Genomic DNA, 72,089 nt, shown 5'->3' with positions numbered 1-72,089 from the left:
GCTTCCCCTGTCACCTTGCATGGATGAGTGGAAAAGTTGGGCTAGCTCAGGCTGACTTGGATGGAGGGTGCTTGTCAAGCTCATGCCCAGGCTCTGCTGGAATATCCCCAATTGGGACACCTGCCTGGCTGGGCTGCCCTCCTTCTGACCCTGTTTGTCTTATTTTCTCCAAAGAGCCCTGGACAAAGAAAAGATAGTTAGAAATCACTTCTTTTCTGAGCTTGAGAGCTGATAAAATTAGGGAAGTGAGGAAAAGCAGGGGTGTATTTGCATCTCTCCCCTTCACCCCAATTGGCTTCTAAATCCAGTTGCAAAAGATGTTCTAAGAGTACATCCCGAATGTTCTGAGATGCTGCATTCACCAGCCCAGAGCCTAAGCCCAATTCTATCAGTCCAACATCTGGAGGAAGCTCCAGTCCATAAACTTTTCCTTTTCTTAGGGGAGGGAATCTGGGGACATAAGAGTCCCTGTCCCTCAAAGAGGCTCAGTTGAAGCCTACAGACAATTTTCTCACGGGAAGAACATCTTTCTCCTTTTAGAACCCAGGGCCAGGGCTTCCAGATCTGCCCTCCCCATGCTCTGTATGCTATTCTCATTTATTTTTAATTTCATCTCAATTTTCTTTTTTTTTCCATCAACAACAGTCTGAAATTCATTGCAAGGTCATCCCCCAGGAGGCAGAATTAGGAATCCAGGAGTGCTGACAGAAGGGTGCATTAAGACTTGGGGTTCCAGAGAAAGTGGTATTTGGATTTAAGTTCATTCCCCTCCAGAATTTAGCATATAAAAGTCTTGAGCAAGCTTCCCAGGATTCTAAAACTAGAATATGGCAAATATTCTCCAAATAAGTTTCTCCAAATAAGAGATTGGACTAGATTACCCTAACACCTCTTCCAGCTCTGAAATTTGTTATTTCTAGCCCTAACTTGGAGTCCTGGAGTCTTTTCATTTCTTTATTTGTCCCTATCAGAGTTCAAGACTAAGATCTACCAAGAGCAGGAACTCTACCTTTATAGGGCTCTATACAAATGTGTTATATGCTATATGCAAATATATATTAATACATACTTCAGGATGATTCATCCCTATAGGCAATTATCTCATGCCTATTCACAGGGCCTGGTGCTAGGCCATTATGGAGACAGGCAATAAGAGAACAGGAAATCTCTCTTTTGGGGAGTTCAATCCCATGAGAGAGACAGGACCATTCATGAGCAACTGACATAAGACAAACTATTCTTGTTGCTATAAGGGAGGGATCAAGAAGGCCAGAGAAAACAACAGGAGAGGCCTTAGGACAGGCAAATGAATTAGGAAAGAAATAGGGCACAATCGCATTCTCAATTTATGGGTGTTGTTTGGACATGAGAAGACAGTGGGGACAGAAGGGGCAGTGAGAGCAAAGGCATCCTCAAGTGGCAAGAATGTTCATGAAAGCATGAATCTGGATGAGGATTGGGAGCAAGATCAGGAGAATGATATGAGGTTGAGAGGGAAAGCAGAGCTGAGAATGGAAGGCCTTGAATACCAAGTGGGGAAGAATTAATTCTTTTAAATGTTAGTGATGTTGGCTTCTATGCTACCTCCACATTTGAAGGAATCTGCTCACTACACTTCCCTTCTGCATCCCCAACCTGATAGGATTCCAAACCATCCATACCCTGGGATGGAATGAGCCTCAATCAGAGCATCACCCAACACACACTTCTCTTTTCACATGAAACTCGAAGACCATGGAAAGCCAAAGAAAATGACACTCCAGAACACAATCTCCAATGGGGACCTTAAGCTCAATAATCCCACTCAAGGGTAGTCACTGTGTAAGAGTGAAAAGCTAACAAAACCAATGGGGTGGGAGGGGGGTTACTCAGGTGAGGGCAGAGCCACTTTCTTGGCCTGAGATTCGGGGTGTGCTGGCTGCTGGCTCCTGACTTGTTCATTTTGGCAGATCACAGACATAGCACTGAGACCTTCTTGATGCTCCCACCCCCAACCCCAAGTTATAGATCAGTTTCCAACTAAGGCAGCTCCAGCCCAGCCCCTGAGGAAGAGCAGCCATGGGACAACTGGTCAGAAGCTACTTCCACAGGGGCCTCTCCCACGTGCACTGAGCACAGTTATCTCCAAGAGTGATTAGAATGTAAAACAGCTCCCTTCCCCATTAGCTGAAAACTGGCCCATTTGGGCCCTGAGACACCCCAGATCCAGGAAACCCAGGGCTCAGCTGACAGCTCAATTAGAGTGGATACTCTCCCCCACCCTCTACCTCCTGCTTCTGCCTTTTATTGTTTTTGGCAGCAAAGCAGGGGGGGCCTTGAGGTCGAACTTGTTGAAAGTGCAAGGGAGAGAAAATTATTCTCATCTGAATAAATAGAGTCAGCTGTTGCCAGAGGGTGAAATCTACCCATGGTGAGTTCCCCTAGATAAGCCAACAGTGTTGGGCTGCATGGGCACTTGAACTCAGGCCAATGCGATCTGGGTGATTCTGGAGATGACTGTTAAGTAGATGCCTCACGATTCATCCATGTGGCTTTGGAATGCCCCTGAGGGGAGTAAGATGGCAGGGATGGGGGTGGTTGGGTGCAAGAAGGGAGATCGTGGGCCACACTTGTGAGTATTCAGCACACACTGGCTCTCCTTCCATGTCAGTGAGGGAGGGAGAGAGGGAGTGGGTACCTGCCACCATAGAAGCCCAGTTCACAGGAGGTGTCCTTGACCCCTTAGCCATGGGGCTGTAGGTGGGCTCTCTGAGAAGAGCTTGGTGCAGTGAGCTGGTGTCCTGGATGCTCCCCAGTGATCTGACATCCTGGGAACACACCCGCACTGCTTTAAGGACATCACCCAACCAGACCAAACAACCCACCTGACCCAGGAAGTCAGAAAATTTCTCCATTCTAAAAGTTGCATCAAATGTGCTCAGGAAAGGGAAGTAAAAGGACAGAGATGAAGGAATAAATGGGGAGTGAGGGGGAGTGAGTGGAAGAAGAAAGAAAAAGGGACCATGTGGTAGGTGAGAAAAAGTGCTGGAGTTAAGTCCGGAGATGAGTTCCAGTCCCTGCTCCTTTCTGAACTAGCTGGCTGACTTCAGACAATCCCCTGACTCTCAGGTCTAAGCGAGAGGCTGGAGTGCATGTTATCTGAGGTCTCTGCACACTCTGAACCTCCAACTCTGGCCCAGTCATGAAAGAGAACATCATCCTGGCCACCTCTTCTGGTCATCTGTTCCCAACACAGCCTCCTAGACTTCCCTGCTCCAGGGACTAAGAGAAAATTCTTCTCATTCTAAGACCCAGAGATGCTGCCACACATGCTAACTGGGATAAGCCAAATCATATGGAAAATGCTTTTTCTGCTCTAGTGGAAAAGCATGCAAGGAAATGAAGACTCAGAGAGCAGTGTTTCTGTTTCAAAGGGGCTGGGAAAACCAACAGGCAGGCCACTGACAGCAGTAGAAGCATCCCTTGCACTGAAACATCTTCCAGAAAGAAAGGGGCTATCTGATAGAGTGCTGGTTGCTGACAGTTTCCCCATAGGAACCAGCTTTATGCCATAATAGCAATTCCTTACATTTATGTGGTGTTTGACAGTTTCCAAGGCACAGCACGTTTTTGACTACACCCAATCCTCACAGCCTGTGAGTAAGAGAAGTGGCATCAACCACATCAACCTCCCCATGCAGATGAGAAAACCAATACCAACAGATTAAGAGATGTCCTGGGCTTCTACCAGAGCATGTGTTTATCTCCCATAGGGATCATCTTTGGGGGTAGGTTGAGGGCAGACAAAAACAGAGAAGGAAGTGTGACAAGTGCAAAGGACCAGGGGGAAGGAGTCTTGGGTCCCAGTTCAAGGTGCATTTTATATCCCTGTTTCTCAATATCCCCTCCCTCTTCCCCCAATCCTCAATATACATCAAAAATGTCAGTGCTCCCTGGTCAGGATATGCAGCTACAGACTAACAAAATTTCATAAACAGTGAGAAGGGACCATAAGGATCATCCATCAATTGGATTGAACCATCAATTGGATGGTTCTCCTCCATTGAACCCAGTGCCCGCGGCACTGGAGCCTCCATTGAACCCAGTGCCCGCGGCACTGGAGCCTCCACTGAACCCAGTGCCCACGGCACTGGAGCCTCCACTGAACCCAGTGAATCCAGCACTGGGTTCAGTGGAGGCTCCAGTGCCGCGGGCACTGGGTTTCCCCCTTGTCATTTTACAAATGGGGAAACTGAAGCCCAGAGAAGTGAAGTAACTTACCCATGGTCACACAGCTAGCTAGTAGCAGAGCCCAGGTTAGAACCTGCTATTCCTGCCCTCTAGTGACACTGGAGCACTTAGAATGCCTGGCCAATGAGAATAACCTGGGAGGGAACTGGCAAGTTCCAAATGCAGCCAGACCCTCTGCATTCTTTTCCCCTCCTCTCTTGAAGTCGTACCCCCAGGCCCATGTGCTCCACATCAACGTTGGAGACTGAGCCAGCAAGCCTTCCTCTCATATGGAATGACTCCAATATTCACGTCTGAGGCACTAATTCCAATTGGAAACCTCCTGCCAATCCAAACAGAACAGGCTAATCAGAAAGCTTTTGTTGTTTTCCACTTGTTTACAGAGCCACACTCTGGAGGCCTGAGCCCATCTGACATAACTCCAGGTCTGGTTCCAGGGAAGAGCTTCTTCCCAAAGCAGTGAGAGGCTGCCTACAAACAAGGAGTTCTCTCTAAATGGTCAAGGGTCTCTTCTACCTCTCTGGAGCCTCAATCATTCCTTCCTTCCTTCATTCAGTGATGATCGTACATTGGGCCCTCTATTTGTCAGGACTTACACTAGAAGCAACACATGTGGATAAGGCAGAAAACCACCTTCTAGTCGTCTTTCTTTCTAGCTGCCAAGCAAATAACATCTACATCTTCTGGGCAAACTCCAGAGTCTAAGGGAATTGACTTCAGAGTTACGAAACCCAAAGGGATGGCATTCCAGCCTGATAGGTCAGTGAGACCTGGAATCGCCACCTCAGTGATCTAAGACTATAAATTTATTAAGGACAGGGAATATGCCCACTCAGAGGGAAGAATTTATGGAGAAGACAGGTCCCAAACAGATCTCAAGAAAGAAAGATTTAGGTAGATGGAGCCCTCCTGGGGCAGGACTAGGGGAAGGAAACTAGTGTGTGAGTGAGTGCTCACTTTGTTTCTTTTGTATTCAGAAAGTTGCACAAGCTATCTCCTTAAATCCACCCACAGTCATACAAAGTAGCTATTATATAGATTCCCATTCTATAGATGAGGAAACTGAGGCTCAGAGAAACTAAGTGATCTATCTATCTGTGATCATAGTTCAGCTCCAGGCCTGTGTGACTCCAGAGCTCATGCTCTTCTTTAAATGTCTATTTATTTATTTATTGAGAGACAGAGAGAGAGGGAGAGAATACAGGCAGGAGAGGGGCAGAGACAAAGGGAGAGAGAAAATCCCAAGCAGACTCCACACTGTCAGCGCAGAGCAAACACAGGGCTCGAACTCATGCACTGTGAGATAATGACCTGAGCCAAAATCAAGAGTCAGACGCTCAAGGCTCCAACTAAGCCATCCAGGAGCCCCATCGTGCTCTTTCCACTGCACTGTGCCTGGGAGAAGAGCTGAAAGGAGGTTCTGGTGCTGATTATGGCAAAACTGTACAAAAAAGCAAAGGACAGCCAAGTTGCAGAGTCTGCATAAGTTTTGTTGTTTAAAACAGTTGTTTGTTCACGGCATTTCTAGGGTCCATAAAGCCCTGCTTTTTTTATCATCACCATCACCAGCAGCAGCAGCAGCACTGTGATGAGACTCCATGTAATGAACAATAACCATCTGCTAGGGACTAAGCTAAGGTAGAGTTCCATTTAATTCTCCCAACAACCCAGAGAGTTTAATCATACTATTACTGTCCCCATATTACAGATGAGAAAACTGAGGCACAAAAGAAAACCCACCGAATCACAAAACTATTGAGCAACAGCTAGATGCCAGCTCAAGCAGTCTGGCTCCCACCCTGTCATCTCAAATATATTGCTTATTCTTTGAGCTTCCCTCTGCAGGGAATGGTGGGTGACCTTGCAGATGTCATGAAGACAAAACCAAAGGCAGACTTTACAAGTAGGAAAGTACTGATCTGACTGGACCATCTCAGGTCCTGAAGTGGTCATTGTGGAGGGAAAGGATGCTCCAAGTAGGCTTCAGCCTGAGTCAATGTTTGGAGGGAGCAGTTCAGGAGTTGCTGGATGGTGGAAAGAAGCCCAAAAGGGGAATACAGGCATGGGCAGCCAAGGGAAAGAATGTGCAACCTCCAAGCCATGGCTCTTGCAGATCCAGCCTCATTCTGCAACTTCTCAAGCACCCCAAAGGCAGTTTGGTCTCTACAGAGTTCTTCTGTCCCTACAAGTGATGGATGCCAGACGCCATATCCTTCACAGGAGGAAATGTATCTTGGAATATGATCTCTCGTTAGAGTACATGTTGCTGCTTTTATAGGTTGTGAGTGGAATCCCACAGACTCTTGTCTTCCTTCCCTCCCCCTCTCGCCTCATCCATTCCCAGCTCGGTGTTCCTTCATAAATCAGCAGCCCAACTGAGCCAAGTTCTGCTTCCCACTTTTTAAGTCTGAGGGCATTTATTCCCGCTGATAAACTGGATTTAGACAGCTTCGCAAACCCCCGACTGTGGCCAAGATTATGAAGGTGAAATATTCATTGAGCTCTGTCCTGTCAAGGAGAAGAATGTACAGTACAGGCTCACACTGGCATATTTCCACACGTTACTGTCCAAGGGAGAATTACTTTTGTCAGGGACTAGAGCTGAGTTTGGGGGTTGGCTACAGATATAAATCAGGATTATTACATTGGTGCTTCCACCAAACTCCCAGAAAGGGGAGGCAGTACTGCAAGGACTCCATTGTAACCTGTAGGTTCACCATAACAAATAAGGCCCTTTGACCAAACCCAACCATCATCCCAGGCAGCACATGACCCGATACAGACCGTAAAAAGGCCATGCTCCTCAGCACTTCTGTAAAGAATCTGGGACAAGGCTGGCACCCCCCATGCCTTTGTACAAACAGGGTGGGCCCAAGGGTCATGGTCCAGAGCCCAGACCATCCCACAGCATCTGCCATTTCTTTCCTTTTGCAGGATCCTGGCCAAGTTTTACTATGGAGTCTGTGTGAGACACCAGGAAATGGTGCTTGTCAGTGGGATGTGCAAGACTGAAAAATAAAACTGGAGTGTTTTGTGGGGGCAGGAATGGGAACAAGGCCATTAACGCCTTCCTCCCCTCAGATGTTGTGAGCTACTACTACTAGCAAAGCTTGGGCAGGAGCACAGAAGCCTGTCTAGCACCACTCTGAGGACCCCAGTGTTGGAGAGAAGCAAAGCAAGGGCTCAGGAGTCTGATTCCCAAGCCCATACACCCCTAAAGCCTGTGCTGTCAGACACTACTCTACCAGCCTGCACTTTTCTCATACAGGGAGCAGGCCTCCATGATTGACGCAGAGCAGGTGAAGTCACCACGAGAAGTCTGGGTACCTCCCAGGTCATGCACATTTACCTTGGCATCCACTCCACATTCATCTTACTGGCATGGCTGACATCACAAGATGAGAGAAATACCACCCCCCAGGGTAAGATGCAGGAAAGCCCGCCTGACAATGAGCAGTTGTCAAACAAAGCGAGAGTAAGCAGGGTGGGGGAACACAGAGTCGTGCATGCTCTGGTGGAGTCAAATCCCACCTCTGCCAATTGCCAGTTGTGTGGCCTTCAGCAAGTTACTTGCTCCCTCGTAAGAGTCAGTCTCCTCATCTGGAGAATGGAAACAACCTACCTGGTCATGTTATGAGGTTGACAATGCAACTAGCATTGTCAGTGCAGTGCCTAGCACACTCAGACCATCACCAAGTCCTTTCTCACAGCTGAGCAAAGGGGGAAACAAGTTCCTTCCCACCCCTGGCCCATGCCAGTCTGCGTGCTTGGTAGACTTGCTGACCATTAGAGTCTTTGGTTTTAAGTTTCTCTTTGTAAGACTTTAATGGTGTCTCTCCCTCAAATATTTAACAAGTCCTCTGAAGCCAACACACTCCAAACTGGCCTGGTGACCCCCAGCTCAGCAAGGAGCCTGGCTTCCCATATGACGTCCCTCCTCTTCCAAACCCTCACTCTGCCCTCAGCACAACTAATCTGCTTGCCTTCCCTGAGAACATGCAGGCCCTCCACCTAAGCATCCTGCTGGTCCCTTAGAAAAAGTGATGGGAAGGAATCTTCTTGTCGGCTTCACAGAGATTATTTTACGTTGGAAAAGTAACATATTACCATATGCAAATAATATAAAATTCAGAGTACAAGAATTTATTGTACAATAGGCAGTAAGTCTGCTGTGCTTTGTAATTGCTTTTCAGATAGTACATATGTTTTACATACTCTTCTAGATATATGGTACATTTCACAATTATCGAAAATGTTTTTAACAGTCCTGTACTCCAGACCCTCGATCTAATTTCCCAGAAGCGACCACTGTTAAAAGATTTTTGTGTATCCTCTGGAAACTTTCTGTTCATATATAAACACTCATACTCAATTATTACACAAAAGAGAGTATTCTGTACACACCATTCTTTGCTTTTATGTTTTGCTTAACATTTTGGACATTGTTTTAATAGCAACACATATAGAGCTACCTTACTCTTTTTAATGGCTGCATGGGGTTCCATTGCTTAAATGCCCTGGAATTCATAGCCTGATCTCTAGTGATGAACACTTGAGTGGTTATAGTAGGTCTGTTGTTCATGGACATCTGTTCATACGTGTCAGGCATTTGTAGCATCCATTCCTAGAATTTTGAATTCCGAGTGTCAAATTGCTTTTCCAATAAATGATATTCATTTACACTCTCAGAGGTGGACTGGTGCTTGTTTCTCCACCTCACCAACATTTTCTACCATAATAGTGTATATCAAACTAATGTATACAAAAGTCTTATACACCATGAAACTCCATGTATTATATCCAAAATGGCACCCTTATTGCCACCCTCTTCCATGAAACCTTTCATGATTTCTCATTCTCCAGCCCAATGTGATTGTTTGCCTCCTTTGATCCCCTATAGCACCTTGTTCTCTCCTTTCTTGCAGTTCATTTGTACTGCTGTGTACTGCAGGTCTATACATATTGGTCTTCTATCATCTATCAGACTGTGAGACTCAACTAGTTTGCTCAGTTTCTACCTCCTGCAGCAAACTTTATAGCCCTTGCACAAGGCTTGCAGAGTCAAATTTAGATCCTACCAACCCAAGTTTCTTGGGTTCTGACAGCCTGGCTATTGCGGGGAGGGGAGGGTCTGAGGTTATTGGGTAACCTCAAGGTTCCCTCCATAGCATCCTGTAGAATGCTATTGGTGTCCAACTATTTCTTCTCTTGCCCCAGGGTTTTTCATGAGAGGAAGACTATTCTGATTTTTAACTGGGTTCATAATATGCTTCCCTTGGTATGTGAGCCCCAGCAGGAGTAAGACATTTTATTGTCGTCATGTGTTTAGCAGCAGGTGGCTTTATTTGGGGGAGGGAAAAACAAAGAGAGTGAATGCTTTTCTTCCTTTACTCCATGCTGTTCCACAGACAATGTGGGCAGACCTCTAAAGGGAGTGAAAAGCCAAGTCCTGCCCACTCCCCCAGCTACCAAAGCCCAGTACTAACTTGTGCTATGCCTTCAAGAGAGGAGCTTCTAGTATACCACAGCAGGAGCACTAGATTTAGAGTCTCACCACACAACTCTTTGAGCATTCCTGTGCTTGTCTCTTCTTTAAAGTGGGGACCACATTCCTCATTGGCTTGTGGTAAGGATAGAGGTAACAATAAATAGCTTTTCAGAGCTTAAAAAAGGTTTTCAGAAACAAGTTTCACTGATGAAAATTAAAAATAAAAACACTGTGCCCACCTTCCAGCTGACTTGACCCACACACCGCAACACAAATCCATATTCTTGAATCTGGGAAGGGGAAGCTAGTGTGGGGTTTCTCTCCTCTTATTTCATAAATGGATCCAGAGGTGGCAAGCACATGTGTTCCCTGTGCTCTTCCCATGCCATCCAGGTCCCCAGTGGGGCCAACCCACTGCCTAGCCTCGGAATTGGAAGGATGGCACCTACCAGGCTAGCTAGGGAAGAGAGGGCCCACTTTTCACCTCCATCAGCCCCTCCAACAGCAAGGAGAGACCAGGATGGTGATGGTCACCAAAGCCAGGGTGACTGCCAAACAAGAATGCTTGGAAGTTCTGCCCAACCCCACCTACCCTGTGCTTGTTTTCCTGGAGTAGTCAGGGCACCAGAACATTCCAGCCTGTGTCTCGCATCAGTACAGATGGGGAACTTTCACAGTCCTCCTAACACAGTCCCACCTCCCTCTGTACTCCACCCAAAGTTCCCCAACCTGGAAGCCACTGTTCTGGGAGTAGGTGGGTTGCCCAAGAGAAAGAGCAACGTAGCCACGGTGGTACCATTACAGACACTGCTGCACTAGATAGGCTTTCAGGTCATTTCCCTTCATTTCCTTTGTCCCCTACCCTCCTTTAACTCTTGAGAATTTTCTCCCAGGCCAAACTCACTGCCATTCCCTTTATTTAATACACCCAGTCTCTCGGTGTCTCCTTGTCTTTGTGTTTTTCTCTCTTTCTCCCTCCCCTCCCCTGCTTTCCCTCTGTCCCACCTTGTTATCTCTTTCTCTTCCTCTCCTCCCACCTCATCTCCATCTCTTTCTCCCCACTGTGCAACCTTCCCAACCCCCCCCCCAACTCCTCCATCCCACCAGCCCTCACTTCCCCAATGCCTCTCCCCTCCCCCATGTCCATCATTTTCAGACTTTCTAAAACCCTCATATGGGAAAATTCAGCTTCCTGCTGGGGGGGTCGCCATTTATTAAAAGGGTAGTTGGGGTGAACGTGTCTCATTTATCAGACCAGGGGACTCAGAACGCACAGCCAAATGACTACAGGCTTCTGAGCGCCCCCTGCTCAGTAGCTTTCCACCCGCTCTGCCTCCTACTTTCTTCTGCACAGGGAAATGCTATAAATCCTTTCTTCCTTATTTCGCAGACACTCAGCACATCCTTTACCTCTGAACCCTATTTACAATTCTTTAACTCCTATTCTGGAACGTAGTAACTCAAGGAGACCTGCCCAAGAAGAGAAAGCTCTGTGCCAGATTGGAGTGAGTTTACCATTATAGGATGTATTCAACCAGAGGGCAGAAGACAAGTTTTCATAAAGAACAAGCATCCGATGGAAAGAGAAGTGGGGAGCAGGGGAGGGTTGGCCTAGGGGAACTTTTAACCTTTAAGACCCTTCTGAGTTTCCATGTTTAAAAGTTGCAAGGTGGGGCGCCTGGGTGGCGCAGTCGGTTAAGCGTCCGACTTCAGCCAGGTCACGATCTCGCGGTCCGGGAGTTCGAGCCCCACGTCAGGCTCTGGGCTGATGGCTTGGAGCCTGGAGCCAGTTTCCGATTCTGTGTCTCCCTCTCTCTCTGCCCCTCCCCCGTTCATGCTCTGTCTCTCTCTGTCCCAAAAATAAATAAACGTTGAAAAAAAAAAAATTAAAAGTTGCAAGGTGCTCATCTTGGTGTTGCTACCATCTTGCAGAGAGCTGAAGTTAGATCCTCATGGTCCCTAGAGGAGGAGCCATGTCTAAATTAGAAATTTCCCTCCCTGCCCCTTTTTCCCAAATGCCACTTGCTTTTATGGCCAATCTGGCTCTCTTTATTTCTATGAAATACCCATGGAGTTTGGGGGTGGCAGTGGAGGGACAATGCTTTTGGTCTTTTTTTTTTCATTCTTTTTCTTTTTTCTGTTACAACACTTTCAGATCTATTATCTCATTCTTCTCAAGAAACTGACTGTGTAATTTAAAGGTGAGGAGCTTCCAACCCTGAAATGAGGACAAATCCCTCAGAGATGGAGCTAGAAATTTTATTGCCAAGACAAAGAGGCCAGCCAGAGATGCTGAGCTGGGCAGCTGGCACAGAGCGAATGAGGCAGGGATTATGAAGCAAAGGGAAAGACAGCTCAGAGCAAATTGCAGGAGCAGGGTGGTCAGGGGGTTCTGCTTGGGTTGCTGCATATAGATGGTCTGAGACCCCAAACAAAACTTCCAAAGGAATCCCTTGCCCTTCATTAACTAGGAAATAAATCTTTCACTCCCCCTCCTCTTGTGACCCCTTGCTCTGCAATGTAGAGCCTCCTGAAGCAGCATTTATTGTCAGGAAGAGGAAAGGAGCATCTGGCAGGGAGTGACTCCCTTCCTTTCCATTGCCACCAGTGCTTCCTCAACACAGACCAGAGTCATGGGGGTGCTTACTCTTGGCAAGCTCAGTAACCAATCCTCAGCCAGCTGTACTTCCTTATGGTGGCACAATGTTAGACTGAAGCAAAACATCCCAACACCATTTACTCTTCTCCAGGGGTCTATAGTCAAAGTCCTTTGCCTTAGCAGCTTCTTTTGATTTTATTGGGATCTTAAGGACCTCTTAGACAGTAAAGATGTCTGTTTTGATGGAAGAAGAGACAGAGGCAAGAGTCAAACAAAAGGCAGTATTGATAAGGGTTGAAGCACTGGCTTTGGAGTCAAAGAGGCTCAAATTCAAGTCTCTTTTACTTTGCTGTGAGTGTTGGGGCATATTGCTTATATATCCAGAAGAGATTATATAAGAGTAATAGTAATGACAACCTCATAGCATGGTGATGATGATTCCATGAGATACCAATTTTGAAGCACTTAACACAGCACTTGACACAGAGTCAGTAGTCAACAAATGAGAACCTGAAAAACGATAAAGTAGTATTGTCCCAGAAAGAAAGCCCTTGTCTATCAGTTCCACAGGTCAGTGGCTGTGTAAGCTTCTAGAGTTTTTGAGGGCCTCTCTTAGAATCCTAAGAAACAAAAGAAATATTGGTAGAATTTCAACCAGGAATCCATTCTTCTCAGGGCATGTAAGATACAAACCCTTTCTTTACCTACAATCTTAGACTATTCATAAAAAGTTGCTGAATGTAGTCTCACAAGTGTTTACAAAAAATTATCCTTCTAGTCCAAAAACATTTTTAATTTCTTTTACTTCAAAAATATTTGAAAGCAAACTGACCTTCTCTAAACAATAAAATGGAAACATATTTTGCAACAAAGATAGTAAGAGTTAATGCCTGGGGTTCAAAAAGATTATTGTTTGGAAATACTTATTGTCTCCTCTCTCCATCTCCATGAGCAGAGTATGCATCCTTGCACCTGGGTTTGGGCATGGCTGTGTGTGTCTTGTTTTTACCAATGGAAAGTTAGCAAGTTCAGTAACCCAAAAGGTTAAGAAGACTTATGCAGTTGAACATGTTCTTCTGTGCTTCTGCCATTATCTTGAAAAGAACCTGCCAAGCTAGCCTGCTGATCCCATGAGAGGGATGAGAGACACATGGAGAAGAGCTGCCCTAATTGGGTCCAGCCTGTACCAACTAACCTAGAGAGGCATGAGCTAAACAAATGCACATTGTTGTATGAGATTTTTGTGGTTTTTCATTTGCATTATTACTGAAGCAATAATTCAATTGACATAGAAATTGTTATGACTAGCATAAAAATGGAGATCTGCTATAACAAAAAGCTAAAATATATGGCATTGAAACTGGATAGTAGGGGAAGCCTGGATGGCTCAGTTGGTTGGGCATCAGACTCTGTATTTCAGCTCAGGTCATGATGCCAGGGTTGTGGGATTGAGCCCCATACCAGGCTCTGTGCTGAAGTGGAGCCTGCTTAAGATTCTCTCTCTCTTACTCTCTCTCTCTCTGGCCCTCTCTCCCACTCAGGTGCTCTCTCTGTCTCAGAAAAAAAAATAAAGAAAGAGAGAAAGAAACTAGATAAATAGTGAAGAACTAGAAAAATGGCAACTTGTATTATACAGTGGCAGAAGGTTTGGCAAAACTACATCCAGTCATAGTTTGGAAGACAGCAAGTGTACAAATTGAACTTGTGAACTGGGCAGAATGTGGAAAACATGAGTTGACTTTTTATGTTGTATATGATAAGATACTATTAGAAAAAAAACTTAGAAAAGAGCTGATCAATTTGCACTTGGAATTTAGAAAGAATATATGCCTAGTCTCTCTATCCACTGAAAGCTCTCAAATTAAAATATAGCCTAGACCAAACTAAATTAAAGCATAGACCAAATATAGGAAGCTGCCAATATAGCATGGCGGGCTCAAGATAAAGACCACCTCAAGGGTGTAACACCTTCTCTTAGGACCTCTATAAGAATTAAGATAAGCTAATAGAGCCCCTAACCTGGACAAAAGAGACTCTAGAGGTCCTAGGGATCTTAAAGACTCTGGAAACCATGGAAATGCACCTCCCGTGTCTTCCACTGCAGGAGCATAATTGAAAAATCCAGTTACTATGTTCTGAACTCCATCCCTGCTTCCACTCTAAGGCCACACTTCTGATGGGCTGTTCCCAGTGATGGAACATGGTGGAGATTCTAAGCAGGCTTGCACCTAGAAGACATGATACCTCTGACAAGCTACTTCAGCTGAACTTGCAACCTTGCCCAACTCTCTTAGATCCCTACTACAGACTAAGATGCCTCCACCCAGCCTTTCTTCTTTTCCCTCCTACCTCAACAGGGGACAGAACTATATTACAGGCCAGCTTCTTTCCCAGCCTCCCACAGCTCCCTCTCCATTTTCTTTCATCCTATCTTGGCATCTGCTTCTCAACAGGACTCTTCTAATACAAGTGGCCACAGGAATGGTCTAAGAAGAAAAGGATGAATATTTGGGACTGTATCCCTACCCCCATCATCCCTGTTGGTAGATGAAGCAGATATCGTCTGGTCGTGAGACAGTGGCTCAAATTGCTAAAGATTCATCAGTGGTACCCTTGGGAACATCCCAGTGAAAAGGAGTGACATTTTTTTTAAATATGGGAAGAACAATGTCTACAAAGATACAGAGTTGGCTAATTGTTGCTAAGTTATACAGATGCCCTGAAAAGGGACAGAGACTGAGGGGCACTAACAATGGCTAAGAGTGAGAGCAAGATGGTCTCCAGGGCAGTCCAAATGAGGCTCTCCTCCCCTGCAATGGATGATCAGATACAACTAAGCGTCAGTCTCAAAGTCTAACTGTTAGAGTCACAGAGCTCCAGAAACATTTGAATATTCAGCCAACGAAAATGTCTTATGCATAAAGGAGGGCTCTGGTGGGCAAAATCCAGGACCCCAAGATATGGTAAGGGAATTCTTAATGAAAAATATTGACCCTTCCGACATCCCCCCTTCCCCAGAGCTTGTAGGCTTGCAGAGGTGGCCCAACCTTCCCAACTAAAAGTGAACACTTCAGTGATGGATGATGCTGCAAGGCCCTCTCCCCACAGAGCAATAGGTGCCCCCTTAGAAGCTGACCCCATGCCTTCTCTTTCTCCTGGTTTCTAGGCCAATAACTAAATTCCTGAACAACCCAACTAGGGACATGCTGTGCCTGGTAGGGGAGTGAAGAGACCATACACTGAAAGAATTGCAAAAATTAGTATTCATATACCAGCAGAAACCAGAGGAACACTCTTGGGATTGAGTCTGAAGACACTTGATCAAAGTAGCCAGAATATAAGACTGGATGAGCAAACATTTATTGACTTTAGGGCACTTTCTCTCAATAATGGACTTAGCATCCTAGGAAGGACCCCAGGGAATTGGGCAAACAGCTGCTGAGATGGCTCTTAAGACCTGGAAAGGCAGTGGCCACTCAGGGAAGTGGAAATTCTTGAGTTCCCCTGGAATACAGCAGAGGAAGGCATGAAGAGTCTGAGGAATGTGGGTGAGCTGAAGTAGACAGAGTGGGTGAGGCCAGAAGACCTTCCATAAGAGGACCCCTCTTCCATCAGTCACTGAGAAGACTGGCAGGGGCCAGGGTTGCTAGATTTAGCAAATGAACTGTAGGATTCCCAGTTAAATTAGATGGTAGAAAAGGCAGTCACAAAGCTGTGTTTATTAATTCATAGGAATAAGAGAGCACTGAAGAAAGAATCAATAAGGGTGCTGCTTAATATCTATAACCCAAAAAAAGCACCATTAAAGGATCAGGAGGCTAAAAGCAAACAGTCAGGTCAAATAAAAAACCTGTTCACTTGCTCAGTTTCCAGAGCTCATAAGAACCATTGACTGGACAGATGACTGGATTCGCAGGAGAAAAGATCTTGCAACACCATGGCAAATATATAAGACATGATTCTCCAGAGTGTCCTTACAGCCATTTACTCAGGTGACTGTATATCAGGGAAAGGGAAATAACCAGAATTTCCCAGGACAAATGAATATAGGGTCTAAACTGACATCAATATCCAAAGACCCAAAGCATCATTATGGCTTCTCTGTTAGAACTAAGGCCTCTGGAGTCAGGTAATAAATGTCCTGGCTAAAGTTCAGCTCACAAAGTTCCCATGGGATGCACAGACTCAATTCACACAATCCCCAAGGATATAATTGGAACTGATACACATCACAGTTGGAGGGATCCACACTGGATCCCTGGCTTATGGCATAAGAGCTACAATAATAGGAAGGGATAATTGGAAACCTCATAATTTTTACTCCCTAACCCCCAGGCAAAGTATCATATCCCTGGGGGAATGGCAGGATGAGTGTCATCATTAATGACCTACCAGATGCTGGGTCTAAAATGCCTCCATTTAATTCAGTAGTATGACCCCTGAAGAAACCAACAGACTCTGAAGAATGACTATATACAACCATAGACCTAAATGCCTAAGAACCCCAACTGTAGCTGCTGTGTCCAAAATAACCTATTGCTAGAGTACATTAATAAGGCCTCAAGCTATATGACCATTGATTTTGCAAATGAATTCTTTTTTACATTCCAATCAAGAAAGAAAATCAGAAAGTTTGCATTTGTATGGGGCAGAAGACAATATTCCTTCACAGATTTGCCTCTACCACCCTGTGTCACAATATAACCCAAAGAGATCTGACTGCCTTAGCCCACAAAATATCACACTGATCTACTACGTCAGCACCTCATGCTGACTGGGAAGGACAAGAAAGAGGCATTGGGAAGACACATGTGCTCCAGAAGAGGGTTATAAAACCTGTGAAGATTCAGGGATCAGTCACCTCAATTAAGTTTTTAGGGTCCAATAGTAAGAGGCATACCAGTATATTCTTCTAAAATAAAAGATAAATTGCTGCATCTTACATTTCTAGCAGCCAAAGTGCCTGGTAGGCTTTTTTGGGTTCTGGATGCAACACATTCCACCCCTAGAATATTACCCTTCTCCTTATGCTGGATGACATTGGAGGCTGCCAGCTTTGAGGGGGTCTGGAGCAAGAAAGGCCTCTATAGTACATCGAAGCCATGGTGCCAAAAGCCTTGACATTCGAGCCACATGATCTGGCACACCCTTTGGTGTTGGTAGTGTCAGGGTTGGGAAAAGATGAAGCATAATAGATATGGTGAGCCCCAGTGGGAAAATTACAATGCAGGCCTTTGGGCTTCAAAGCAAGGCTATACCATATGCAGTAGGAATTTATAAATTATTTGAGCCCAGTTCTTAGCAGTCCTGGTAAAGACAGAATGCTTGACCTTGGAACACCAAGTGACCACACACTCGGAGCTGCTCATTATAGGTTGTGCTCCATCAGACTCACCAAGTCATAAAGCTGATGTGCCCAGCAACAGTCCATCCAAAAGGGAAAGGATATTTCTGAGACTGGGCTTGAGCAGAACCAGAAATCATAAGTATGCTGCATGAGCAGGTAATTCCATGCCACCCACCAATACTCCACCTCCACCTGTAGCAATCACCGCACGACTATATGACTTCCCATAAATCCAGCTAAAAGAGAGAAAAACCCTCAGTTATTGCAATAGGCTGAAAAACAGATCCTCAAATATATGTAGATCCTAATCCTTGGAATCTGTAACTGCTACCTTTTTTTCTCCAGTTTTATTGAAGCATAGTTGACAGATAAAATTGTAATATATTTAAAGTGCACAATGTGATGGTTTGATACAAAAATGTATTAAAAATTGATTCCCTGGATTAAGTTAATAAACACGTCTATCACCACACATGATTACCCTTTTTTTTTTTTTTTTTGGTAAGAGCACTTAAGATCTACTCCCTTAGCAAATTTCACATGTATGTAGTACAGTATTATTAACTATAGTCATCATTTTATACTTTAGGTCCCCAGAACTTAGTCACAGCTGAAAGTTTATGCCCTTTCACCAACCTCTCCCCAGTTCCCTCATGTCCTACCCTCTGGTAATCACCATTCTGTGAAAGTTACCTTATAGAGAAAAAAATATATTGCAGAGATGATGAAGTTAAGGATCCTGGTATCAGGTGGACATTAAATGCAATCACAACTGTCCTTATAAAAGGGAAGCAGATGAAGAAAGCAATGTGACCACTGAGCCAAGATGCTTTGCTGCTGGCTTTGAAGATGGAGGAAAGGACTACAGGCCAAGGAATGCAACTTTAGAAGCTGGAAAAGGCCAGGAAACAAATTCTCCCCTGGAGCCTCCAAAAGAAACACATCACTGCCAGTACCTTGATTTTAGCCTGGTAAGCCTCATCGCAGACTTCTGACTGCCAGAACAATAAGAGAATAATTCATGTTGGTTTAAGCCACGAAACTTGTGGTAATTTGTTACAACATCAAGAGGAAACTAATTCAATACCCTTCTCCCTTGTCCTTGGATCCCAACAGCCATGTTGTGCGGAAGCCCAGGCCATGCAGAGAGGCTACATGAAGGGGTTCCACCTGACAGCGCCACTAAGCATCAATGGCAGACATGTGAGAAAGTTAGACTTCAGGTGATCTGAGACCCAGGCCTCCAGGGGAATAGAGACATGGAGTAGAGACAACTTGCTCTGCCATGCCCTATCCAAATTTTGGGCCCATATAAACCAGATTTAATTACGATTATTGTATTTGAATAGCTTTAGGTTGTTGCATCGCACCATGTAACTAACACATTATTAAATAAATAATCTAAGATCAGACAAAACCTTGGAAATAACCTAAATGTCCAGTCAAAATGGCAGCTAAAAGAATTCTGGTGCTCCACATCATGGAATATTGTAAATCAATAATGACATTTTTGATAAATGGTTCATGATGGGAAAATTCATATTTTCAGCACATCTTTGAGGATAGAGCTATATAGAAACTTTTTAAAAAGTCAATAATATTAACAAAAAAAGTCAACAATATAAATGAGTGCTTATTTCCCCTATAGCCTCACTGAGTTCTTTCTTTTTTGTCAGTTTCACTGATAAAATGATACTTCATTTTTCACTTTACATTTTTTATAACTGTGAGGTTAAGACTTATCCAAATCTATGTAGACTTTGTATATTTCTTCTTTTGTGCACTGAGTATTCATGACTTTCCCCATCTTTGTTGCAGCAGTCATTGCTTTTCTTACTAATATACAGAAATTTCTCTATGTGCAAGATATCGTTCCTTTAAGAATATTGCAAAATTCTCCCAGTTTAAAAAAAAATTTCCCAATTTTGTCATTTGCCTTTCATTCTATTTCTTGTGTTCCTCTTACCTTTTAATTAAGCCCAAATGTTGTGAGCACCTAAGGTTTGGTTTGTGCTATGGGAGGTACAAAGGAAGAAAATGTACAATCTTTGCCACTGAGGCATTAGAATTGTAATTGGGGGTGACAGTCATACATATGTGAATTTTCAAGCAAGGAAGCCTCTAAGCCAGCAACTAAAAGTAGAATTTCATAATCAAACATATTTGGGAAATATTAGGGTAAACAAAATTCAAAGTATTTCTTTACCAAGCACAGCTCAGAACCTTTGGTACACTGAAGTGTACTGGTTTTTCAGGCCAGGGAGGGGTGGGAGGTCAATGGGGAGCACTGTAATGACCACCAGTATGTGCCACTTGAGTTTGGGGCAGACTTCCTGAAGGAGGATGAACTGCGTACTGTGAAAGCAGTAGAGACTTGTTACACACACACACACACACACACACACACACACACAAATATTATAGGGAAGGGACCGGGGGGAGCTGGAACAAGGCAGGACTAACACAGATAACAGGGATCCTCAGAAAATGGATTAGAACAGGACATAAGAAGAAAGGACAGGACTATCCTATTCATCTTGTTCTCACTGCCTGTCTTTCTTCATGCATTCTGCCCAATTTCTCTACAGGAGAAGTGATCTGAGACTCTTTCTTTGGCCCATGTTGTCTTCACCCTGAAATTTGTCAGCCCTTAAGCCCTTTGCCATGGGGAGATGCCCAAACAGACAGGAGTCCCTGAGGGAGGAAGCTCTGGGAAAGATTTCCTTGACAGACTTAGCTCTGTGCTCCTTCCCTTCCCTTCTATCCAGGTCCAGTCATGGAGTTCTCTGGCACCAATGCTTCTCAAATATTTGCAGAATGCTCTCCCACGCCCCTCAGTTGGTGCTGAGGTCAAGCCAGCAAGTTCTGCTCATTTAGGTTTTACCCATAAATCATTCTCTCCCTTCCCCTTCAATGTTTCAGTGGTTCTTCCCGCCCATGCCTGTGGAGGCTTCTGAAAGTTTGCTGCCTCCCTCTAGTCTCCAGGGAAGGACCTGTTCCCACCACTGGCTTCTGAGAAACCCAGGCTGCAAAGCCTTTCCCTTGGAACTCTGATACTACTTCTCTACATCCAAACCAGAGCAGCAGATTGAGCTCACCAGATGCCCTGATGTCACCTTTTTGGCTCCAGAGATGTCCAAACCCAAATACCGGACACAGGAATGGACCTTATCATTAGGCATAGGGCGGAGTCACAATGTCTGTGTTGCATTCTTGGCTCAGCTTACAATTTGCACAAGTCATTGACTCTTTCCTGTTGGGACATGACTTTCCTAATCACACACTACCCAGCACTCAGGCTTCCTATAATGAAGTCTAAATGGGCATCCATCCATGGTGTACCGACACAAGGCAACATGATGAGGGAGGTGACCTCCAGGATGAACTCAAGAATAGCAATTCTCACCACATGGTCTTCTCTTTCCTGATGATCACATTTCTTTCAGATTAATTTTCCTTGATGCCAGAAGGAAACAACTGAGAAAACAGCATGAATTATATACCAAGTCCTAAATCTGAATTGGTCTCACCCAGAACTAATCCTAATCCTAATCCATACCTACTCTTTGTCAGAGACTTGCTAAATAGTCCTGCTAAAACTATGCAAAGTAAATAATGTACCTATGTTATAGATGAAGAACAAAGTTTAAACAGTTGAACAGTTTTGAAGTCTCCTTTGTGCTTGGAACCGTACTGCTTGGCCTAGATACATGACAGAATACTTCTCAGTATGGCTAGAACCAATCTGTCAGTTGGTCTGTGTGTTCTGACTTATCTGTTGTATTTGTTCAGGTCCAGTTGTTAAGACTAAACCTTTGGAATTCATCACAATAGACAAGAGGAGAAGGACAAACCATAACTATTAACGGTATCGAAATATCAGAATGGGATAGGAATCGATGAAAGATGGAATGAAGGGAAAGGAAAGCATAGACTCTGCCCTTCTGCAGCCCTCAGCCTTAAGGAGTCCTCAGCACCTGCCTTAATTTTGATAGTTGACACAAGGGCCCCTCCACTGTCCTGGGTTGGGGCAGGAGTCTGAGCCTAGAGCCACCCCAGCCAGGCCTCAGGACCAATGCTCTTCATCACCCCTGCAGGCCCCTGGCTGTGAATGCACAAGAGTCCCTTTGTTGCCATCACACTGGGATCTTTTATTCTCCCTAAGACCCAGGAGCTTCTGTGTGCACAGGGCCCGCCTCCACCCTTCTCAAGACACTTTGATCCTTCTCCCATTTGAAATCTTGCTGACTTTTCAACACTCTCCCAGACAATCAGGGTGGTTTTTTTTTCTTCTTTTCAATAACCAAGCTGTTCTCCTTATTTCTCCTCTAACAATTCTGATCAAGAAGAGTTCAAGAGGGCAGATCCCAACAAAACAACAGAATCATCACATTCAGTTGGTCAGGGCTGGGGTAAATGTGGAACACCTTCCACAGGCTCAAAAATGTTTGTTGAAAGGAGAAATGAATACATAAATGAAGTGCTAAGGGGAAGTGACACCAAAAACCAGGAGAAATGTATAAGGTGGTTTCTTCCATGGACAACGGTCAACTCTGGACTTCCAAAGTAGTCTTTTTCTTCATCCTTTCTCATTGCCCGGCTCTCCCATAGCCTGGCTCTCTCACATTTATCTTTTCCTCTTCATCTTCTCTCCTACCACCTCAGTTCAGATTATCTCACAGCTGGTGTATATCTGGGGCCTCTTTAAATGGTCTCTGCTTCTCCTTTCAATCCCTTCCATCCATCCTGCATATCACCACCAGTTCAATCTGTGTGTAGTAGCTTTCTGACTACGTGTTACCTCCCTGTTCAAAGGTTTCCCATGCTTGATGTACGAACATCTTGTGTCTCGTGCAAGGTCTTCTGTGATCATTCTGTCTATTATCACTTGCTTAGAGTCAGCAGGGTATAATAAAAATTGTGTTGGATAAGATGCCATGGGCCAGGGTCCTAATCCCCAGTCTGCTTTTCATAGCCATAGAAACGTGGGCAAGCCATGTTAACCTTCTGGACCTAGTATTCTCAACTGTAAAATGAGGAAGATTGAGTTTGATGATCTTTGAAGTATCTCTCAGTTCTAACATTCTATGATCCCAGGAAACTTACCACTTCTGCCAAATTGTTGCTGACTCACAAATATTCCTCTTACTGTTCTAACTTGGCTTTTCTGAACTTGTCTTTCTCCTTCTTAGAATGGCCTTCCTCTCCTCCCATCCAAACCACATATATCCTTCATGGCCCTCCTATAGTACCACCATCTCTGGAAACTTCCCTGGCCCATCAATAATGAAAAGAGCTCTCATTTTTCTGCTTCACCTCCCATCACACAGATAATGCCTACCACACATGCCTGGAAATATTGTTAGCACTCAGTGCATATATACTTTGTCTGACTACACAGTAAGTGCCATGTTGTAAAGTAGGATGCCTTATACCCAGAAGGCACCTTACAAATAGGTGACAATCTCTGGTGGGAAAAGCATTGGACCAGGAATCAGAAAAATTGGGCTCTAATTTCCAATTATCTTAGGCACTGCATCTATGTAGACCTTAGTTTTCACATCTGTAAAATGAGCGCTTTGGATCAGGATACTAACTCATCTCTGAGATTCCATCCAGATATGACATTCTGTGATTTTTTTTAATACTCTCCAATCCTTCTTGGAGTGTGACTTTTCCTTAGATCTTACCAAAGCCCTTTTTCTGGCTCTTAAGCTGAGCAATAGAAGTAGGAGGTTTCAAATAAAGTACCTCAGTCTCTCACCTACCCTGAGTCATCTCTAGAATAAATTGGAATTCAACTATAATGAATGGCCACAAGATGGATTTCCAAATTCTCTCAGATGGCTAAATTATTCTTCAGAAGCAGACTTGGTTTCCCCAGGAAAGACTGGCTATTTGACATTGAAAGTATTTTCAGTGTATTCCTTACTCTTAAAGCTGCTTACAGCCATCCATAACTTTAATGCCAGTATCCTAATGAGAAGGGTTGAATAAAGTCCCAGAATATCCCCCTTTATAGATGGGCTCTTACACAGTAACCAGTATTCAGTTCCTGCTGGTATTTATAGAAACACAATTATTTCCATAGTTATTGGTTTTAATTAGAGCTAGAAAAGTGCTGGGGAGCTTTCAAGACCAAAGACTTATATCTTTATTCAGAAAATGGAAGAAAACTCAACTATCACAATGATCATTTTCACCTGCTAATGACACTGTCACAGTATCTAATAATCAAAGAATTATAGACTTATTCTCATTCCCTGACTTGATACCACATATTCATACACATACCACACCTCACCGTAACCCATTAATGGCTCTTCATCATATCATTTTAGGCAAGACACTGCACTTTGTCAAGATTTCATAGACATTAGTAAAATGTGCAGTGGAGGGAAATGCAATGGAATGTACAAGGAATTTCTATGCTAAGTGCCCAGTTCTATGCTGACTCATCTGCCCCTAGTCTTCCCTCCCTAGACAATTATAACAGCTATCATTTATTGACTGTTTAAGAAAAGCCAGCACACTTGAGGTGGGGATTATTATTATTTATTTCTGGAGATGGGAACTGAGGTTTAGAGAGAGCTGAGAGCCCAATCTCACAGAATAAGTAACAGGGCCAAGAGTCAAATCCAGCTTTCTGTGGCTCCAAACTCATGGTTGTAACCACTTTGAAACATAGCCATACTCATATCTTTTTGGCCTCACAGGGTGTCCCGATCCATTTCACTTTCTTGGATAAGTACAGATGGCTAGGATCACCCAAAGTTTGCCATAAGTAGTTTCTTAGCTATTCCTGGGAACTTAGCAAGAAACTTCAGCCAAGGTTTCTCAAGGCCACTTAGGAACATAAAGTTCAATTTTTTTTTTCTTGATTTGGAAGAAAGGATCATTTTCCATCACTAATACCTGCCTATTCCCACTTCCCAGTCTGGTCTCCATAATGAAAAGGCAACAGAGTGCTAGTTATCTACAGTGGGATGAGAAACTGGACCCAAGCCAGCAGGTTAAATATCTTCTGTCTGATAAGGGAAGGTGTGGCTAGGAGGGGGAAGGTGAATCATCTGACCAAATGTTCTTTTGTCTGCAGGATGAATGTGGCTATTAATGTTGAACAGCCTTCCTCTTCCAGAAAACAATGGACCTCCACTGAATCACTGACTCCCTTTCAGGCATCTCCTTTTGGCTGTCTGACCAACCCCATAGTTGAGACTCAAGCTGTTGTCCCTGGCCCAGTAACTGCTACCCACGCCAGATGAGAGAATGCAACTGGTCCCACAGCCTGTGGCTATATACAGTGCTCTGAGGTAATCCTTTGATGAAGAAACCAGAACACCAGAAAAGTTTCAGGAAAAATCTATTGGTGCAAAATGGACAGTTCTACCTTTTAGATGTCCCAAGTTCCCACATAAATCCCCACCTGACCAAGGTGGTCCCAAATTGAGATTTAAGACCAAAGCAGAAGTCTTCATTTAGGCCTTCCATAACATATGCTCTAAAGATTTTTGATCATGCCTCTTAGTTTGATGAGAGTTACCAGTGCTAACAGACAAATGACAATTTTATTCTTATTTGGCTATCGTTCCTTGGGTGTGTAGGGCCATACGAATGTCAGAAGGCTTGCTGGGAATGTTATTAGTTAGGCAGGATTTAGGCATTCTGGGTAGGTACCTTCTTTGCTACCATACTATCGACATGTCATTACACCCTTACCCCAGCATCCAAAACAATTGTGTAGAAAAATGTGGTTTTTAGATGCCTAAGCCAAAACAATTTTCAGAAAAGTGAAGAAATTTTAGGAATACCTTAATCAGCTTACTTGACTCATATTTTCCTTTTCCAAATGTATGTACAAAAGTAATTTATGATTTTTTAAAGCCTACATCTAGATAAATCTAAAAGAGCATTTTTAATGGAATAAAATACAAATTCTAAGTAATGGGGAAGAGAAGGAGTTTCATTCACAGTTTAGTCCTAAATCAGACAGCTATCAATGAGAAAGCCAAGACAAGAATCAAAGACCCTCTTCCTCAGTCCCAAGATCTTTTTATTGTGGATTCAGTCCACTGGGGGCTGACACCGGATCTCCACATCAGGTGTCATTCAAGTGCAGCCGTTTGCTTGAAGCTCTGCTGGAAGCCTACCTATCCTGCTGGTTCCAACCCTCAGCAAAGAGGATAGTGAATTTCTACAAATGCATCCTACTTCCAGAGTCAAGAATTATCCTTCTTCCCTCTCAGGCAATCATTCAAGGTGACTTAAAAGATGTCATTCAGCTGGCCTGTGCACCACAGAGGAACCATTAGAGCCTGTGGACAAGATGGAAGGAGTGTTAGGACTTTGCAAGGGGTGGAAACTTATCCTTTCTTCCCTTCTAGGTTCTTTAGCTGGTCTAATAAGTAAATTGACATAAGAGAGATTAACAAGAGAAACAAATTTAATAACATTCTTATGGGAGACCCACAGACATGAGAGGCTTTCTCTAATAGTCAGGTAGTTGAGATTTATATGTCATCCTGAGCTAAAGACATAGGCGTAGGGGTCGGGACTTCAAATGAAAGGAAGACAACTCACAGGAAGAAGAAAAAGAGCAAATGTTTGGTAAACAAATGTTTGCCAAACTCTATAGAGAAGTCTGTTTTATGTAAAAACAAACACAAAAACGTTATCTTTGGTAATAGCATTCTTCCTGGTATAGGCTTCCTATTTAAATTCTTTTCGGCAGTTAATAGGGAGGGTAAAAAGCCCTTTTTGAGTCTATTGAGCCTTGGTTTTCTTCAGCTCAAAATAGTCCACATGCCAAGGCAAAACATTCTAGGAAGGCTTGCCCTGAACTTCATCAGTTCCCTCCTCTGAAACTTCCAAGGGAGTTTCATATATTAAAAGCTGAGCTGGTAGATTTCTCCATTATGCCATTTAACTAATTTCATAGTCTTGAAAATAGGTCAGTTTACTTAAACAGTGATGTCTCATTTTAGGAGGTGATGATGCAGCTGGGATCCCAAAGTTAGGCCTATATTGTGCAAGAAATCAGGTACTTAACAAGAAGACATTTCCATGGAAACAGAGGAAAAACAATAGTCAATTATTGGAGCAAATTATAAACCACTTTCTGAGTTCTGAGGTTAGCCTAGATGTCAAGGTCAAAGCATTTTCAGATGGAGTGAGGATAAGTGGTGGCCACACAGCCACAGGTATGAAGATTATACGAGCGGTTGCGGTAATTTCTCTGTGGTTTATATTAGCTTGTCCAGCTATAGCTTGCATGGCTTTGGAAATAGGGAAGTTTTAGTTCTTACTGATTCCAAGTCAGAAGGGTGGAGAACAATTAGGAATATTAGTTTGGAGAATTGTAGCCAAATATTTAAGGAAAGTAAAAGAATTCAGGATCTAGGACAGTTTACAGGTGGAAAATGAAACCCCAAAGACAATTAACAGACTAGAATCTAATCTCCATGAGTGTGTATTACAGTTTCTACAGAAATATAATTTTTCTCTCTACAGTTCACCTCCATTTTTATTAAGGAGAACCATAGTAAACTACTTTGTTTACAAATTGTCCATTTCAATAAACTTGGCTTGATTATTTATATAAGCACAGCAAGAATAACAACTAACTGTATAGAATCTTTTAATCCGTTTTGCTGGACCTTTTTATAAGGAATCTCAAATTGGACTTTTAACAGCTTCTCAGGATTAAGCAGGTATACTGAAGACTTGCCATCAAATTTCATCTGCAATACCTATAGATTTGGGTAAATTTCTCTCTTCTTGAGGTCCTCAAAGTATCTTGAGTTTCCTGGGCCTGCCAGGAAGTATCCTTCCTTATTCCCCTAGTGGCTGCTGGGAACTCTACAGAGTTCCAGAGGTAAGGTACCAGACTGGTTTTTTAAGGGGCGTTACTGGCTCAATAAAGTCAATGCTAGTTCTTTAAAGCTGTCTGGTCATATGTGAGTTTGTGTGTTTCTCTCTTAAATACGATATCCCAGTCAAATCCTTGGTGATATAACCAATGTTTCCAAGTGTGTCCTGTTACAAGGACAAGTTCTTACTGAACATATGTAAATAACTATATTACCATATCACTGAGAGTTCCTGCATTCTAGAAAGATTAAGCAGACAGAAAAAGATAGATGTTCCATCTTTGTTCACAAAGGTATATTTTATCAAATTGTTCTAGGTCATAGGTAGCCTAAGGAAAAAAAAGAAAAAACATTATGGGGATTGGATGGAACCAGACAGCACAGGAAGTGAAAGAATTTGCCAAGGCAGAACAAAGGAGATAGAAGTTTATTGAATACACTGCAAAGGAGCACCAGGCAGGACAGCAAAGGACAGACTATCTGCCACAAAGCTGTGGTGGAGAGCTATAGCTAAGGGTGGGGAGTGAGGAGGTATGAGAATGTGTGGAATTTTCCTTTTTTGGTATCTGTGCCTGGTTGTAAGTAGCCCATTGGTCAGCTAGGGCCTGTGGACATTTGGAGATGGGTTGCCTAATGAACCTGTTTGTACTCAGCCCTGTGGTTACTGTGAGCCCTTTACCTGACAGGTTTTCATTGTTCAAGCCTGTTGCCTAAAAGCAGCCTTTAAAGGTTTCCTTAAATCTGGAAAAACAAAATATTTTTTTAATGTTTATTTATTTTTGAGAGGTGCGGGGGGGGGGGGGGGTTGTGGAGGGGCAGAGACAGGGAGACACAGAATCCGAAGCAGGATCCAGGCTCTGAGCTGTCAGCACCAAGCCTGATGCAGGGCTCGAACCCACAAGCTGTGAGATCAAGACCTGAGCTGAAGTCAGCCACTTAACCAACTGAGCCACACAGGTACCCCAAAACATATTTAAAAATCAGAAATGTTTCAAGAAAGTCATAAAATATTATAATCATCTTCCTCAATTCAAATATTCAGTCCCATGTTATTAATATTTGTTCTACTTGAAATCATTCTTTTCCATTAGTTCTAGAAATTCTCGCCCAGTTAAGTTTTTCTTATCGTAAAGTTACCAGAAACCTGTCTTTTAGAGTACTTTCCATGAGTCTCCTTGGAGATGAAGCACTTTTGCAAATACTTTTACAAAAGCATCAGAGTGAAAGACTAACCATCTGTAAATGACAAGACTTAAAAATGGCCATGATTAAAGATCTGATGAGAGTTTATTACAGTGCAGTTGACAAGGAAATTTGTTTATTTCCATGACACATAGCATTTTAAGATAATAACTAGAATTTTAACTGATAACATTATATTAGGACATAGTAGATTTCTAGGAATTTCCTACAATCTGTGGAACACATATATCTACACAGTACAACATGAAGAAGGCTTAGTATTCTTGCTTGACAATACATCTCATGCACTTTAACATTGACAAATAGGGTAATTAGTTTAACATCCTCCTTTAAAAAAAAATAAGGAGAGGGAACAAATATTTTGCGATTATACAGGAACCCAGTATAAAATTCCAAAGTTAGTTTGAGGTCAAAAGACTTGATTGGAATTTGATTTGAGAGAAATTTGTCAAAAATATCAGATATTTTTAAACTCTTAGCCAAGTAGGATCATAGGTCACTGTGAAACAATACTTAGTTATCCATTTAAACATAGTAACAATTAAAGACCTCACAGGCAAGTATGGAAAGTTTAATTGTTGTTAAAAAAAAAAAAAAAACACACTTTAGTTATATTAATAGAGAAGACTCAACTTTCTTAAGGAATCAAAGATTTGGCAAAGACACAGAGAAAATTATCTTGACAAGACACAAAATCTTTGTTTCCTAGGTATATTATATTAAAAGGTAAAGAAAAACTGTTATAAACTCTTATCAAAAGCACACTAATAATTCAAGAAACTTTATCCTTTCAACATACAGAAAACTAAATTCTAATTTTTGCACAAACTTATTCTTAACATTAAAACTTATTTAAATTAATTAGATTTATTCTAATCTTGCCAGCCTGACTACACATTAAAATTATTTCCAAAGATTCATTTTCCACAACCTTCTACAACTTTATTATATTCAGATTTTGTTCTGTTTTTCCTCTTTCTCATTCTTAACGACAAGGTTACTTTCTTTTCCCTCAACAAAAAGTGAGTTTCCATTTCCCATACCTTCTGTTATTGAAAACACACACTCTTCTTTCCTTGAATTTGGAGAAGCGTCCCCTATTTCCAATTACGTATATTAGAATTTAACCCTTAAGAACCTTAATTGTTAGTGAAAATTAAAAAACAAACAATTATGAACTGTCTTTTACTTTAGCATTCTGTGGCCTGGTAATTTACAAATACTTTTTATAATTTCTGAAAACATGTTTTTCCATAGTAAATTTTTAGTATGGCACAGCCTATGTCTACTAATAGACCCAAATATTTTCAGTTACCATGTAGAGAAAGCTAAATATAAAAGAAAGCTTACATTTAGTAATTAATGTTTTAGCTTTATCTTATTTGAAATGATCTAGATAGTCAATGAAGTTCTATCATTGAATTTAACTTAGGAAAACTCTTATCAGGAAGTCACCAAAGAGATTTGGGTAACTATTTTATTTTTTTTTAATTTATTCATTTTTGAGAGACAGAGCATGAGCGGGGAAGGGGCAGAGAGAGGGAGACACAGAATCTGAAGCAGGCTCCAGGCTCTTGAGCTGTCAGCACAGAGCCCAACGCGGAGCTCAAACTCGCAAACTGCAAGATCATGACCTGAGCTGAAGTTGGACACCAAACCGAATGAGTCACCCAGGCACCCTTGCATAACTATTTTTGAGTACACATATCATAAAACAACAATTACTGAAAAGTTCACCTAAAATTTCTTATTTCATTTACATCTATTTAATTTATTTGTTCTTAACAATCATACTTAGATTAATCATGAAATTTTCAGGAAACATCGAAGCAGTTGGCTATCATCTTAAGTTATTTTTCTTGCTGAGACATTTTGTAACAGAGAGAACATGAACTTATTTGACTTTTAGTAAACCTAGGTAGAATAAAAGTATTATACTTAATTCTGATAACTCTAAAGACATGTCTGTATTAATTAAACTGGCAAACTTAAACTAGTTTTTATTGACCAAAAATTATCCTAAATCATGTGACTTGAAAAATATTTGGGTTAGTTTCTATTATGGTTTTGAGACTTAGAAATACAGTAAAACTTGGTTGCAAGTAACCTGTTCTATAAGTGTTCCACAAGACAGGCAAACATTTGTAATAAATGTTAACTTAATAAACAAGCAATGTTTTGCAATACAAGTAGTACCTGACATCGATATCACATCACATTGCAACTGAGCCAATGGTTGTCCTCTCTCTCGCTTTCTCTCTCTCTCTCTCTCTCTCTCTCTCTCTCTGTCTCTGTCTCTCTCTCTGTCTCTCTCTCTCTCTCTCACTGCAGGATTGTGGTGATCTCCTATGCTCAGATGCTCAGTCTCACACCATAGTGTTGGCAGAAATTAGCGATTTTTCAGAACATTGGAAGGTGCCCACAACTGGCACTAGTGTATTTGTCACTTTAAAGCACCTAAGGAGAGTCCTTTGCTTTTCCACACAAGAGTAAGCCTAGGAATGCTTTGCTTCATTCTAGGTCAGGCTTCCTGTAGATATAGACCCTTTCCTCTGCTGCCTTATTGCCAGTTACTTTATATGCAGTATGTGACGAGAGTTTATTAATACTGTGCTGTAGTCAATATCCATTGGTGATAGTGAAAGTCATACTACACAATAACCCTCCTCTCTTGTCTCCCTTATACCAGCTACAAAGGTTTTCAAAGGTAAGTACAGGCTAATTTGTTTCTTTTTCCTTACATTTTGTATTTTCTTTGTTATTTTGTATTATATTACAGTATTGTAATCATTTTTATATGGATATTTTTGGGTTGTGGACTGAATCATCTGAGTTTCCATTATTTCTTATGAGGAAATCCACTTTGATATACAAGTGCTTTGAATTACAAGAATGTTCACAAAATGAATTATGCTCTCAAACCAAGGTTTTACTGTACTTAATTTATAAGTGCTTTTTTTTTAAAGCCTGTTAAGTGGGTCTCTTTACAAATTAATTTTGGCAACACCATCTGGAGGTAGAAAAATACCATATCTATAACATACATACAAAAGATATACATAAACATACTGATAAACATGGAAATCTTATAGCTTTCATTTAAAATTTTCAGCCATGAATCACGTATAACAATATAAAACTTACTAGTTCAGAAATACTAGTTGGAGTAAGTTAAGTTTATCCACTCAGATGGCTAAAACTTTTTACTACATGTGGAGAATGATGAGGGAGCATAAGGCAAGCTGAGGACAAAGCATAGCTAACAAACCTATCCCACCCCTGGTGGGTATGTGTGATATTCCTCCGGTACTCCTTGCTGCCCAAGAACAAAGGAAAGGGGAAAACAAATGGTTAACCTAGAGATCACAGGACCTGAGTCTCCACCAGTTTACAAATATCTTAGTAAATTATAAGAAAAAAGCAATCTTATCAATAGCCTAATCTCCAGGAACTCCCTACTGTTCTTAATGATAATGCTTTGCTAGAGGGAAAAACAACCTTAGTTTGATAATAGCTAGGCCTCCAGTAATCTGTGAGTCTTCTTTGGCATATGGAAATCCCTTTAAGAAACTTCCTCTTTATCTCCCCCAGCTCTATAGTATATAACCAGTCACTCTTCACAATCCCACTGTAGCTCTTTCTGCCCACAGGTCACCTTTTTACACAAAAAATGTCTCAAGAATTCTTTCTTGGCCATCTGCTCTGGACCCCCATTTATCCAAAATCCCATCAGAGAAGACTTTAAGATTTGTATTTGTTTTTGACAGGTGATCTTAAGGAGACTGTAGGATAGAATCTGGGCAAGAGAGACTTTTTAGCAGTTTGTATTTTTTGAAGGCCTCTTCTTCCCCACCCCCACCCCCAAAACTTTTTTTTCTTTTTCAGTCTGGGCGGAGTTTTAATTACCTCCTACAGTGTTTACATTTCAAAGACAAGGTAAAATTTACATCTTTAAGAAACAGAAAGAATGCATACCTTGGGCCTAGAGATTAGGTTGGAGTGCTGGGTGTAAATCTTGTAGCAAAAGGGAAGCTAAGACAGGCAGTAGGGTGTGTAAGGAATTTTTCTGGGGAAGGTGGAGGAATTTTGGAAGTTAAGGGAATTTGCTGAGGAGATGGAGCCAGACTTTAAGAAGGGGAATTTACATTGGATGTGGACTTCAATTTTGTTCAAGTTTAATTTCTGCTTTTCACCTTGTTAAGGGAGCCCCCAAGGCCAGCCACTATACTTGTTTGTATCCACTCTTTAATTTGCTCTTTCCATAGATACCAATAAAATGATTGTTTAAAATGAGAGCTCTCTAAAAAAAAATTTTTTTATTTTTCAAATATACAAGCTTCCTCAATTCAAAAAGATCCATTCTCTGGTCATTGGAAAGTGGAGTTTATTAATCTCAATAGCGACTCAAACCAATAAGTTTTTTGCAGCTTGACCAGGATGCAAGAGGTGTCCCCCAAAAGTGCAAAACATGTAGCCCTCATGAGATCCAGCAAGTTCACTCTCAAAGTTAGCCTAAGAGAGTGAAGGCCTTTGTTGTCACCGGTGGTAAGAACTCTGTAGTGAAAACAGTGTCTCTGGTCTCTCACAGGAATGTGAGAGTTCTTTAAAAACTGCTTAAAAGCATAAAGTTGAACAAAAATCAAAATGGCTGCACAAATGCTTCATTCAGCTAAGCTCGATTTAAAAATTTTTTTATGTCTATTTATTTTTTAAGGGAGAGAGAGACAGCAAGCCAGGGAGGGACAGAGAGAGAGGGTGAGAGAAATCCATAGCAGGCTCCATGCTGTCAGCTCAGAGACCTCCCCACCCCTGCCCCCATGCAGGGCTGGAACTCACCAACCAGGAGATCAGGACCGAGCTGAAACTAAGAATCGGATGCTTAATCAACTGAGCTGTCCAGGTGCCCCTAAATTCAATTTTAGAGTAACCATTTCCTTCTCTTCCACAAACCTCCTCTCCTCCTTTCTCAGCCCTTTGTTTCAGGAAGTGGCACCACTCTAAAGCCATGACAAAGGAGGTAGGTAGCAAGGACACAATTCCTGTGAAAACTAGCTAGATCCTATATTTCCCTATAAGATCCCCCAGCCCCTTCCTCTGGGAGGGCTTACAGTTTTTGAAGGCCACAGCCTGCTGCAGCCTCCTTTGCTCAGCAAAGCAATAAAGCTATTCTTCCTCTTTATCCCAAACTGTCTTCCTATTACATTTTGGCTCCAAAGCATGAAGGTTCATTTTCAACACCTTCAGTCACAGACTCACTAATCTGTGACACCAGACAGACATTTTGAGGATAGGACACTACTAACAAGACAACAAAGGTTGAGACAACAAAGGCCATTATAGACTAGGACCCCTCATGACAAACTCCCCTGAGAGCTGACATGGCTGAACAACAAAAAGTGCTGCTTGTGGCTTCATGTCTCAGAATCCCAGTCTACTCAACTGGCCACCAGATGCCTACAAGTATATGGAGTTCCAGATGGCAGAGACCAGAGAATATTCTCACTGGTCACAAAGCCAATCTCTCAGGACATAGAACAAGACAAAAGGAAATATTCAACTGGTTTTTACACAGGGGACCCACAGCAACATTCATCTAAATAGATGCTGTTCTGTTGAGAACCAAAACTCACCAGTCTGTGAAGCTGGCTCAAACAATGGACTTATAGGACTTATGCCACTTGCGTTCTACCCTGTGATTTTTTCCTACATATGACACAATACACTAAGACAAAAGAAAACAATGATCATTTCTGAGAGGAACAGGATGAACGGAAATCAAGAGTATTCATAACAAATCTTTACCAAAGTTGTTATGCCCAAGGAACTAGCTCACAAATATTTTCTGCTAATCTAAATTTAGAAAAAGAAAAAGATTCACACATTTTTTGCTTCCAACGGACCCCACAGACAGAGATCTAGGATACTGATGTGGTAAGAATTCTTACCTTCTGCCAGCTTCCGTGAGAGGTCCCAGGATCTCTTACCTTCAGCAGCCCTGAAGTGAGCAGTGGCCAGCCACTGCACAGCCCGATGTTGGGCACCAAAACTGCAGGGGAGAAAAATTTTTCTTTCTTCCTTTCTAAGTTCTTTGGCTGATCTAATAATTAGCTTGACATAAAACAGATTAAAAGAGAAAAAGAAATTTAATTATGTACCAATAGGAGGCCCACAAAGACGAGAGTCTCTCCCTGACAGTCAAGTAACCAAGGATTACAAGCCATCCTGAGTTTAGGAGAAGGGAATAGGGGTCTGGAACCAAAAAGGGGAAGAAGACAATTCACAGGAAAATGGGAAGAGCAAATGTTTGGTAAGCAAATGTTTGCAATGCCATATGGAGAAGTCTTTCATGTGTAAAAAAATGTATATATAGTTATCTTTGGTAATAGCTCCCTTCCTATTTAAATTAATTTAGACAATTAAAGGGGAGGTAAAAAAAAGCTCTTGAGTCTGCTGGGCTTTGGTTGTCTTCAGCTCAAAATAATCTGCATGCCAAAGTGACACATTCTGGGGCCACCTGCCCTGAACTCCATCAACTTCAGCTGAGGTCAGGGTTTGAATTGTGCAAACCCCTCAGGATCTTGGAACATTGGCCCAAGGCTGTGGCTGTAACATATCTTACAGCTTGTCCTTGATTTGCTGCTGTCATGAAATTCCTTGGAAATCTTAAATCTTAATCTTAATCTTGGTGGCTTAAAGAATATGAGGGGAAAGGGAACAGATATGGCTTTTGAGCCTTGCAGTTGTCTGGAAAGACTAGGTTTACACTAGAAAGTTTGGTCATCAAGGTACAGACATGAGGAAACTGGTCCATTGTTCAGAGAGCCAAGTAATAAAACCTTCAAAACCCTGGAAAGTTGCATACTGGAAGGATCCTGAACTTTGCAAACAGTATTAAAAATCTAGTCCTAGCTCCACCATTTATTAGCCATTTGGCCTTGAGAAATTTCAAACACCTTGAACTCAGCTTCCTCATTTGAATATAAGGATAAAAATAAACACTTGAAGGGGTGTTGGAGGACAAATGAAATAATGTATGTAAAGTGCTTGGCTCATAGCAGGTGCTCCCAAAATATTTGTTCTTTCTTCTAAACCTTAGGATTCCAGCAGTGTTATGTTTTAAAACATCCTTTTAAACAATGGAACCCTTTGTAAAATTGTCAAGCATTCTGCCTTAGAAGCTGTGAGATTTGCAGGATGTAATCGGATATCGTTTTAATAACTATATGAATTGTGTGGTCCTACTGGTCAGGAAGAATATGGAAAAAAGATAGAATTACATCAATGTCAAAAGTCATTGGAGCTAGATGGAAAAGAAATTAATATATCCTACACAAGGGAAAGCAAAATCAAGTCATGTAGCAGCCTGAGTTGGTTGCAGGCTTCCATGACTAGTCTCGTTGGAGAAGTGAATAAAATGCTGCACCAAAGATGGCCAATGGGGCTAAAACAAGCTCTGATCTCTAGCTTAGAGACCCCTCCTCCCGGTTCTTCTTCCTTTGTCTGCTGTGCATGCAAAAACCCTCACAGATATGGAAGCTGATGACTATAAATCACCCTCCCCACTTGCATTTGATGCTCAGATCTTTGGAGAAACGGTCTCCTCTGAGCCTGCCAGTGTTAAATGAATTTCTGATCCACCAAGATCTCCAAGTGCCACTTGGTTTTTCTGCCAGCATTCCAGCCTGGCTCTGTAACAAATTTGGTTCCCTGACCAAGAAACCCAACCGCACTGGCTATTTGTTGCCACCAGTTTGGGAGAATGGCGAGGCAGTGACAGAATGAGGGATCGCAAGGTAGGGGGCGCACCCTACCTGAATTTCGGCAGTCTCCTGCTCGGTTGCCTCAGACTGGCCCCTCTCCGCCATTCCCGCCGGGCTTAAGGAGACTTGGCAGATGAGGACCTGGACCAGATGTCAGAACTGGTAAGGCTGGAGCCCAATCTAGTCAGGCCCACTCGCAAGAGTGGAAGGGGGACCTGATCACTCCCCGAGACCTCAGAAGTCTCACAGGTAAGGATTCTGTGGGAGGGAATGTAATAACCAATGGTGTGTAAGTGAGTGTGAATATGCAACTTGGTCTAGCTTGCCTGCTGAGTTCTATTCTGTGGCTCCATGGGCAGGTGCCCTTGGGGTCCCCAGGGGCCCACGGAGTCTGAGTGGGCCTGTCTGTGATGCCATGATGGATGGCACTGTCTGTGGTGATGTCAGAGTGGTTTCTGATTGTGGGTCACAGGGCTAGGACCTGTGGGGATGAGCGTTGCCTGGGTTCCTTTGGGACATGGCCAGGCAGACATCTGGCTGGTCTCCTCATTGGAGGGGTGCCCTGTCCCTCTGTCTTTGTGACTCTGCCTCATGGGAGCATTGTGGGGTTGGGATAGAGCAAGGAGAGCCAGGCAAAGGTTTTAGCTGCTTTATCTGGAGACTCACCCAGGGAGCCAAAGAAGCGACCCACCACTCCCCTAATGTTCCACCTCTTCATGACTCGTTAGGCTCCCTCCCCTCTCCCCTGAGCTTGAAACTCCTCCCCCCATTTGTCTGGTTGCCACCACAGTGGCCCATTTCTCCTCCGTTTCCAGGGAAGAGAACCCTCCCCTACAAGGACCTGCAACCAGATTGTGCCCTCGGCCAGGTGCAGGCACCCTCCAGATGCCAGCATCCACCAGTACCAAGAGGCTTTCCTCCAGGGGGATCAGAACAGAGGGCTGAGAAGGCCATAAATAGGCACAACAGCAAGGGGGGAGACCCAGAACCTCCTTAGCAAGGGGTCAATGAACCTACTGCAAAGGGAAAGGACATTAAAAAGAGTAAGTGTCCCAACCAGGGAAAATCCCAAAAACCCAGCTGAAATCAGGAGGAACCTCGAGAAGGGGACTAAAAGGGGACACTGACTCTCTTTCCCTGTTCCTCTGCTTAACTGATGTGAGGGATTCTCTCTCATTTTTCAGGTTAACAGCTATAATTGGAACCAACTTTGGTTAGTCTACCTCAGGACAGGGAATTTAAGGAATATTCCCAAGAAGTTGCTGCTTCTGCCTTCCCCTCCCCATTTCTGCACCAACTTGGGTGTGGTGCATCCTCAGTGTCTCAGGCACCATTGGTTCCTCCTCCCACCCTCCAAGTCAAAGGTGCAAAGTGCACCCCCCTTGGACCTCCCATTTCAGATATCTCCACTGGTGCCCAAATGAAAATTGACAATGGGGAAAAACTGATTGACTTTTAGGTGGATGCAGGTGAAACATATTCAATGTTTAAACTAACTTAAGTTTATTGGCCCTGTCTTTAAAGTTATCAGCAAAGGTCAAATAAGCTCATGTTATCTCTGTTGCAATTTGTTAATGATAATTAATTTTTTCTGTCTCAAAGTTTTCATGGGTAATTGTTAAGGTAACTTTCAAGGTCCTTGGTAACCTGAAACTTTCCAAATAGGCTGGAATGCTTAAGCTTTGATTATTGAACATAGGTTTGTGTTTTTAACTTCTTATTGTTGAGAAATTAAGGCTATTCAGACCTATTAGAAAACATGCTTTGTACTTAATTGGTTCATGAATTTACCATCTAAAAAAATTCTGATGTAAACACCTCTCAACTCGTTACTAAGTCCTCAGTTGGAGACTAATGTTTCCTAAGAGTTAAAATTCTGCTAAATGTACTTAAGACTGATGAAAATAAAGAAAGCAACCCTGTATGTAGGAAAGTAGGAGGTATATAAGAAAGATATAAGGAATGGAAATACAGTTTCGTTGAGGGTAGGAGAAAGTAATTTTGTCCTAAATGAGACTGGTTATTTGGAAAGAAATGGCTTTGAGACAAAATTTAGAAGCAAAAGAAAGTTATAGAAGGTTGAGATGAATGGAATTTTAAAAGTACACTAGTATAAGGTTGAAATCCTGCTCTTCTCTCTGCTCAAATGACACAGTTTTCTTGAACTGTTGATCTGCTCTTGATAAGACAATGCAAACAAAGGTTTATCCTCTGGGAGAATCAAAGTTTTAGGTCTCACCTCTATCAGGTCTTTGATTACTTACTTAAAACTTCTCAACATTAAAGAAGCTAGGTTTTGATAACAACTGTATAATGCTATGCATTCACCTTTGGGACCTTTTATTGCCACTTTGGTTGAATAAATAAAATTGTAAGATTTATAAGGATCTGTAATCCTATTTAGGATGCACTTATGCCTTCTGGGGTTTTAACAAACTTCTCAGGATTTACATGGTAAATGAAGTCTTCTTGACCAATTAGGCCCTTTTATTTGGGACGCTAAATTACTTGGAAAAGCACTGTCATACAATGGTAAACCTTGGGTTGTATTGCACAGGTAAATGCTGTAACTGCCAAAGTATATGCAATTCCTAAAATTTTAATGTTTTGATATAAGGTCATCTCTTAATATTCTGATTACCTGAAATGTTATGTGTCACAGAAATAACAGAAATTCCTTGTCAATTGCATCATAATGAACTCTCATCAGATCTTTAACGATGTCTATTTCTTTTTTTTTTAAATTTTTTTTTTCAACGTTTATTTATTTTTGGGACAGAGAGAGACAGAGCATGAACGGGGGAGGGGCAGAGAGAGAGGGAGACACAGAATCGGAAACAGGCTCCAGGCTCCGAGCCATCAGCCCAGAGCCTGACGCGGGGCTCGAACTCACGGACCGCGAGATCGTGACCTGGCTGAAGTCGGACGCCCAACCGACTGCGCCACCCAGGCACCCCAACGATGTCTATTTCTGAGATGTTGTCATTTATAATCGTTCTTATTCTCTCACAAAACATGTTTCTTCAAGGAGATTTATAAAAAGGACTTTGGGGACAAATACAAGTATTCGACATCTTTAAGATTAATATTAAAATGGGTAAGAATTTCCAGAACTAAAAAGCTTCATTCAAATTGAACAAGAATTAGGAACATGGGATTAAATGAACTGAGGAAGATTATAGTTTTGTGATTCTTGTTGAAAATCTTGCTGGTTCTCTAATGTTTCCTCTTCCAGATTAAGGAAAATTTCTCTTAAGATATCTATGATATACAAAAAATGTCATAAAGTATGCATTTGTAAACTGAAGCATTTATCTTTTCTCTCTACATAATTCCCCTGAAATTCAAAACTCTCAATGAGTATTCTTTCTTTCATGGAAATTACAATTGTTTGCATAAGTTCAATAAGAATCTGTTCATCTTGTAACAGGTCACCATTGGAAATACTGGTTATTTTACAAAGGCTTTGACTAGAATGTCATATTTGAGGATGACATTCATAGACTCAGATATGACCAGACGGCTTTAAGGAATTAGAGTTGGCTTTATAAAACATGGAGCCATAAAGTCCCTTGGAAAGGTTGGCCTGGTGCCTTAAGGTCGCTTCCTGGCAGGTACAGGAACCTCAGGATATCTTGGGGACCTCATGAAGAGGAATTCGCCCTATTCTACAGGTATTGCAGGCCTGTCTATGGCAAGTATTTGGCTTGGCTTCTGGCCTAGAGAGGCTACTAAAATTTCATCACTGAGATTCCTTATAAAAGTTTCCAGCAAAGCAAACTTTAAAAGATCCTCATGATCAATAGCTATTCTTGCTGAGTTTATGTAAATAATTAAGCCAGATTTGTTAAGACTGGATTTGTTCTACAAATGCATTGGTCTCAATTTGGCTATCTCTGGAAAGGGGAGGGGGGTAGAGAGAGCAACTACGTTTCAACAGTGCACTGTTATGGATGTTAAATTCTAGTTATGATTGCCTTTAAATGTTTGTTGTTTGCCTAAACTAGACAACCTGAGGTAAACTTCAGAAAATTGTCACAGTATTTCATGTATAGGCAATCTTTTTTTCTTGTTATTCTATGGGGATAATAATAAGACCCCATGGGCATATGATTATTTAAACAACTGGAAAACAGGATGGATCTCTAAATATGCAAACCATATCTTCCCTAAACCTGATCTGACAGTTACCAGAAACCTACCCCTTTCAAAGACTTGGAGGTGGACTTTACAGATATACAACCAAATAGAGGATTCAGTTTCAGTTATCACCCCATGGGTCCATGACTCCAGAGCTAAGAAGACCAACTCAGAGGAACCCTCAACCTGGTGAAGTGATCCAGATCCAGTCAGCCCGCTTAAATGGACCCTTAAAAAGACACTGGCCTCTGAGATCTTCAGCCCTGCTCCAGCCACATGCCAGAAGCTGGCTGGCCTGTGCACAGCAGAAGCTTGAGGAATCAATATGTGGACTGAGCCCAGGGGTTAAGATGCAACTCTGCCAGCCCTTGCCCCTTACTGGTGTCATAATCCTGATCTTACTTCTTACTGTTGGCCTGATAGAGACTGCTCCAACAAGCTGGACATGGGACAAAAGATGCATGCTGGGTCTCACATACCTCCTCTGGATGGGAGGATCATTCAGTATTGCCTGTATATTACGATAACCTCTCTCACCCTCACAACTGCCACTTAGCCACTTTGCCCCCAGGATTGTTATATGACAATAAGGGGGGTCAAGGGTGTTCAGTGCCTTCACCTCCCTCCACAAAGATTGCTACAAGGGAAAAACACCCACTCTCTGTCAGTCACCCTGTACCCCAAGGACTAAGTATTAGACCATAGAGATAACCCAAAATGTCAGGAACCCATGTCACAATAAGGGCCTCCAGAGAGGGCAGCGAATTTGCTACACTTACATTCCTCAATGGGGGATCTCGGACAGGGGAGGGATGCAAGACAGGGCCCTTCAAAAGGTTATAAAGGATACTTGGGACAGGGTAATATAAGCCATAAAGGTGACCACTCCCCTGGCAGCCTACCAAGGTTTGAAACTTTCAGCCCTCAATCAAATGCTTACCAATTCCCCACTCCAGCATTGGGCCAACACTACTCTACAACTCCTCCATAAAATAGATAAGCACACCCAAACCTGCTAGATGTGCTTGCCCCTCAGCTGGAGGGCTTACTTAGCCATTCCTATCCCTTTGACCTGGGAAGCTCCTGAAAATCTCAAAACTAACACCTCTGTCTTAATTGGACCCCTGGCCCCTGGGATCCATCTCACAAATGCCAACAATCTGTACAGTCCCTGAAGGTATGAACAGTACCTCTCTATGTGGAAGAAATAGAACCTTAGAGAGGAATATAACCCTATGTTCAACCCCTGGTGTGTTCTGTTTTCTAATTTGGCCTACCGATGCTTAGAGGTCAACTGGACTCAGACATGTTATTCCGCCTTCCTAACCCCAGAGATATCTGTGTACACTGAAGATCAGTTCCTAGCAGCTTTTAGCCCCAAGTTTGGGCTAAACAGGCAATCCTGCTACCCGTTCTGATAGGAGCAGGAATTGCGACAGGAATAGGAACCAGAATAGGGGGCATAGGTTCATCTGTAGGACTATACCATAGACTATCTCAAGAGCTAAATGAAGACATGGAATGGGTGGCAGATCCTCTGGTAAACTTACAAAGCCAAATAAATTCTCTGGTGGCAGTGACCCTCCAAAATAGGTGAGCTCTCAACCCCCTCACTTCAGAAAAAGGAGGGACTTGCATCTTCCTGGGGAGGAATGTTGCTATTTCATAAACCAGTCAGGAATAGTTACAACTAAGGTTAAGGAACTCAAGGAACGAATTCAACGTAGACAACAGGAAAGTATCAATCAATAGTAAGGGTGGGATCTCACAGATTGGGCATCCTGGCTTCCTGCCCTCTCCATAATTTTACTTGTATCCATCGGCCCCTGTATACTGAATGCCATGGTATGTTTTATTAAAAACACTGTTGCTCGCCAAACTACTGCATGTATCTTAGCCTTCCGAGGGTACCAACCTGTAAAACTAAAAGGTGATGCCTACTAAAAGTTTTTTTTTAAAGGCATCAAAGGTGGGGGGGGGGGCAGAATGTTGGAGTAGTGAATACAGTACTGCACCAAAGATGGCCAATGGGGCTAAAACAAGCTCTGGTCTCTAGCTTAGAGACCCCTCCTCTGGGTTCTTCCTTTGTTTGCTGTGCGCACAAAAACCCCCACAGATATGGAAGCTGATGACCATAAATTACCCTCCCCACTTGTATTCGGTTCTCAGATCTTTGGAGAAATGGTCTCTTCTGAGCCCACCGGTGTTAAATAAATCTCTGATCCACCAAGATCTCCGCGTGCCGCTTGGTTTTTCTGCCAGCATTCCAGCCTGGTTCCATAACAGTCTGGGACAGGGCTTAGAGAAATAAAATGAGTGTAAGCAAGAGTGATACCCTAGTCAGTACCCATGTGGTCATACCACCTTGTGCAGCCCTGTATACAAGCTCGACCACTTATAACATGATGAAGTCCTGGTGTGGGCTACAAATAGGGCAGGCAAGAATCCAGGCTACACTCCTAGCTAAAATCTCTGAATTTTCCCTAAACTGCTTGGGATGGCATTATTATTTCCTTAGTGGATATTATCTTTCAACTCTGGGAAAACTGAGAATTAAGAATAGAAATGTTTAAAAGAATCAGACTCAGAACATTAATATTTATGCATTAAGAGTAAATCTGTGCCTATTTGGTAGTATAAGTATTTGTAATATTCAAGAGAAGTTGTTTGGCCTATTATAAAATATACCTACATTGGGGCACCTGAGTGGCTCAGTTGGTTAAGCATCCATCTCCTGATTTTGGCTCAGATCATGATCTCATGGTTCATGGAATAGAGCCCCAAGTCACTATCAGGGCAGAACCTGTTTGGGATTCTCTCTCTCCCTCTCTCTCTGCCCCTCCCCTGCTTCCGTGTGAGTGCACAGACACATGCATTCTCTCCCTCCCTCTCAAAATAAATAAACATAAAAAATTAATAAAAAAACAAAGATACCTCTGAATAATAATTTCTGTACATGAAATATTTTCTGTTCCTGAGGGCAAAAAAAAAAAAAAATCTCCCATTTGGGGAAAAAAATGAAATCTTAAGAAAGAAATCAGAATAAAGCACATACTGAACTGAAAGAGAAGAGGGCCTGAATCCAGCTTGCTGATCTACCTCGTGGCTGCTCTCAATGTCAAGCTGATGCACATCCCAACACCACTGCCACCCTCTCCCCACTTACGTTTGGCTTACATCTACCCAATGGGGAGAGAAGGTGCGTATCACAGGGCAGGTCAAGGTGGGGGGGGGGACACACCGAGTAATGTAACAATCATCAATTTTGAATTCATATAGAATTCTGAGGTTGTATAATAATCTCTGAGAACTTAGAAAAAGCATATAAGTTCTCTGAGGTAGTTTCTTCTTTTCTAAAGTGGAATTTTTTAAATGCCTATGCCAAGGGTTATTAAGAAAAGTATATCCTGGGGTGCCTGGGTGGCTCAGTCAGTTGAGCATCTGACTTCAGCCCAGGTCATGATCTCAGAGTTTGTGGGATCGAGCCCCGCATCAGGCTTTGTGCTTACAGCTCAGAGCCTGGAGCCTGCTTCACGTTCTATGTCTCCCTTCCTCTCTTCCCATTCCTTACTCATGCTGTCTCTCTCTCCAAAATAAATAAACATTTAAAAACATTAAGAAAACTATATCCTGTATTTTCTTAACTTCCACCACTAGCCACTGGGAGTATGGTTGTGAACAAGACACAAATAGATAAAATGATGATTGTGCTTATGATTAGTGCTCAGTCAATGGCTGCTACACCTGCAGCTCATCATCACATGGAGGAAATCAACACTGCCATTGAAGTCAGAAAGATCTAGGTTACAGCTCAGGAATGCTACTTATTAGTCATGGAACTGTGGCCTCTGAGCCTCAGTTTCCTCTTCTGCAAATAAGAACAATTGACTGCAATACAGAGTAGTTTAGGGAATCAAATGAGATGGTGTGTTTGTAATAACATCTGGCACAGTGCCCAATGTATATAGGAAATTCTCACTGTATTGTATATCATACAGGTGTATGGCAGGTGGCAGGTTTCTCCTACCCCACTGTACTGCACAAAAACCCCAAGTACAGGGCAAACCTCAGGTCAATGTCTTGTTGACCTCCAGGGATAGAGAGAATTTTGGAATTGATGTTGTCCAGGAAGCCTGGCATTCTCTCCTGTACCCATGGCCCCAAATAGAACCTGAAGAGCCAAGTCATCAGGCTGGAACAGTTAGACCAACATCTGTTTCCAGTCAAAGTTTCTCTTCATTTCACCTCTTTACAAGTTCGTATAAAATGCTACATCTTACCTGCCCACTGCTAACCCCAGCTCTTTTTCTTCCAAAATTTCCTGGTGGAGATATTGTCTGTGACTTCACATTGCACTCATTTTTCTAGGCACCTATGTAACTTCACACACCAAATTCAAGAGACTTTTAGTGGCCTAATAGTGATGGGTCTTTAAGAGTGGTGTCTTAAAAAAAAAGAGTGGCTGGTCAGTCTAGAATTCACACCAAACCCCTAGCAAGATGCTCCTAATATCAGCAAGATACTCCCCAGTAAAGATAATTCTTTTTAGAGCTTCCACAAGCTCTCAACTTGTAAAAGCACAAGCTTCTCACCCAAGTAGCTAAAGTTTGAGCCCTGGGATTCTTAGAGCAACATTCTCAACAGTCCTTTGTGCCAGAAACATATTGCTGTGTTCCCCTGGTGGGAGGTATATGGGAGGAAAACTTTCCCTTTCTTCCCTTGTAGGTTCTTTGGCTGGTCTAATAATTAAATTAGCATAACACAGATTAATAGGAGAAAAACCAACTTAATTTTCTACATCCAGAAACCCTGAAGATATGAGGCTCAAAGAAAGTGAAGCAACTGAGGTTTATATGCCATCCTAAGCTAAGGAGAAGGGGGAAGGGATCTTGAGCTTCAAAGGGAAAGAAGACAATTCACAGGAAGGTGGGAAGAGCAAATGTTTGGTGGGAAAAAAAAGTTTATTGTGCCATGCACAGACAATAGAACACAGAGAGGAATCTGACCAAACGGCCCTTTCCCCGTACCCCAGTCTACCACACCTAGCCCAACCTTGAGGTTATCTCTGGTGATAGCCCTCTTTGGGACCAGATCCCCTAACTAAATTCTTTTAGACAGTTAAGGGAGAGGTCTAAAGCTCTTCCTGAGTCCTTTGGGCCTTGATTGTCATAAGCTTGAAATAATCCACATGCCAAAGTGGCACATTCTCAGGTGGCTTGCCTTGAACCCCCTGTCAAAAGCAAACCCCAGAGGTGCCTGGGTGGATCAGTCAGTTAAGCATCCAACTTCGGCTCAGATCACATCTCATGATTTGTAAGTTTGAGCTCCACATCAGGCTCTGTGCTGACAGCTCAGAGCCTGGAGTGTGCTTTGAATTCTGTGTCTCCCTCTCTCCTGCCAATCTCTCTCTCTCTCTTAAAAATAAACAAACATTTTTTAACAGTTTAATTATCTTTTAAAGATATCTTTTAAAAATCTTAAAAAGAAAAAATCAAGCCCTCAAATCATGGAATAGACTGTGGCTACCCTATCAGGTTTCTATTCTTTTCCTCTCCTATTTTCCCCCCTTATACACAAAAGGAGTGATCCAATCATATATCCAGAAAGGCTGTCCTGACACCTGAACCCTCTGAGCCAGGAAACTATTTCTTCTGCCCAGAGAGAGGGAGAACTTATGATGGATGTTTGTTTTGCTGTCTGCTTCCAATCACCCTTCCAATAATGATACCTGGAATTTCCTCTGAGGAAACCCCTTTCCTTTCTCAGTCCAGATGCTTGGATCTGTCAGGTTCAGCCTGGAGAAGAGCCTTAGTCAGTGTGGGGTTCCATAACAAAATACCATAGATTGGGGGGCTTAAGCAACAAGAAATTATTTCTTACCATCTAGAGGCTGGGAAGCCCAAGATGAAGGTGTCAACCAACTTGGTTCCCTGTGAGGCCTCTCTTCTTGGCTAGCAGATAGATGGCTGCCTTCTCACTACATCCTTATTTGACAGAAAGAGAAAGCTCTCTTATAAAGGCACTAATCTCATCACGAGAACCCTATCTTCATACATCACACTGGAGGGTGGAGTGTCAACATATGCATTGATGGTGAGGAGAAACAACTGAGTCCCCAGCAGAGAGCTTCACACTTCCCAGCCCTGGACCCTGGCTCAGGGACAAACAGAGAACATAAACAGAAGCAGTGAGGCCAAGGCCTTGCTTCTTTCTGGATTACTGAAACCTCAGACAAGGAGGCCTGAGCTGTAGGTGGGCAACTTGACATCACATAGAGGACAGAAAAGCTGACAGAAAAAAAGAACAGGTCCTAAAGACACCTGGCCTGAAGCCAGACATACCTTACCCTTCTGTGCTTTAAATTTTGTAAGGCAATGGGGCACCTGGGTGGCTCAGTCAGTTGAGCTTCCAACTTTGGCTCAGGTCAAGATCTCATGGTCTGTGAGTTCGAGCCCCGCGTCTGGCTCTGTGCTGACAGCTCAGAGCCTGGAGCCTGTTGCAGATTCTGTGTCTCCCTCTCTCTCTGACCTTCCCCCACTCATGCTCTGTCTCTCTCTGTCTCAAAAATAAATGAACATTTAAAAAATTGAAAATAAATTTTGTAAGGCAAAATAATTCCTCTCAGCTTAGGCAATTTATTTGGTAAACTGTTATTACTTGCAACCAAAAAAGTCCTAACTTCTACAGACCTATACCAATTCATCCAGTGGTGTGCTCAAGAGAACTCACGAGAACCAGTTGTTAAAGTTTTAGGAATCATGCAGACCAGGTGTCAAGCACGGCCATTATTAATCATTAAATCATGCAAACTTACGAACAAATCAGTAATATTGTTAAAAGGTAATAAATATTCAAAAACCATCACTTCCTAATAGGTTTACATTTACTTGTGCGTGGAGGTTATTTCCATCTATGTGTGTGTGTGTAGTGGAAAACCTGTAGAGGGGTGTGCTGCTGCGCCCCTCTTCCCAACTCTGTATTCAATGGTGTCACTCTGGGAGCTCGAAATCAACAAGGCAGAAGTATTTTCACCACAAAAATTGACAAACACTGCAAATCATGGCCTGATTTATTGGTTTGTTGATTGCCTGGACTTAAGAAAATAGTGGAGAGCGTGTCAATAATGTAGATTAGATTTAAAGTCGTTAAATTGTAGCCAGAACAAAAACTTAGGGAACATTATTCCAGTATTTTAAAATTATTATTTGATTGAGCAAAGAATATTTGCAGCCACTAACATGACCTGGCACCACTGTGCTAGTCCTTGGAAGTCAAAATGAGCAGGACACAGACAGGCCTGTGCTCAGGGAGTTCAGAGCTCAGGGTGATTTGTTCGAAGCCAAGTATCACAGAAGAGACAGCAGTAAAAGACATTGCATCTGTCATCAAGAAGTGTATAATTTAATTGTAAATACAAGCCCAGCACACAGAAAATACACAAGAGTCTCTAAGTCAGGGATGACAAATATCTATTATGCATGCTGCCACCTCCCTGTCTACACCTATGTGAATAAGTGCTGGCATTCTGCCTTGAGCCAGGATGTGGCTCCATCATCCTGCCCAAGAGAGCACTCCAGGCAGCCACTGCTGGGCTCACCATGGGTGCCATTCCACAGGAGTACAAACCATGGGACATTGCAGTTTACAAATTTAGAGTAGAGACCAGCTGGAACTATAGTACCTAAGAAAGGCTTCATGAAAAAGAAATTTGAAAAGGGTCTTGAACGTGAATAGACACTTCTCTAAAGAAGACATCCAGATGGCCAACAGGCACATGAAAAGATGCTCAATGTCACTCCTCATCAGGGAAATACAAATCAAAAACCACACTGAGATATCACCTCACGCCAGTCAGAGTGGCTAAAATGAACAAATCAGGAGACTATAGAGGCTGGAGAGAATGTGGAGAAACAGGAACCCTCTTGCACTGTTGGTGGGAATGCAAATGGGTGCAGCCATTCTGGAAAACAGTGTGGAGGTTCCTCAAAAAATTAAAAATAGATCTACCCTATGACCCAGCAATAGCACTGCTAGGAATTTACCCAAGGGATACAGGAGTGCTGATGCATAAGGCCACTTGTACCCCAATGTTTGTAGCAGCACTTTCAACAATAGCCAAATTATGGTAAGAGTCTAAATGTCCATCAACTGATGAATGGATAAAGAAATTGTGGTTTATATATACAATGGAATACTACTTGGCAATGAGAAAGAATGAAATCATGCCATTTGCAGCATCGTGGATGGAACTGGAGAGTGTTATGCTGAGTGAAATAAGTCACACAGAGAAACACACATACCGTATGTTTTCACTCTTATGTGTGGGTCCTGAGAAACTTAACAGAGGACCATGGGGGAGGGGAAGGAAAAAAAAGGGCTAGAGAGGGAGGGAGGCAAACCATAAGAGACTCTTAAAAACTGAGAATAAACTGAGGGTTGATGGGGGATGGCAGAGAGGAGAAAATGGGTGATGGGCATTGAGGAGGGCACCTGTTGGGATGAGCACTGGGTGTTGTATGGAAACCAATTTGACAATAAATTTCATATTTAAAAAAAAAGAAAAGAAAAGAAAAAAAGAAAAGAAAAGAAAAGAAAAGAAAAGAAAAGAAAAGAAAGGGATCTTGAAGAACAGGTCCCACCCCAGGTCGACTGAATTAGAAACTCTGAAAGTGGCCCCAGGATTCTCGTTTTGACAAGCCTCCAGGTGGTTCTTACTGATGTGTGAGAACCACTGAACTATGCCCTGTTTCTTCTCCAGCTGCTTTCTCTCACGTGTCACTCAGATGGATCCTTACAACCTCACCATGCAGTAAGTATGCAAGCCAGAACATTTACCCTCTTTATACGGGTGAGAAGCAGTTCAAAGACATTACGGGACTTACCCAGGACCACACTGCTGATGTGCAGGAGAGCCTGGGCTTCAGCCAGATCTCCCCAGCTGCCCGAGCAGTGTTATTTCCATCAGCCCTAGGGTAAGAGCATAGCGATGGCATGATTCCCTCCAGCCCCCAGCCTCCTAATTTCCTCTCTCACCTTCCCAAGGAGTTGGCCTGCTTCCTGACAACAGGCTGTGAAGAAAAGCCCTATGGGGTGATGACAGCTGCCTGACAGAACGAAGGTGATAGGGCTTGGTGCAGGGGGGTGGGGGGGCACCATGCTCATACCTGCAAGGATCGAAAGTGAACTTCAAAGCCAGCACCACCCAGCCAGGCCCAGGCATCCAAAAGCTTCAACTCATCAGATGCCACAGTTCAGAGCTGGCTGCTAATGGCAAGAATGTGGAAACTCAGCCTCCAATGAACACCAGGAACAGAGCCATGAGAGTTGGTCCAGGATTCAGCTCTTTGTGCCAAGCACTCTTAGGCAGAAATGATCAGGTTTAAAGAACTATCTTCAGTCCAAGGCCAAGCTGGCAGGTCAGCCTGGGGGAGTGGAAAGGGCATCGTCTCTGAAGTCCCACATGCCTGGGTTTAAAATCAGTTTACAAGGTGTAACAGTTCCACTGTTTACAAGACCCCCTTACTTTCTCCAAGGCAATCTCTTCCTATGCAAAATGGGGATGCTAATACCCACAGTGTGTGTGAAGGAAGTGAAATAACATGCAAAAGTGCTGGCAGAGGTCTTGGTCATTTCCTTCCTTCATTCTTCCCTTTGGGAGTCTTCTTCCTCCATCTCCATGGATCCTGAGAAGGGGATGCCAAGCTGCTAATGAACCAGGCTAAAGGGGAACGACTCTGCCTAAAGCAGAAGACAACCTCTAAAAGTACCTTCTAGCATTAGATCATAAATCTGTCTTGTGTTGAAACTGTATTCATAGGCTGTTAGCTCTGTTAGGAGTGTATCTTACTGGCTTTATCCAGCATTCAGCACTCAGTATGCACAATAAAGAGCTGCTTTGTAACTTATGCAATATTGGACATGAAGAAATTAATCAGGACTTCTCCAGAATTCTCCAATCATCTGAAATGAATCTGTAATTCTCAGCAATTAGTAATTCTCTGGCAAACTACATCCATATGCCAAATCCAGCCACATGCCTATTTTTATAAATAAAGTTTTATTGGAACACAGCCATGCTCATTTATCCACATGTTATCTATGGCGGCTTTCACACTACAAAGGCAGGGTTGGAATGCAAGGACTGAAATATTTACCATCTAACCATTTATGGAAAACTACCAACCCCTGCTCCAAAAGAAGCATAGATAAATTGAACTGTTGCAGTTCAAGCTCTCCAAGAAGTAGACTGTGAGAAAGAGTTCAGGGTTCAGGATGTTAAGTAGGGGATGCCTCTGGGATCCACACATCTGGAGCAGAGAGAAAAATAGCAGAAGTGGGCACAGAGAGAAATCCGACTGCAATGCGAGTCCAGCAGCCTCAGCTGACTCCAGAAGGAACACAGGAGCAAATAACCCTTCAGAGTTGCCCTGAATGGGCCCAAGTAGCTGCACTTTTACCCTCTGCCTTAATTGGTCATTGGAAGTGGGCTATCCCCAGGAATGACATGCCTTTGGGTGAGGCAGCTGTCAAAGGGGCTGACTGCTCAAGGTTGTCTACTGACATCAGTCCTAGAACCAAGGGTAACAAATCCTCCCCCAAGGGAACCTTAGGGGCATATCTTCATGCCCAGCACAGCCACCCAAGCTTTTTTTTTTTTTTTTTTAATATGGAACACTTCACAAATTTACATCTCATCCTTGTGCAAGGACATGCTAATATTCTCTGTATTGTTCCAATGTTAGTAAATGTGCTGTTGAAGCGAGAACCACCCAAGTTTTTTTAAAGTTTTCCTCCCATTTACAATTGTACCAAAAACTGTAAGATACCCAGGAATAACCCTAACCAAAGAGGTAAAAGATCTGTGTGTTTAAAACTATAGAAAAGTTATGAAAGAAATTGATGAGGACACAAAGAAATGGAAAAACATTCCATGCTCATGGATTGGAAGAACAAATATTGTTAAAACGTCGATACTACCCAAAAGCAATCTACAAATTCAAAGCAATCCATATCAAAATAACATCACCTGTCTTCACAGAGCTAGAAAAAACCATTCTAAAATTTGTATGGAACCAGAAAAGACCCCAAATAGCCAAAGTAATGTTGAAAAAGAAAACCAAAGCTGGAGGCATCACAATTCCATACTTTAAGCTGTATTACAAAGCTGTAATCATCAAGAGAGTGTATGTGCACAAACACACACACACATAGATCAATGGAATAGAATAGAGAACCCAGAAATGGACCCACAAATGTATGGACAGCTAATCTTCAACAAAGCAGGAAAGAACATCGAATGGAAAAAAAAAAAAACCGTCTCTTCAGCAAATGGTGCTGGGAAAACTGGACAGCTACATGCAGAAGAATTAGACTAGACCACTTTCTTACACCGTACACAAACATAAATTTAAAATGGATGAAGAACCTGAATGTGAAGCAGGAAACCATTAAAATCCAACAGGAAAAAAGAGGCAGAAGTCTTTTTGACCTCAGCCACAGCAACTTCTTACTAGACATGTCTCTGCAGGCATGGGAAACAAAAGCAAAAATGAACTATTGCAACCTCATCAAGATAAAAAGCTTCTACACAGCAAACAATCAGCAAAACTAGAAGGCAACTGACAGAATGGAAGAGGATATTTGTAAATGACATATCAGAAAAAGAGTTAGTATCCAAAATCTATAAAGAACTTATCAAACTCAACACCCCAAAACAAACAATACAGTGAAGAACCATCTATGGATATGGGGGTGTCATCAGTGAGATACAAAGTCAAAGTGATCACAGGATTTCCAGAATAATAACTAAAATATCACCTTAAATTTGTCCCTAATAATGTTCTTGAAAAACTTTATGTCTAAAAGTTTTATTGGAAATCATAAATAGAGAAACAGTCTATAAATATATAAATGCCATTCTCGGGAGAAATAGACTTTCTATTTCTATCAGAATAGCACCCAGAGTTGCTGACAGAATGGTAAGATCTAAGATAAATAACATATATAAGATATAAAATGTTTTATATAAAAGAGATACAATGAGAGATAAGGTACAAAATGTTACTACTTATTAGTGCAATAGCACAAGAACAAGAGATTTTGAGTCTACAAACCTAGGCTCTGTTCCCCACCTGCCACTCACTATGCGCAAACCCCTTTACCCTTCTGGCATGTTTGCTCATCTATAATATTGGACTGTGATACTCTACCCACCTCACAGTGTTGTCACAGAATCAGAAGAAATGCTATATGTGAAACAGTGATGAAATCTGAAAGGTGATCAAAAAATACTTTTTCCTCCGTCTTCTGTAACACCTCCTTCAATGCTATCTTGAAGTTCTATTCAAAGATTTAATTGATTTAGTTCTTCTTTTTGTCTGGTCTTACCAAGCATATCATCAATATTTTGTCATATGCAGAATAGGTATTTACAAATATTTTTTTATTTTTTCTTGATCTACCTACATACACATGCATAAATAAATATACATTCACACACACATATATATATATACATACGAATACCAGCCTCATATGATATTTCCTTCCCAAGACAAATATCCTAGAGAATAGATAGGCATTGATAGTCGAAACTTTTGACAAAGAATGTTGGAGAAAATATCCGTGAACATTCAAAGTCCCACCTCTTCACAGTCCTGGCCCCACTGACATCACATGAGGTGATGGGAGCCCACTGAATGGCCCAGAACACTGAGGTTTTGTCCCACGATGTTCTACTGAGCTATAAATGGCCATGTATACTACAATAAGATCCAGGGATTACCTTCATTCTGTCTTGTGTCTCTGTTGGCACACCTGTTCTGTCAATGAGTCATTATCCTTTCTGCATTTCTTCTTTCTTTCTTTCTTTCAAACTACCTCTTCACTCCATGAATACACATAATAATGTATATCGTAATAATATATATCACTTGTTTCTTGGGCTGCATTAGCAAAGGGGAAAAGAGCACCATAGTAATAGGATAACTAGCATTACTCAGGTTCTGCCCACTTCTATTTAATCTGTCAAAATCTCCATTTTTCATGAAAAGTTCCACACAACTGATTATGAGAGTTCTTAGAAAGTGCTTGTACAGTACCATATTTCCCAGCCCTCTCAATTTCTGTGGGGCATCTTCATTTTCTTTCTCTCCTGCTCTAAGTTTGTAAAACTCCATGAACGTGCCTTGGCTCTGCCTGTAGATGTCCAGCAAAGTCCTTCTGGCCCGATGTCATCAATAGGAGGTGTATGTCAGTGACACTGAATTCCAACCTGAGGAGAATCCCTCTTCCAAACCTGTTACCAAAGCAGGACTGTCTGTTCCTCCTCAGTTTTTCAAGACTTTCTTCCCAGCCCTCTTTCCATTTCATTTCCTTCATTTTCTCTTTCATTTGCAGTCCCCTCTCCCCTCTCTCCTCTCCTTAGCACTCAGGGTCATGTCCTACAGTCGAAGGGACTGGCCCTGGATAGCTGTCTGAGTTTCAAACTCCAATTCAAAGAAGAAACCTCTTCACAGACACCTGTGTCACTGTCAGTGGGCCAGGTGTGTTCACCTGGTCTCCAGCTTCCCGCACAGGAACCTGGGTCCCTGCTGCCACACATACTCACCCAATCAACAAACATTTGTTGAGCAACTACACCGGTGGGCCCAGTGTCAGACAGTGAGCATCTGAATCCCTGAGGGGGCATGTCTTTGCCTTAGGGGGCATGTCATTATACTCTGAGGCCTCTTCCTTTACCTAGGCATTCAATCATTCAATGAATATATTTGGCAGCTACTAGGAAGGAGACATTAAGCCCTCTGTGGTAAAAGATGAATAGAATACAGCAGCTGTTGCCTTCACAGGGCTTATAATCTAGAGCAGATATAGGAAGTTCACAAATAACCATAATACAAAGTAAAATACAGTAAGTGCTACAAGAGAGATACAAAGTATTTCTGGTATTCAGAAAAAGAAGAGTGTGTTTATTAAGCACTTTCTCTTGCCCAGGCATGATCTCTACATCCCAGAGAGAGGGGGACAGAGAAGAGTGTGTTTATTGTTGTTGTTGTGTATGTGTGTGTGTGTGTGTGTGTAAGGGTATTTATAATATCCATATTATAAATACATAATAGTGTATATATTTTTTCCATTTGAAATTTATTACCTCCCCCTCCCCCAATTTTATAGGTGAGCATCTCCATCTCAAAATGACTCAGTAACTTGCTTGGAAAGGGATCTTTGTCAACGGGAACATCTGGAAAGGGTTTTTTTTTTAAATTTTTTAAATGTTTATTTATTTTGAGAGAGAGAACATGAGCAAAGGAGGAGCAGAGAGAGAGAGGGAGACACAGAATCCAAACCAGGCTCCAGGCTCTGAGCTGTTAGCACAGAGCCCGACACAGGGTTCGAACCCACGAAGGGTGAGATCATGACCTGAGCAGAAGTCAGACACTTAACTGACTGAGCCATCCAGGTGCCTCGGAAGCACCTGGAAAGTTTTAATGAAAGAAGTCTCATCTCAGCTGGTTATTAAAGGTTTGGTAGAGTTTTAATTCATATTTATGATTTTTGGTACAAAAGTAGTACATTTTCATCATGGAGATTTAAAAAATATAGAAAAGCACAAACATGCAAGTTGGGGGTGGGGGGAGGCCATAAATCCCACCACTTCAATGTAAAAGTACTAACAACCTTTTGGTGCATGTCCTTATAAACGTTTTTCTACTAATCGTCACTTCTAAAAGAACAATCTGGACTACCCTGTTTAGTCCCTGCATTCTTATAAATGACATTTCACGTGATCTTCACAATAGCCCTGCAAAGTGAGAAGTGTTACAACCCCATTTTTTTTTCAACGTTTATTTATTTTGGGGACAGAGAGAGACAGAGCATGAACGGGGAAGGGGCAGAGAGAGAGGGAGACACAGAATCGGAAACAGGCTCCAGGCTCTGAGCCATCAGCCCAGAGCCTGACGCGGGGCTGGAACCCACGGACCGCGAGATCGTGACCTGAGCTGAAGTCGGACGCTTAACCGACTGCGCCACCCAGGCGCCCCACAACCCCATTTTTTAAGAATAGCTTGAAAGACAGGGACTTTAAGCTTGTCCAAGTCATGTGACATAGCCCAAAGGCACATCCCGAATGTCTTTCTCCAGAGTCCACTCTCAGCTTCCTCCAGCCATCTCCCAGCCCAGAGCTGCACCACAGAGATGGCAGGGCATGGAAGAGAAAGGAAGGAATCACTGGGAGGGATTTATCTTAATGCAGGACTTAGTGACTGCTTCCATATAGGACATAAAGGAAGGGGAGGAATTTTTAAATGATGCTAATTTTTGCAGCCTGGGTAGCTGGAAGAAGGCTGATCACATAAATTATACCAATTTCATAACCTGCTCAATAATACATGTAACCTCTACTAGGCAGAAATATTTCCTCGATTCAGACTCACCCCTAACTCAGACAGAGCTCTAGGCACCATGTACCAGTGAGGTCTCATCAACTCTGTAATCCAGGTCACTAAGGAAAATTGGCTCTGGCTGAAAATCTTGTGTGAGGCAGCATGTGGGCCAGCGCACCTCATTTGTGCATGCCCAGGCCTACCCACACTGTGTTTTCCCACGGTGGCTTCTCTGCAACCAACAGAGCATCTGGAACAGACTCCAAGCTAAAGTGCAATTAAGCAGAATGGTCCCCTCCCTGCTCCACATCAAGTGGACTTCAGTTCTGTCTTAGCAGGAATGGGAACAACAAGTTTTTGCCAAAAGAAAAGAAGAAATCAAAACATAAGATGTACTTCTTCCTTGGGCTGCATGTTCCTGGTTTGACTTATATCACTTATGTAACAGTGATATAATTTTTTAGAACAGTACATAAAGTTTCAGAAAAGGCCAGAAATACCAGCCCAGGATTTGGTCCCCTAGAGTTCTGGCACCAAAAGAAAGGGAAGGAATATGGCTGCATGGGAGTTGGGAATGTTTCTTCTGATTCTAGCCTCCAGACCCGAGGCACACCCTGCCCCACAGACAAGGAATGCAACATGGCAGACAACAGTGGAAGAGGGACAAAGAAGGAAGAGTGGGCACATTTCTTCTTGGGACCACTGAGATCCTTGAACCCTTTGCAGGTCTAGCTGACAGTTCATCTTTGATGGAGAAAACAGTGATTCACTGGACAAAGAGTTCTTGTTCAACTGTTGGCTGAATACACAGCATCCAACTCTACCATCCACATCCCCCAAGCCCAAGATAACTTGTTTTGTTTATTTTCTCTATCAGGTTTTCTAAACCTTGCCACTTTCCAGAAATTCACCCTCAGGAAGCTAATTTTTACATAATCGTTAGTTTCTATTTCTTTCTTTTTATTTCCTTCTTTCTTTTTTTCTCTTTCTTTCTTTCCTTTTTTCTTTTTAATCAAAGCTGCTCTCCATTTGGATGACATGTGATGACCCACATCAGTAGAAAACATTAGCTTTGCCCTCTTTGACTCTGAAAACTTGGCAACAGAGTCAAATTCTCTCCAGGTCTCTCTAGTGTGAAACTTCCTGTAATCCTTTTCCCTAACACATACCACAAATCACTCACACAGATGCTTTAGAGAGAAGGCCAGGCCCTTACAAATATCCTACTGAGAGCCTTCTTCAAGCCTGTTTCTTCCTCTAAATTTCTTCAGTATCTGATCCCTTTTTGCTCTTTCCTCTACATTTTATAACATTGTATCCAACCAGTGTGTCCTCTACTATGTATTGGAACAGATAATGCCTGATAAACACTGATAGATGGAGTCACTGAATGAAGAATCCCTTCCCATCTTTTCCTATTTCATTCTTTTTCTCTGTTTGTCTTTATCACTGATTCTCTGGAGCTTCCAATAGAGACCTATACCTGTTCCCTCAGACTTACCAACTTGCCACTTACCTGTCCCAGGGTCTATCACCTCTTTTATTTCTTAACAAGACAAACTTCATTGAACTCATACCAATGAAAGCTCATTTCCCTCTTATCATTCAATGGTGAATAATTACTGACTACTCACCCTGGTCCAAGCATCATTCTAACAAAACAGATGAAATCCCAAATCCAAAGGAGCTTACATTCTAGTAGCAGGAGACCAATGATAAGCAAATCAATAAACCAATAAATAATATGTTCAGAAGAAAAATAAAGGAGAGTCAAGAAACAGCATAATGGAGGTTGGCTAGGTCTTTTCCAAGCCTCAGTAAAAATAGTCACTTGTCCTCATATTTATCAAATGTGTAAGCCTCTCACCCATTTGGCAACAGGCACGGATGCACTGAGATAGCTGATCCACAACATCTGTTTCTGTCAACCAACCCTCAAATAGGAAGAGTAATAATGTCCACTTTATAAGGATTGAACAAAGTAGGTAATCCTTGTAAAGTGCTTAATGTAGTGTCTGGTACACAAAGCATACTAAATAAAGGGCAGCCAGAAAAAAAATGGGAAGGAGCAGAGCCACCTTTGGCAAAGACCATCTCATTTGTGCTAATTTTAGCTTATTCTCCATATTATTTGTGCTTTCTTCAGGCAGCCCATAGCTTTCTGAGCAATTGACCCTTGAACTGAGAAGCTGCTTCAGATGAAGACCTTAGCTGAATGTGACATGATAAATAAATGGCATGGTTTAGAGGAGAATGCAGGCTGAACTTTACAGTAGCTGGTGTGTCTCATTTTTCTTCCTGGGGCTTCTCTTCACCCACGGGAACTTACTATTCATCTGACATATGGGCAAATCTGGAAGTGAGAGAGCTAATACCTCATAGGGCAACTTTGATCAATGGGAACAGGAACCAATAGCTAAACTACCCTGCTTCTGGAATTAAGACAAAAGAGTCTGAAACTTATTCTATAGTTTCTCAGAGGCTTCCCCAGAAGGACGAAGCCTCAGTCACCCAAAGCAGTGATATACCCTGTTCAATGATATACCCTGTCTTTCCCTCTTTCCCTGTTCAGTCTCATGTTCCCAACCCAACTCCTGTTCATTGAAATCACTTCCCAAAATAATTATCTTTACAAGGCCTTCATACCAGGAAGAACACAGACTAAGACAGTCATACTATCGATGCAGTGGTTTTTCCTTTCAGATTTTACTTCTAATCTTATACATATTAGATATAAATTGTGTGATATGAAATTACCTATGATCTCTTCTCTTCATAGCTTCTTCAAGATAGGAAGTCTCCACTGTCAGATTAATGCACAGTTTATCTCCCAAGGATTTTTTAAATTGCTTTTTCAGTGTATTTTTGGCTCCAGCCTGGCCAAGCTGATCATTACTGTTTTATATATGTAAGAGAAATCCCATAATCACATCACTTGTTACAGAAATTCTCTTTGGTGAAAAATGTTTACATTGCATCCACTATAGAAGACAAGATCTTAAGTTTTTTCAAGTTGGAAAACTTATTTGGAGGGTTGCAACTGTATTTTAGAGTGCAGACTATTCCTTAATTCTGGAAGCAACATTTTGATGAACCAAAGATGAATCTTCTATAATGCTAATGCTAAGGGATCTGATATGTGTGTGTATATATATATATATATATATATATATATATATACACACACACACACACACACACACACATATATATATATATGTATATATATATATATATATATATATATATATATATATATATATATCTGCAAATGCTTCAGACTGAGATATAAAAAATTCTGTCTAGGCATATAAATTGAGTACATCTAGCAAAATTATTGACCCGCAGCATTAGATTTTTTTTCTTAAATCTAGATTTAAGCTGTCTTATAAGTAAACTTTTATATTTGCCCTTGGGAAGACACAAAAAGACAACAGCCTAAAGAAGCAACAGGATGGCAGGAAGTGACCAGCAGAAGTGGAGCGCTGTCCCAGAGCCAGAGACTATCAAATTGCCTGGCTGGGATGGGAGGGTTTGGGGAATACCTTCCTTAAGTTTCCAAAAAAATTGCTTGAGGAGGAAACCCTAATAAAATACTTAACTTATTGATGGCAATAGAATAGAGATTTAGATTCTTATTATTTTGGCATTAATACATTCTAAATGTGCAAAGAGAGAAACATCTTGATTACCCATGATCCCCAGCACTCCTGCACCCTTTTCTTTTACCTTCCTCATGAGGACAAGAGAAATCAAGGATCTAGTAACATAAAGCATGTTTTATCATGTCTTCAGATCTACAGGTATTTGGTAAATATTTATTGAGTGAATGGATGAAATAGACCAACCTCTATCAACAAATACAAAATTATCTGAATACTGAGCAAGAAGGCATAAAAAAGAGAAAGAAGGAGTTTTTTTTTTCAACTACTACTCCATTTCCTTTCTATATTTCTAAGTGGGCTCTGATAATTATTAGTTCCTTGGTATGTAAATAAATGGTAGGGTGTGAAGGGAGAACATATGTGTTAAATATGTTTGGGAATACTGGTTAAATAAAGTAAAAAGGACTTTGTTATTTATAGGGCTTTTTTAAGTATAGGAAGTATAGTATAGCTTTTAAAACACTAATTATACTACAATAGTATATATTATGCTCTGTTTCTATATGTACTGTTGACCCTTGAACAACATGGGTTTAAATAGCATGGGTCCACTTACTCGCAGATTTTTTCAATACATACAGTACAGCACTATAAATATATTTTCTCTCCCTTGTGATTTTCTTGATAACTTTTTCTTTTCTCTAGCCTACTTCATTATAAGAATACAGTATATAATATATATAACATATAAAATACATGTTAATCAAGGGGCGCCTGGGTGGTTCAGTTGGTTAAGTGTCCACTTCTTTTTCTTTTTAATATGAAATTTATTGTCAAATTGATTTCCATACAACACCCAGGGCTCAGCCCGACAGGTGCCCTCCTCAATACCCATCACCCACCCTACCCTCCTTCCCACCCCCCCATTAACCCTCAGTTTATTCTCAGTTTTCAAGAGTCTCTTATGGTTTGCCTCCCTCCCTCTCTAGCCCTTTTTTTTCCTTCCCCTCCCCCATGGTCCTCTGTTAAGTTTCTCAGGACCCACACATAAGAGTGAAAACATATGGTATGTGTGTTTCTCTGTATGACTTATTTCCCTTAGCATAACACTCTCCAGTTCCATCCACGTTGCTACAAAAGGTCAGATGTCTTTCTTTCTCATTGCCATGTAGTATTTCATTGTGTATATAAACCACAATTTCTTTATCCATTCATCAGTTGATGGACATTTAGGCTCTTTCCATGATTTGGCTATTGTTGAAAATGCTGCTATAAACATGGGGGTACAAGTGGCCTTATGCATCAGCACTCCTGTATCCCTTGGGTAAATTCCTAGCAGTGCTATTGCTGGGTCATAGGGTAGATCTATTTTTAATTTTTTGAGGAACCTCCATACTGTTTTCCAGAGTGGTTGCACCAGTTTGCATTCCCACTAACAGTGCAAGAGGGTTCCCGTTTCTCCACATCCTCTCCAGCCTCTATAATCTCCTGATTTGTTCATTTTAGCCACTCTGACTGGCATGAGGTAAGTGTCTACCTCTTGATTGGGCTCAGGTCATGATCTCATGACTGTGAGATTGAGCCCCACATCAAGCTCCACACTGGGCATGAAGCCTGCTTAAGATTTTCTCTCTCTCTCTTTTCTACTGCTCATGCTCTCTCACTCTCTGTCTCAAAAATAAAATTAAATAGAAGAAAATATGTGTTAATCGACTCTTTATTTTATCAGTAAGGCTTCCAGTCAACAGTAGGGTATTGGTAGTTAAGTTTTTAGGGAGTCAAAAGTTATACTTAGATTTTTGACCACACAGGCCAGCACCTCTAACCCTGCATTGTTCAAGAGTTGACTAAATTTAATCATGACCTTATTTTGAAGAAGGATTTTGCAAGATAGTATTTCTTGTACATATGGTTCCCTGGAACACACTTTGGGAAACACTGGTTCAGTATCATTCTGATTTCTTTTTGGCTTTTGATTCATACTGCTTTTTCCTGGCTATCACATAGACCTCACACAGAGATCATTATGTACTCATTCTCTTTACAAAGCTTCTTATGTAAGTGTAAATCACTGAGTATTCCCAAATATCCTCCTTACTTCTGTACCCCAACTTTGAAGTTTAATTTCAGCCTAAATCTCCAAGAGGAAGGTCTTCTCAGACATCTTAATTACTTTCTAAGAGTCTTACCAAGCCCCTTAATTTTTAAACCATAACCTATAAAACAAGTTGTTGTCTACCATCCATGCATCAAAGAATGGCTAATAAGAACTTCTTATGCACAAAACACTTTATATGACACAGATGCTATCTTAAGGAGTGTGTAGTTTGATAACAACTTAACTTTAAAGCTTGGGAATGAAAGAACCCTGATTTTGTGGTCTTGGGTAAGTTACTTAACATTTCTATCAGTACCACACTTGTGAAATAGGGATATTTTTGTCGTGTTGGTCAAATACCATGATGTATAAAAATATCTAGCAGAGTGTACATTCTTGCACTAGAAGTTGTAATAGCATTAATAGTAAGAAACTCTCTTAGCTTCTACACAGCAGCATTACCCAGCAACAGGCCTCGTCCTCAATTGTATCACTGAAACCTCCAGAAGCTGCCCAAATCACTGAATTATGAGCATACACTGAGGAAATGCCACCACCTGTACCACTATACACCGTCCACCTCCTTGCATTGTTTGCTAGCTGAGGCAATAGTGAACTAAAGAGGAAGTTGCCTTTGCCAAGACTGCCTGGTTGGTCTCTGCACTCCTCTAGCCTGGCCCAGGCTTTGTGGTCTGGCCTGGTTCTCACAGTTATTTTCAACAAATTTTCACAGTATTAGTAGGGCATTTTTTGTCATTATCTACTTTTGACAAACTAGTAATCTCAGGCTCTGAAAAAATAAATGCCTTGGCCAACGTCGCCCTGTTAATAAGTGACAAAGCTAAGATGACTCTATTTCAGGAGGTCAATAGCACATGAATAACAAGAGAAAAGGTAGAAGGTTAAGGGGCTATTGCATTAATCCAGGCAAAGGGTAGATAGAGCCATTGCTAGAATGGAATGGAGAAGAAAGGAAATAATGAAAAAGTTAAAGTTGACATTTTTGACACAGTGGAAAAGCCTGAGAATCTTACAGCATCTGTTAATTCCCAGCCTTTCTCCAAGTATCTTCTCCTTCATCCCCAAAAGAAAAGCACATCCTGGCTAACAAATGTGTGCACAGAGACATCCATCTTTGATTGAGTCTTCCACTGCCAAGTAAAATATTAGTTACATTGATTTTCATGAAATCCCTGCCTTCAAAGAGTTAAAAATTGGAAGGGGAGATGAGAGAGACCACAAAAAAGGACATAAAGCCAAAGGTTTTCTCACACACTATCTGGTTACCTGGATTCCAAGGTTAGTTCTGCCATTAAATAGTTATGTGACCCTGGATAAATCACAGAACTTCATTGGATCACATTGTCTTCACTCATCACTCATTCATTCATATATCCAATAAATATTTCTTGGTTGCTCACCAGGTGCCAATAGTAGGCACTAGGAATACAGATGTCCCTGAACCCAAGGAAGTTAGAGGCAAATATCCAGACAATTCCAATTCTATAACAGATTCCTCTTCCTCACCCCATGACAAGTCAGTCACCAACTGCAATCTATTTTACCTCCAGAGAAAATCCTGAAAATATTCATGTCTCAGCCCCTCTTTACTAACATCCTGGTTGAAGCCACAGCTCATGAACTCAGGTTTGACTGACTCCATCACCCAAGCAGAAACCCTGTGAGTCAGCGGAGGGCTCAGCTGTGGTTAGCCACCCCTCCTCGGAGCCCTGCCGCCTGGAGGAATGAGACCAAGTCTCCTGGGCAACCGCACCTTGTTTGCAAAGGCAAGGAGGCCCAGAGCCTTAAGAAGGACATCTTTCAATGCTTGAACATGATATTTGCATTCCAAAGAAACCGCAGATTATTAACAATCACATTATGCACATAATTGTTTCAAAGGAGAAGCCAGAGATTTAAGTATCACAATAACAAAGTTATGTTTCCTGTAGGAATTTTAATAATAAAAGTGTTTTTAATAGCTTTAAGTGTTTAGCCATAAAACCAGTACATCATTAAGTAAATCCAAGTCTTTGATGATTCTGGCTTTTCTTGCTCAAGAGGAATAGCTGTTCTTTTTTCTATCACATCATAGACTTTTATCATTTTTTTGTACAGAAAATAAAACACAAACCTCTCAAACAAAGCATATCAGCTCCCCCCATACAAACCCAGTTCCCCAGCAGAAAAGAAAAACTTGCCTCAGTTTCCTGGTCTGTAAAGTGAGGACCATTAATAGGATCCTCTTCAAAGAGTTATAAACAGTGTTGCGTCAGTTAATATTTGTAATGTGCTCAGAACAGTGTCCAGCACAGTGTATACTCTATACGTGGTGTTAAATTAAATTAATTACTAGATAGATAAATCATACTCTATCTAATTTTTGTTATGAAAATACTTGATGGGGAGAACTATGTCAAAAGCAAAAAAAGTAAATAAAATGAAAAGGAAAAGGTAGGAAATGAATCTATCACAGCACAGCACATAAACTGTATAAAAATGTCAGAATGAGATTCCCTCTAGAGATAAAGTATATTAGACCAAATATGCATATTCCTGAATAAGTGTGTTGTGTGCATATGTACATATATCTACATACATCTATATGCATCCATATAGAGCTAACTGTCCTACTTAAAAACCAGAGTCTGAATCAGAGGCAAAAATGAGAAATTCATTAATTGTGCCCTACTTCTCTCTATAATAACACACAAGAGGTTACAAACCTCAAATTGGGTCCAGTCCCAGAATTTGGTCAGTAAATTGAAAACAATAAGAACATAAAATGACTGAGATTCTCCATCTGCAGAAATAAACCACTCAGGAGTTGGTTGTAAATGTGCTGTTGATGGGAGTAGGGCTTCTCCCCATTTTCCGTCAAGGAGAACAGGATGCCTCACAAATTTAATTAAGGATACCAGTCTCCCGCAAGTCCAATCAGAGTGACCCCAGGGTGCCTCCCCAGGAAAACACGTTAGAATGTGGTTTATGGTAACCTATTCAGTTGAATTACAATGAATCTGAGGTAATGTTGTGTTGTCATAATAGAGGGTGGGGGTCCAAAGGAGTCAAGAAACTGAAAGCCAAGTGGTGAAATTCTGAGTGTCTTCACCACTGCCCAGGGCTCTGTTTCTAGATCATCAGTCCTATAGGATTGAAGAAACCCTCAAAGACAACCAGTAACCTGTGGACTAATTAATATCTCCAAAGAAAATGGAAACTAACCCTCAGTGTCCTCAGCGGTTGGCCTACAAAGATAAGTGCCCTCTCTTGGCTCCCTAACCAGAACCTCACCTGCTGTAAATTTAAAAAATTAATTGGCAAAAGAGCCAATTCTGCAGACAGGCTTCCTGAGTTTGAATCCTAGGTCTACCCTTTAATGGTTGGAAGACATTTAGCATTTCTTTCTGACAACAGTACCTACCTCATGAGCTGTTAGGAAAGATCAAAATAGAATAATCCAGAAAACATGCTTTCTATTTTATGCCCAATAAATGCTAGCAATTTTTATTATTGGCTATTGTATTGTTGGTCTTATTAAATCCTGACTGATCATCATTATGGTTGAACACCTCTGGGTAAACCAATGAAATCAAATATTTTTCTTTTTTCTTTATTTTTTTAAATTTAAATTCCACTTAGGTAGTATTAGTTTCAGGTGTACAATATACTGATCCAACATTTCCATATATCACCCAGTGCCCAACATGACAAGTGCACTCTTTAATCTCCATCCATCCTCCCACCTACCTCCCCTCTGATGACCATCAGTTTGTTCTCTATAGTTAAGAGTCTGTATCTTGGTTTGCCTCTCTCTTTTTTTCCTCCTTTATTCATTTGTCTTGTTTCTTAAATTCCACAGATGAGTGAAATCATATGGTATTTGTCTTTCTCTGACTTAGTTCACTTAGAATAATTCTAAGAATTTCATTCTTTTTTATCACTGAGTAATATTCTATTGATCTTCCTTACCCATTCATCAGGCAATGGACACTTGGGCTGCTTCCATAATTTGTCTATTGTAGATAATGTTGCTATAAACATTGGGATGCATGTAACCCTTTGAATTAGTATTTTTTTTCCTTTGAGTAAATACCTAGTAGTGCAATTACTGGATTGTAGGGTAGTTGTATTTTTAACTTTTGGGGGAAGCTCCATACTGTTTTCCAGAGTGGCTGCACCAGTTTGCATTCCCACCTACAGTGTAAGGTGGTTTCCCTTTCTCCACATCTTCACCAACACCTGTTGTTTCTTATGTTGTTGATTTTAGCCATTTTGACAGGTATGAGATGATATATCATTGTAGTTTTGATTTGTATTTCCCTGATGATGAGTGATGTTGAGTGTCTTTTCATGTGTCTATTAGCCATCTGCATGTTTTCTTTGGAAATATATCTATTTATGTCTTCTGTCCATTTTTTTAAATTGGATTATTCATCTTGGGGGTATTGAGTTTCATAAGTTCCTTATATATTTTGGCTACTAATTCTTTACCAGATATATCATTTGCAAATATCTTCTCCCATTCTGTAGGTTGCCTCTTAGTTTGTTGGTTGTTTCCCTCACTATGCAGAAGCTTTTTATGAAATCACATTTTCAATCTGAAAACTTACTCAAGCTCCTGAATCTTGAGTGCCCTTAAGAAGATACCTCTTTATAACTGTTAGCAACAATGCTAACATTGCTAACATTAATGTCTTATATACACAGGAATAAGTAATACTTTTTTTTTTTATTTTTTTTTCAACGTTTATTTATTTTGGGGACAGAGAGAGACAGAGCATGAACGGGGGAGGGGCAGAGAGAGAGGGAGACACAGAATCGGAAACAGGCTCCAGGCTCTGAGCCATCAGCCCAGAGCCCGACGCGGGGCTCGAACTCACGGACAGCGAGATCGTGACCTGGCTGAAGTCGGACGCTTAACCGACTGCGCCACCCAGGCGCCCCTAAGTAATACTTTTTAAAATAAATAAATTACTGTATAAAATATTTAATGTTATAGAACTATCCTCAATTGCCTCCCAGAGACCTAGACCCAGTCAATGTTTTCCCAAATTAGAAATGGTTGGGACCTGAGAGGTAAACCCTCTAACTCTCTTATTTTACAGTTGAGAAAATGGAGAGGAGAGAAAATAGGCTTTCTTCTCTTTTCTGGCTCATGTCAAATGTTTATTGCCCAGTGCCCTCCAAGTTCACAAATCATTGACAACACAGCAGAACTGTGAAGAAAACTGCTGAGCCATGGACATGAATTCAGAACACTCAAGCTTGAACCCACTTCTATGTGAGTGACTATGGGTGGGCCATTAACCTCTCTCTCAGGGCCCATTTCCATTCCTGCAGGTAGAAAACAGGGTAATGCTGGCTGTTTCTACTGCTCAAGGTTATTGGGAAGATGGGATGAAATGAAATGCGAAGGTGCTTTGTGAAGCCTGGGTGCCATGTAAGCAGAGTGAGTGGTTTGGATGTGGACTTCAGAGCAACATTTTACAAGTTAGTTCTACTAATCCCTGAGAGGTACTAGAAGTGAAAAGTGTTACATTAGTGGTACAAAGGGGGAGAGTGATATGAGGGGACAGATACCACATGGCCAGAGGGTCTAAGAAAACTTTCTGAAGGAAAAACAGTGCATTTACACATTTGTCTACTCTCCTTACCTTCTGTGCCCCCAACCATTCTTAACACATTCAAGAAAGAGGAACTGAGAATGAGGGCTCAAGCTTTGCTTAGAAAAACAGGTGATAAATCATAAGGCAGTCGACTCGTAGCAAGGAATGGGAAACACATGGCAGGTCATTCTAATTATTCAATATGTTGCACGGCGTTGGGGTGTTGTTTCCAATGTTTTACGTTTGACTTGTCCCAGGCCACTCTCTCACCATAGCAACTCAAGTTTACCGGAAAGTGGAAAAGTCTGCAGTTGAGAGAGTTAAAGGAGTTTGATACAGTTCAGCTAACCACAATTAATTTTTAAAAAGAAGCAGCCGCCAAATATTTCCCTCTCTGCAAACATCCTTTGGGAGATATTCTCTCCCTTTCTCCTTCTTATATGCCTCATTCTCTCTCTCCTCTGCTTCCCCTCCCTCTCTCCCCACCTCTCTGAGAATGCCTTTTCTGTGTTTGTTTCTCACCAACTGAAAAGTGAGAGAAAGAGCAAGAAAATTAAGTCCGTATATGTTCTCCACAAATATCTGGTTCTATAAACACCATGAGGACTTAATGGCTGTGTTCTTCATTATACCCCAATGGAAGCTCTATAAAGTTTTTTGAATGAATGGGTTACTGAGGCCCCTCCCTCCTTTTGCTATAGACTGTGGATTTAAATATGATATCCCTATTTCAGAAAGGCAGTGGGAGATAGTACAGAAGATCATAAAACCACTGGCAATCAATGATACACTTTCTAAATAAAGGCATTACTGTGTAAAATATCAAACTATCTGCAACTGCCTCTCAGGGACCCAGCTTCAGTCAATATTTTCCTATAGTGAAACCATTTAGCAGAGAATATTAGAAATGGCTGGGACTTAAGACGTCAACTTTCTTTCTGACTCTCTGACATCACAGTTAAGAAAACTGAGAAGAGAGAACATTGGCTTTCTTCTCTTTTCTGATTCTTTTCTGAGACTCTGAAGGCCAGGGGTCTGGTTCAACCTTGCTCCTTCTGTTCTGCATTGGCCTTGAGTTAGTCATATCTCCTCTCTGTGCTTTATTTTCTTCCCCTAAAAACAAGGACTTCAAGCAAGAAAATTTTTAAAGTCTCTCCATAGTTCTAACCTTCTAACCTGCAGAGAAATAACCATCCCTTTGTGGATGAATAGGCTAGGCCCACAATATTTGTCTTTTCTGACTACAGATATGGGCCACACTAGAAGAGAAGGCAAAAAGTATCCTGTCTGTCCATCTGTACCTCTTACTCATGTTCATACTAACTAGGCCAGGAAGGTGAAACTGAAAACAGAGCCAACTCTGAATAATTTGAGGACCAGATCACAGCCTGATTGTCCCCATCTGGGCTGGTTGCCCCAACTCAGTTCCTGTCACATTTAAATGACATTCTGCTCAGTTAGCTCTTACAGGCAAAATTTTGATCTCTCAGAGACAAGAGATTCAAGAGGTCCCCCATTCCTTTTTCCACCTCCATGAAGGGTGTTGCCTAAACTACCCCTGAGAAATGATTAGATTCTGTGCTTAACCATCATCAAGGAACATTTCATAAATTTCTCCAGGCATTCCACCTTCTTTGGGCCAGGCACGACTTCATACCATCTTCAGAAATTGAAGTTTAACAGGAATTCTCCATGAAACACACCAGGAAGCTGCTCAGGTGAGAAAGCCTGGGCTATACCCACAGTGCTCTGAAAGCTCCCTGGTTTGCAGACATCTTAGGCTTTGGGCTCTGCTCTTGGGGCATGGCAGCTTCTCAGATGGAGCAGTGGGACATGAACTTGACAATTTGGTTGATTTCAAGCCCCTTCTTTGGCATCTCTTCCACTGCCATGAGTAGCTGAGCTATTTGAGAAGTCAGGGTAGCCAGGTCACAGGTGCCCACAATGGGCATCAACCTAGATTCATGCCCTCTTGGGGTACTGATTGGGTGGAGAGGACTTTTCCTATATCTGACCTAAGTCCATGAACTCCAAATTTTGGAGTGATTGCTTTAGACTAGCCAAGTTAATGTTTAAAGAGCTCATAAATAAATAGGTACTCTCCAGAGGAAAACTGCCAAAAGCCACTCAGACCTTCCTGCTTTCTAAAAGCCCTTTCAATGTGGGCATCAGCTGGCAGGTCATTAAGGAAAGTGAAATGTGCTCATTCTGCAAAGCTCCCCTTTCCCTCAATGCTCCTTTGTACCTACAGGCTTCAACATACTCCATTTGACATTCTCAATTCCTTTGATAAGAAGTTCTTAGAGGTTGGGGCGCCTGGGTGGCTCAGTCGGTTGAGCGTCCGACTTTGGCTCAGGTCAGGATCTCGCGGTCCGTGGGTTCGAGCCCCGCATCAGGCTCTGGGCTGATGGCTCAGAGCCTGGAGCCTGCTTCCGATTCTGTGTCTCCCTCTCTCTCTGCCCCTCCCCCATTCATGCTCTGTCTCTCTCTGTCTCAAAAATAAATAAATGTTAAAAAAAAAAAATTTAAAAAAAAAAAAGAAGTTCTTAGAGGTTTATGGAAACTCAGATCTCCCTATTTTGGAAGCAGGTCTATTGAAATCCTAGTAATTAGTTGAACAACCTTGAACAAGTGGCTTCACTTCTCTGTGTCTCAGTTTTCTTGTTTGAAAGTGATTTCTTACCTGTAGGACCTCGTTAATAATGCATGACTCTGCCAGAGGCAATGGGGTCATGTGGAAAGAAAGTAGCTTTGGAATCACGCAGGACTGGGTTGGGATTCTGACCCCCCACTCAGTGCTCACTTTGGGTCAGTTGCTTCACTTCTCTATGGCTCCCTCCCCACATTTATATGGGAATAAATGAAATAATGTGTGCAACTCATCTATATAAACTGAAGGTAAAAAAGATATCTTGCTTTATGGGTTTTTTGGCAAGTTGTTCAAGCCTAGCATCTCTCTCTCACACAGTTATTTTGTCCACGAGTTTTCCAGAAACTCCCAAGTTTCACTCAATCCAAAGTGCTCTGTCCTCAACCAAATGGCCCATCTCTTTCCCAGGGTATTGCTCTGAAAAGGCTGTGCTTGTCCCTAGAGCCAGGATGGATTTCTCAATAGCATTACCTAGGGAACACCACACAGACACCAATGCTATAGATCTTCAGTCACACTCCATCCTCAGCTGTTGCTCTCCTATTGGTGATCCTTAGGCAGGAGTACGAGGTACAAGGAGCACATACCATATAAAAAACAGTCCTTGCCCACAAGCCTGAGCCTTTGTCTTGAGTTCGGGTGACTGGTCTTGAGTTTGGGCCCTTCCTTTCAAAGAAATCCCTGGGATTAGATCTTTTCCCAAAGTGATCCACTTTCTTCATATCCTTGCCCCATCTCCCTGTATTCCCTCTCCCTACTGGGCCAATTCATATATCAAGAGGTAAGACAGCATTTGCAAAGCCATTTTTCAAAAACTGCAGTCAACTATATGCTAACTAATTTGGATATAAATTTTTAAAAATAAAAAATTAAATTAAAAAAATAAAAAAAAATTTTAAATAAATAAAAATAAGAAGTAATTATAAAGGAAAAAAACTGTAGTCACATCCTTATCTCATTATAATACATGCTTACGTAAGTGCCTTATATTTGTATAACTGGGAGTGTGTTCCCTGAGCTTCCAAGTTCTGCTCTGCTCCTCCCCTAGCTAAACAAAGGAGGAGTTGAAATAGTTTTAAGTACCCCCTTAATAGGCCACCCAATGTGGTCCCTTCCTTATCGATAACCTTAATATGTTTGTGCAAATATAACACACCTGATAGCACCTGACACCAAGTAGGAGTTGAAAAAATGATAGTGCATCAATTCCAATAAGAACCACACTGAAAGCAAATGTCCCCTTGCCTGTAGGGAGAGTGACTCATTGTAGAAGTCTTGCAGATCTCATTACTTCTTCACCAGCTGTAACATCCTATTTATTTATTCCCTACTAAACCAGAGGTAGGCAAACATTTTCTGTAAAGGGCAAGAAAATATTTTAGGCTTTACACGCCACTTACAACTTTGTCCTATCTTCTTTTTGCTTTTTTTAAATAATGCTTTAAAAATGTAAAAAACATTCTTAGCTCTGGGCTGTTAAACAGGGTTGCTGCAAGTTGGGTTTGACCCAGGTGCTATAGTTTGCCTACTGCTTGTCTAAACCAATGACTACATAAATCTAAACATTAATCAGCCTCACCTGGGAATTGGGGTGTGGGACTCTGTTTTTGAAAACAGATTCCTGGGTCCTAACCCAAACCCCCACTCTGTCAGAATCTTTGAGGTAAATTCTTAAGCTCTCTGGTGATTATGATGGAACCAGTCTGGAAAACCTTCTCTGACACACATTTTTGTTCCTCTCTATCCTCTGTTCCTTCTCCATTCTCCATGGATGTTTCTTTTACCTGCTCTAATGTTATTGTTGAGCAACATCCATCACGCTCTATCCTCCATCTCTCCTATTCCTATCTGCTCATAAATTAATCATGTGCACCTTACTGTTTTAACAATCCTTTCTAATAATACTTCACAATGTTATTTATAGCCCTTTCTCTAAGAAACTTGCTGGCAGGACATGTTCCTCCAAAGTGCTGCCTTCACCCCAACTTGGCTGATGCCATAATTCCTCCCCAACCCAATCTTTTCAGCTAAGCATGGACCAGCTTCTGCCCCAGCCATGGCCACCTTTGGGCTGAATGGTAAAGCAGTTATCAGATCTCTAAACCAGC

General features: G+C 41.8%; 1 non-coding gene across 1 annotated transcript; it reads right to left on the bottom strand.

The window, feature by feature from the left end:
- Positions 1 to 51,296: 51,296 nt before the first annotated feature.
- Positions 51,297 to 51,402, bottom strand: LOC125147233 (U6 spliceosomal RNA). Its single transcript, XR_007145074.1, has one exon. It is a non-coding gene; the product is annotated as a U6 spliceosomal RNA (small nuclear RNA).
- Between the last annotated feature and the right edge of the window lie 20,687 nt (positions 51,403 to 72,089).

This window comes from Prionailurus viverrinus, chromosome D1 (genome assembly GCF_022837055.1).
Source record: "Prionailurus viverrinus isolate Anna chromosome D1, UM_Priviv_1.0, whole genome shotgun sequence".
Lineage (NCBI taxonomy): Eukaryota > Metazoa > Chordata > Mammalia > Carnivora > Felidae > Prionailurus > Prionailurus viverrinus.
This window is presented reverse-complemented; position numbering and strand designations above follow the sequence as displayed.